General features: G+C 45.9%; 1 protein-coding gene across 1 annotated transcript; it reads left to right on the top strand.

The window, feature by feature from the left end:
* Window positions 1-23,800: 23,800 nt before the first annotated feature.
* VSTM5 (V-set and transmembrane domain containing 5) lies at window positions 23,801-53,469 on the top strand. The gene is made up of 4 exons (XM_042906659.1): window positions 23,801-23,891; window positions 52,458-52,784; window positions 52,898-53,038; window positions 53,172-53,469. The coding sequence occupies exons 1-4, from the start codon at window positions 23,801-23,803 to the stop codon at window positions 53,213-53,215; spliced, it is 603 nt and encodes a 200-aa protein (XP_042762593.1). The 3' UTR covers window positions 53,216-53,469.
* The last annotated feature ends 7,479 nt before the right edge of the window (window positions 53,470-60,948 follow it).

Here is a 60,948-nt window from a genome sequence, read left to right on the forward strand (position 1 = left end):
TAGACCAATAAAGTAGAGTCCAGAAAGAGAACTTTGTATTATATGAGCACTTGATGGAGGTGGGCAAAGGAAAGCTTTTTTTTTTTTTTTAATTTTTTTAATGTTTATTTATTTTTTTGAGACAGAGAGAGACAGAGCATGAGCGGGGGAGGGTCAGAGAGAGGGAGACACAGAATCTGAAACAGGCTCCAGGCTCTGAGCTGTCAGCACAGAGCCTGACGCGGGGCTCGAACTCATGGACCACGAGATCATGCCCTGAGCCGAAGTCGGCCAAAAGAAAGCTTTTTAAATAAATGCTGCTTGGGACAAGTAGCTATCCATATAAGTTAAACAGAAAGCAATTCCAGGTATATTCAAGTTTTTAATGTAAAAGGATATACATACACACACACACAAATACATACACATATATACAAATATATATTTGTATATGCATATGTAATAGACATACAAATATATGTATGTATATGTAATAGACATACAAATATATGTACATATATTTATATACACACACACACATACACACACACACATACTGAACCAGCATTTTGCCAAAAGAAAAAATACATATATAAATACTCACTGAACTTCATTACAGGAAAATACTAATTACAACAATGATATAACACTACACACCCACCAATTGGCAAAAATTTTTAAAGTTGATACTATTAAGTGTTGTTGAGGATATAGAACAACTAGAATTCTCATATAATGCTGTTGGGAATGTAAGCGATACGGCTGATTGGGAAAATTGCTTGGGGTTATTGGCTAAGTTTGAATATATGTATACTTTTATTCCTAGATACATATCTTAGAAAAACACATGTATAGGGGCACCTGGGTGGCTCAGTTAAGCATCTGACGTCAGCTCAGGTCATGATCTCGCAGTTTGTGAGTTCGAGCCCCGCGTCAGGCTCTGTGCTGACAGCTCGGAGTCTGGAGCCTTCTTTGGATTCTGTGCCTCCCTCTTTCTCTGCCTCTCCCCTGCTAGTTTTCTCTCTCTCTCTCTCTCTCTCTCTCTCAAAAATAAACATTAAAAAAATTTAAAAAAAGAAAAAAGAAAAACAAATGTATATGTGCATCAGAAAACATGTACAAAAATGTCCATAGCAGCATTTTCAGGAGCCAAAAACTTGCACACTGTTCAAATACCCATCCAGAATGTAATGGAAAAGTAAGTTACAGTATATTTATGTAAAGCCAGGTCAGAAAACTTTTCCCATGAAGGGCCAGAGAGTAAGTAATTTAGGCTTTGCAGGTCTCTATCTTGTAATCTTGGTTTTGTGGTATTCTTTCTTTTAAAACTTTATACACGTAAGAAGCATTCTTAGCTCATGGGCCATACAAAACTTGTCAGTCACCAGCAGCATGTGGCCTGTGGGCCATAGTTTGCCAATCCCTGAGACAGAGGAGAATGATACAGCATTGGAAATGAATGGATCACACTTTACAACACTGTGGATGAATCTTACAAACATAACATTGAGCTAAAGAAGCGAAACAAATACATGCACACATTACACATCACATCTATAAACATCACAGGTAAAATTCACAGAAATATAATTCTTTCTATATATACTATGGGGTTCAGGAATGCATAAATGGCCTTAAAACCACAAAGAAATGCAAGAAAATCATTACATACAAGTCGGGAGCATGGATACCTCTGGGTGAGGGAGGGGGTTGTGACCCGAAAGAGACCCCTGCGGGCTCTGGCGATATTCTATTTCTTGACTTGGACAGTGGTAACACAGGTGTTTGTCTTATCATTATTTGTTAAGTTGCACATCTGTGTTTATCATTTGACAAGTTGTGTGTGATGTTTTATGTCCTTTTTGTGGGTACTGGGTTTGGATAGATCATCAGCTGCAGTCGACAAAAACAATGGTACAGAAAAGGGTTGAAGAGGCAGGTAGGCAGGTGATGATGTCCTGCTCAGGTAGCAAGGGAGAGGATCTGAAGGGAAGGGGATGATGCCCCTAAGAACAGGGAGGCTGGTCATGCCCAGATGTGTGGACTTCAAAGGCAGAGGGGCTCCTGAACCAAAAAGAACCATCCTAGTTGGAAGCTGCCTTGGGCAGTGGAAAGAAGGCTACCAGAGGGCCTGGGTGGCTCAGTCGGTTAAGTGTCTGTTGATTTCAGCTCATGACCTCATGGCTCATGAGTTCGAGCCCCGCATCAGGCTTTGCACTGACAGTGTGGAGCCTGCTTGGGATTCTCTCTCTCTCCCTCTCTCTGTCCCTCCTCTGCTTGTGCGCGCGCTCTCTCTCTCTCTCAAAATAAATAAATAAACTTAAAAAAAAAAAAAGAAAGAAGGCTGCCACATTCTTTGGGTTCTGATGGGGGCTGGGCCTGAAGGGTCACTGCCATGGGTTTCACTGGAGCCCAGTGGACAGCCTGGGAGGGCCACGGGCAGGAGAAGAACAGGTCAGAATGAGGCAGGACAGACAGGCCTGATGGTGAGAGATGACAACCGGTTTGCACTCTCTCTGATGCTTCACCCCTCAGACACTCCCTTGTGGACACAGGGGAAGCAAGCAGGGAAGCTATGTACAAAGGCAAGAAAAAGAGATTTTTTTACATACATATTTTTTTTAAATCTCCATTTTACCGATCGATACATTGAAAATCGGGGAGGTCAAGGGATGTGTCCAAGGTCACAGATTAGTAAACAGTGCAGATGAGATTGGGACACAGGTGAGCCAATGTATTGGTCCAGATTCTCCAGAAAAACAGAACAAATAGGACATAGAGAGAAAGTGTCGTGTGATCGGCTCACATGATGTAGAGACCAGCAAGTACGATCTCTGCAGAGCAGGCTGTAGGCTGGAAACTCAAGCAGGGTTTCTAATCCGGAGGCAAAACTGCTTCTTTTTCAGAAAATCTCAGTCTTTGCTCTTAAGGTCCTCAGCTAATTAGATGAAGCCCTCCCACATATTGGAGAGTAATCAGCGTTACTTAAAGTCAACTGATTATAACTGCTAAGCACACTCACAAATACCTCCACAGCTGCATTTAGACTAGTGTCTGAGCAAACAAGAGGGCACCATACCCTAGTCAAGTTGACACATAAAATTAACCACAGTTAGCCATGAGCACCCAGTATTGACTGACTCTCGCCTCACATGCAGCGATTAAGTAAACGTAGGCAAGTGGCTCAGGTAGGAAGCATGGACCACACATTAGTGTTCTCATTGTGCAATGAGGAAACTGAGAAAAGGCTGTATTAAATGACCTTCCCTGGCACAGAAACAGACACTCAGATCAATGGAACAGAGTAGAGAACCCAACTAATCTTTGACAAAGCAGGAAAGAATATCCAATGGAATAAAGACAGTCTCTTCAGCAAGCAGGCCTGGGAAAACTGGACGGCGACATGCAGAAAAATGAACCTGGACCACTTTCTTACACCATAAACAAAAATAAACTCAAAATGGATGAAAGACCTCAATGTAAGACAGGAAGCCATCAAAATCCTTGAGGAGAAAGCAGGCAAAAAACTCTTTGATCGTGGCCACAGCAACTTCTTACTCAACACGTCTCCAGAGGTAAGGGAAACAAAACAAAAATGAACTATGCTGACCTCTACCTTCTGCACAGTGAAGGGAACAATCAGCAAAACTAAAAGGCAACCGGTGGAATGGGAGAAGATATTTGCAAATGACGTATCAGATAAAGGGTTAGTATCCAAAATCTATAAAGAACTTATTAAACTCCACACCCAAAAAACAAATAATCCAGTGAAGAAATGGGCAAAAGACACGAATAGACACTTCTCCAAAGAAGACATCCAGATAGCCAACCGACACATGAAAAAATGCTCAACACCACCCATCATCCAGGAAATACAAATCAAAACCACAATGAGATACCACCTCACATATGTCAGAATGGCCAACATTAACAACTCAGGCAACAACAGATGTTGGCAAGGATGCGGAGAAAGAGGATCTCTTTTGCACTGTTGGGGGGGATGCAAACTGGTGCAGCCACTCTGGAAAACAGTATGGAGGTTCCTCAAAAAATTAAAAATAGAACTACCCTACAACCCAGCAATTTCACTACTAGGTATTTATCCAAGGGATACAGGTATGCTGTTTCAAAGAGGCACATGCCCCCCAATGTTTATAGCAGCACTATCAACAATAGCCAAAGTATGGAAAGAATCCAAATGTCCATCGATGGATGAATGGATAAAGAAAATGTGAGATATATATCTATATCTATATCTATATCTATCTATCTATCTATCTACACACACACACACACACACACACACACAAACACACACACACACACAATGGAGTATTACTCGGCAATCAAAAAGAATGAAATCTTGCCATTTGCAACTACATGGATGGAACTAGAGGGTATTATGCTAAGCGAAATTAGTCAGAGAAAGACAAATATCATATGACTTCACTCATAAGAGGACTTTAAGACACAGAGCAGATGAACACAAGGGAAGGGAAGCAAAAATAATATAAAAACAGGGAGGGGGACAAAACATAGGAGACTCTTAAATATGGAGAACAAAGGGGTTATGGGAGGGGGGATGAGCTAAATGGGTAAGGGGCATTTAGGAATCTACTCCTGAAATCACTGTTGCACTATATGTTAACTAACTTGGATGTAAATTTAAAAAATAAAATAAAAAATAAAATAAAATAAAATAAAATAAAATAAAATAAAATAAAATAAAATAAAAAATGACCTTCCCAGGTATCAAGGCTAGGTCCAGATCCCATCTGCTTGCTCTTTCCTCCCTGCCACACCACTCTCTGTGGTTGCCCCCTTCACTTTCTGTCTTCCAGCCTCAGGGGCAGCCCAAAAGCTATGGGCAAGCCTTCCAGACTTGGGCCCTACAGTGTTGCCCCATTATACCTTTCTAAGAACTGTTCCTGGAAACTCATTTCTAGACTGTTCAACAGAACTATATTAGGGATGTGAAATGCTAAATAATGAAAATTCCTGTGTGAGTAGAGGCCTCTCCTCTCTTTGGGCACAAGAAGCCAGCAGCCACCTTGCCACTCAAAAGTCTACAGAGAGAAGCCTTCTTTCTCTCTCTCTTTTCACACAACCTGGTGGCCCAGGTTCTGAGAACAATCACATCAGATCAGAGACTCTCCCTGGACCGTTTGGTGGGGCAATAGTACTCATCAACCAAAGATCTCCAAGGAAAACAAGCTTCTTCTGAATTTCAAAACCAACCTCCTGTGAAAGTGAGTCCCTTGCTTTCAAAAGCTAAGCCACGCCTACTTGTGGTGCAGACCTAGCCAAGCATGTTTGGGCAACTGACTGCGAGCCAGGGGCCTGTTTTATATCAGGAACAAGTGCCATCTTGGGAAAGCATCCATCCTAATAGAAGAGTCCCTCGAATGTGGGGAGTCATGATGATGGAGGGGAGGCGTGATTCTGAATGCCAGGACACGTCCACCTCTCGGATTGTAGCTAGGAGCTGTAATGACAAGACCAGACCAGGAAGGCAACGAGTGCTTTGTCGGGTAGCTCTGTAGGACATCTGCTCTATCTATGGCTTAAGCAGGAAACCCAGTGCAGCACCAGCAGGACTGAAATGTACTTTACTCTCTTGGAGCAAAGGCTGCAGCTCTTAAGCACATGAAAGAAAAATGGTGCCTAGTAAAGCTTCCATAGAGAAGTGGCTAGAAAAGCTTCATGGATCAGAGGCCGGTTTAGATCAGTTCAATTCCCTTCCATGTGCCAGACCCAGGGATGCACAAATGAATTAGACATAGCCCTTGTCTTCCCAGAACAGACCAACTGGTGGGGAAAACAGACAGACAGCATCAACAAGATAAAGTGCTGTGATAGACATACCCAGGACGTCATGGGAACATTGGGTTCCAAATCCAAATAGGCATCACTGATTTCTGTCTGTCTGTCCACCTTCAAACTATCAGGCTCCAGAGCGATCTTTCTAACGTGTAAATCCGATGTTATTGTACGAATGAATGAATGAGAGAAGGAGGTATTCAGGGACAAATAGAAAGATTATTGAGCTGCACTGAGGATCCAGCTGAGATGCGAAATCACGAGTTTGCAAAGACGCCAACCTGCAACAGACCAAGTAGAGGAGGAGAAAAGAGTGTATGAGACAGATGCAGAGTCAGAATTTTGTCCTATCAGCCCAGAGAGTGAAGGTCGTTGGCGAGAGAGTGGCGAGAGAGTTCTGATGACTCACCACAGGGTTCAGGGTGTGTAGAAAGGGAGCATAGTATAGGGCCTGAAGCCAATTGGCAACTCAATACATTTTTGCTGAAAGAGGAGCTACTGATTCTACTCCCCAGCAGACCTTCCCCTTCTTCTGGATGGATACGCCCACTCTCCTGGTCACATGATGGAGGTTTGTCCAATCAGAGGACTCCATCCCCCTGAGAGACCCAATGATAGATCTAAAGGCAGTCATGTGACCCAAGGCAGGCCAATCAGTGTTCCTTGTAATGCTTCCCCTGGAACTAGCTTGGAAGCCACACTTTTGCTGGTGGAGGCCTCACACTGGAAGTATGAGAGTCTGAGGCCCCCGGAAGCATCCTCCCCACAGTAGAGAGGAGCCCTTCCGTGACAGTGGGGAAACGCTAGAAGCTGACCTGAGAGATGAAGAGTAAAAGACTGGCCAGAGTCAACTCAGCCTACATAGCATCTGTGTATGAATTAGGCCACCCAGCCTCCCCGAAAAAAGCTTTTTTTTTTTTTTTAAATAAAATTTTTTAATGTTTATTTGAGAGAGAGAGAGAGAGAGAGAGAAAGTGAGCATGAGCGGAAGAGGGGCAATGAGAGAGAGGGAGACAGAGGATTCAAAGTGGGCTCTGTGCTGATAGCAGAGAGCCTGATGCAGGGCTTGAACTCAGGAACCGTGAGATCGTAACTTGAGCTGAAGTCTGACGCTTAACTGACTGAGCCACCCAGGTGCCTCAAGTGTTCTTTCTTTTTTTAATTCTGTCAATATATCACTGTACAACCTAAGCAACCATAAGTCATAGGCCCTGGTATCTGTGCCCTCTGCCATGGTCAGTGACTCTAGACACGGGCCACTCTGGAAAAGCTTTCTACCCTAGTGGCTGTCCTCCCCTCTTAGGAATGCTGGAGCTGAGGGGCAGAAGAACAGGAATGTGTCTCTGAGAGCTACGGGGTAAGAGAAGCAGTCTCAGGGGAGGCAGGCAGTGGTCGGAACAGGGCGCAGTTGCACACATGTGTGTACATAGTCTCCTAAGCTTGTCCAGGGCTTCATGTGGGTTATTACGTGAGTGGCATGTATTTCACATATAATACCATGGAGGGGGCTGCCTCTTAGATGTGGTGCCCTTGTGCAGTGCACAACCTGAACAGTTGTGCGCAGGGATCCTAAGCCTGACATTTTCTGACCCTAGGTATTGCGTGCCTGTCCTCAAAACTTTTTTTTTTCTTTCAGCAAGTTTAATGTGGGGTCTTAGCATTTGCTTCTGGAAAAGCGCCAACTAATAACGTGCAATGACAAACAGAATGAAGGCTACCAGGGGTGCTTGGGTGGCTCAGTCGGTTAAGCGTCTGACTTTGGCTCCAGTCATGATCTCGCAGTTTGTGGGTTTGAGCCCCGCATCAGGCTCTGTGCTGACAGCTCGGAGCCTAGAGCCTGCTTTGGGCTCTGTGTCTCCCTCTCCCTCTCTCTCTGCCTCTCCCCCGCTTACACTCAGTCTCTCTCTGTCTCAAAAATAAACATTTTTTAAAAATTAAAAAAAAAAAAAAAAAAAAAACGGATACCAGACAGATCAGACCCTGGATTCCAGTCTCTGGAGGCTTCCATAAATTTTAAAATGGCAGTGTGAAGGAGGCTCCAAGAAAGCCACTTAAGATGTCAGAAGTAGGTTTGTTCTTGGTAACAGCAAAGTCATGGGGTGGGGCCGTGGGAGCCGCGCTGAATCAGATGGACTGAAAAGGAGAAGGTTGAACTGAGAAGCTCAGCTGTCTTCCAGGCACTTAAATGCCCCAAGCCAGTTGCAGGCATGAAGTAGAAATCTACCTCAGAGAATGACGGGCTAATTGTTTTCTTTCCCCTCAGAACCTCTCCCTACTCTGTCCCAGCAACTTTGACTGGTTGGTTGGTTCCTAAATCTGCCTGGAGGGCCAGCTACCCCAATGAATGAGAACTTTCCACTCTTTCTATCTCTGCAAAAGAAGCCAGATAAAATCCAGGGTGTTCACCCCACAGGGAAGAAATCTGGAAGTGTCCCTGAGGCCTGGAGGTGCGCAGTCTCCACCCTTCCACTCCCATCCTGCCCCAGAGCAACCGTGCTTGCTAGAAGAGTCTCTGGAACTTCGTGCTACCACTTTGTTCTTCGCTCTCGAAAACTACCTCAAGTAACCAGGGCGCCCTGGAAAAAGTGTAAGCTTTGAAGTGCAACAGATCTGATTTGAATCCCAGTTCTGACTTTGGACAAGTTACTCGATTTTTCTAAACGTGGATTTCCTTATCTCTAAAATAGGGATAGTAATTCCCGCCTCCTAAGGTCATTGTCATAGTTAAATGAAATAATTTCTATCCAGCTACGACATTCGTGCCAGCACATAGTTCCCGCATCCACCACCATCGGTCTTTCCCCCCAAAACCCCAGTTGCCTCAGAGGCCCCTCCATTAGCCAATACTGGGCATGAGGAGGGCCATGTGGACCAATGGAATGAGAACCGGATGAGCTTCAGGAGCCCTGCATTCTGGTTGCGGCTCTTGCAAGTGCTTCAATTGGGCACAACGCTCGGCCTGTTGGGCCATCAGTTTTTCATCTGTAAAGACAGATGCTGACTCGAGCCCTGCCCACCTCACAGAACGGAGGGAATGTGATTTATAAACATCAGCAAAAAAGGACAGAAGTTTGTATTAAAGTACCAGTGAGGAGCGCCTGGACGGCTCAGTCTGTTCAGCGTCTGACTCTTGGTTTTGGCTCCGATCGTGATTCCAGGGTCATGGGATCAAGCCCTGCGTCAAGCTCTGCACTGAGCCTGGAGCCTACTTAAGGTTCTCTCCCTGGGGCGCCTGGGTGGCTCAGTCGGTTAAGCGGACGACTTCGGCTCAGGTCACGATCTCGCGATCTCGCGGTCCGTGAGTTCGAGCCCCGCCTCGGGCTCTGTGCTGACAGCTCAGAGCCTGGAGCCTGTTTCAGATTCTGTGTCTCCCTCTCTCTGACCCTTCCCCGTTCATGCTCTGTCTCTCCCTGTCTCAAAAATAAATAAACGTTAAAAAAAAAATTTTTTTTTAAAAAAAAGAAAAAAAAGAAAAAAAAAAAAGATTCTCTCCCTGTCTCAGGGGGGCACCTGGGTGGCTCAGTCGGCTAAGTGTCCGACTTCAGCTCAGGTCATGATCTCACAGTTCGTGGGTTCGAGCCCCGTGTCAGCACAGAGCCTGCTTGGGTTTCTTTCTCTCCCTCTCTCTCTGCCCCTCCCCTGCTCTCTCTCTGTCTCAAAATAAGTAAATCAATAAACGTTTTTAAAAAGGATTCTCTCTCCCCTGCCCCTCTTCTCCACTCGCTCTCTCTCTCTCTCTCTCTCAAAAATAAATAAATAAACATTTTTTTAAATAAAAAAATAATAAAGTACCAGGGAGAACTGCAGCTCAGAGTGGTACTTTTCTGGAGAGTATTACATTCCTGATTGCAGTGAAATGTAATCAGCCATTCATTTAATGAAACTGAATTGATCCCTAGTCTACCAAGTGTTCAATCCCAGTGCAAAGAATTAGCTCAGGGGCGCCTGGGTGGCTCAGTCGGTTAAGTGTCTGACCCTTGGTCTCGGCTCAGATCATGGTCTCATGGTTCATGAGACTCTCTCTCTCTCTCTCTCTCTGTCTCTCTCTCTCTCTCACACACACACACTCTCTCAAATTAAATAAAATAAACTCTGAGAAACTTAGTTCAAAAATAACCTGTCCTCCTCTATGATACTAGATACATGGGTTGAACATCCCTTCAATCCCTCATTCATTTAATAAATGTTATTGAGTCCTGACATTGGAAAGGGGCTACAGTATTTATCTCTTATAGGACATATTTCAGTCTTATTAGTAATTTAGTTGACTTTCACCCCCTACTGACTAGACTGTGAGCTTTTTGAGGCCACGTGGGATCCAGGCAAGGTTCAGTGCCTGTTGACTGATCAAACGGACCCAAACAACTGACCATGTCTTCACTAACACAGCTGCCACGAGTGCTTCTCTGACCATTAGCTACACTCGCGGGGGCTTCTTGTCACCCCGGTCAGGCCCAGGAGAGGGAAGCGTGCTCATCATTTTTCCATCACCCCAAACAAACTACTCCTTGTCCTCCAGATGACTCAGCAGTCTCTAGCCCCTGGCCTGACATCAGACCCCAGGATGGCCCAGGGCGATGCCATTTCTATGAGCACAGCCTGGCATGCACCCAACCATTATGTTACACTCCAGTCTCTTCGCAGCCCACAGGCTCAGGACCATTAAGGCTGTCTGGGGCCTCTGATATCAATGAGGGATCCTCTCAGCACAGTTCAGCTTTGCTTCCTGAGTGTCAGCCCTCCAGAAGCAGACAGATCTCACTGGCAAGTGCATTTCCCTCCACTTCCAGACCGTTCCAAGGCTGCCTGCTGGATGGGTGGCACGGGAAGGATTTGGCTTCTCGCCCTCACATCGGTCCCTTCCCTTCCTCCGTCTCCCATCTCTACCCTCCCTTCCCTTCCTTGTCCCCCTCTCACTTTATTTTCATCCCCTCCCCCCTCACACCTCTTCTTACTCTGTCACTTTTCCTGCTTTCTCGTTGTCCTTCTCCCCCTTTATCCCATGCCTACCTCCCTTCCTTCTCTGTCGTTGTCTTTCTCGTCTTTGTTGATTTCCATCTCTCTGCCACTTTGCCTCTTTCTGTCCCTTTGTATATGTCTGTCTCTGTCTTCCCTTCTGAGTTGTCTTCTGCTCCTCCTGTTCTCCACTCCTAAATCCTTGCCTTAAAACTGCAACCATTCCGGGGGCAGGAAAGCATGGGATTCAGGGCACAGGAAAAGACCAGTTCTAAAGGAACACAAGACACATAGAGGGATCTGGGAAGGTATTTGAATTATCTACCAAACTTGAAACCAGGTTAAAAAGGAGTTTCCCCCACCCCTCAAAACTATAACACAACAAGATATCACTTTACACCCACAAGACTGGGTAAAAATTTGACTTGACCAAATTTGGCAAGAATGTAGAAGCAACTGGAAGTTGCATACATTGCTGGTGGGAGTGTAAAATGTTACGACCACTTTGGAAAACTGTCCTTTTCTTTCCTCATAAAATTCAACATACATCTGCTCCCTGACCCAAAAATTCCACTCTTTGGTAAAAACCCAAGAGAAGTGAAAATCTATGATCACATAAAAACAAAACATGAATACGCATAGCAGTTTTATTCATACTACCCCAAATCTAGAAAATACCCAAATGTCCATCAATAAGAAGATAGGTAAATAATTATGGTATATTCATACAATGGAATATCACTCAGCAATAAAAAGGAGCATGCAGTGTAATGATTAATCTCCAAAACGTTGAGTGGAGGAAGCCAAACACAAAAGAATATGATCCCATTCATATAAAATTAAAAAAAAAAAAATTGCCCCAGTTGACCTTGACGGCAGCTTTGTGAGACTCTAAAACGGAGGGCCATTTTTCCATGTCGTTAAAACCAATCTGTTGTGATAAAAGGCATGGTGTAGGACTGGCAAGAAGGCCAGGGAATGAATAACTTCATCAGATGATAGAAATGTTCTATCATTTTGGATGACAGTGACAGTTATATGTAGTTCACAAACTTCATCGACCTGGACACTTAAGATCTGGGCATTCTATTGTGTATAAATTATGTTTGTTTTTAAAAATTGTTTTTAAAAACAATCATAATTACATAATGCACAGAAAGGTAGTGTTATATTTCCACTTCTTCTATTCACATACAGATCTGTTTTCATAATTATGGTTAAATGTCCCACACAGTCCTTTTTCTCTTAAAAGCATTTTGTGCATTTTTTCCACGTCTTTAAAATTCTTTGAAAAGCGTGCCTTTTTGTAAATGAACGTAATAGGTCACCATAAAGATGCATCATAATCTACTTCACCACTTTCCTATTGTTGGACAGGTATGTTGTTTCCAATCTTTCATTATTGTAAATGGCAATGTCATGACAACACAAATGGAAATGTGTACATACTGAAGATTTTTTACATTGAATAAGTGGTTTAAGAGCAGGGACTCTGGAGCCCAGACCATCTCAGTTTGAATCTCAGTCTCACCACTTGCTTTTTGTGACGCAGGCAAAGTTATACGACCTGTCTCTGCTTCAATTTCCTCATTGGAAGTGACGATATTGATAGTAGCTCCCCTCACTACACTGTGAGGTTAAGTGGGGTCATAAATGTAAGACATTTAGAACACTGCCTGACATTTAGGAAGCCCTCAAAATGTGTTAGCAATTACTTACAGGATTGTTTGAGGAAAGACCTACAACTGGGCTTAGAACAATTGATGTTGCAAACAAATTAGAAATTATTGTTGTTGGAGGACTGGAGGAGATCAGAGAGGGTTGCTCAACTGCCCCAAAAGTCTATGTTTGGGTTGGCAGAGTCTAGACCAGGGATGGCATATTCTATATTTGACCTATATCTTGACCTTGCCAGATGGCACTATTCAATATCCACACTGACCCCGTAGAGCCCAGCTATAGCTTTGAAATCCCTTTAATCACCGTTTCATCTGAGTGGAGATAAAGGAAGGTTTGTTTACATCCTCGTTCTAGAGCAATGGTTCTCAATCCTGGTGGTGGTGGTATAGGCGGACTTCCAAGAGAGCCCCAGTGATTCCTGCCTCTGGTAGGCATGCCTTTGTGAATCCCCTTTCTCTGAGAGTGGGCTGGACCTAGTGACTTATTTCTAATGCATAGAACATGGCAAAAGTAACGGGATGTTGTTTCCATGAATGGGTTATAAAAGATGGTGACTTCTGTCTTGCTAGCAGATTCTCTCACACACAGACTTTAATGAAGCAAAGCTTCCATGTTGGAGAGGTCCAAGTGGCAAAGAACTGACAGTGGCCTGCCCCCAGCAGCCAAGAAGGAACTGAGACCCTCGGTCCAGTGGCCCATAGGGAGCTGAGTGAGCTCAGAAGCAGATCATGCTGCAGTTGGACCTTGACTGCTGTCTTCTGAGAGACCCTAGGCCAACACCTTGACTGCCACTTCATGAGAGACCCTGAAGCAGGGGATCTAGCTAAGCTGTGTCTGCATTCCAGAACACAGAAACTGTGAGGTAACAGATATGTGTTGGTTGAAGCCATTAAGTGCTGGGGCAATTTGTTACCCAGCGACAGATGAACTAAAACAAGTGGGAAAGAGGGGCTTTAAAGAAAATACTGATGTTAAATGATTATATCAGAATTTCTAAGGATAGAACCCAATCATTGGTGGTTTTCCAATCTCCCCAGGTGATTCCAAAATATAGCCAGAGTCTGCTTTCTGGACTTCTCAAACTTTACAACGCATTAGAATTACCTACGTTTTTGGTCAAAATGTAGATCTAGGGTGGGGCCCAAGGTGTTGCATGTCCATCAAGGTCCACTTTATGCTGGTGCTGATGATCCCTAGACCACCCAAAGTAGCAAGGGTCTAGGGACTCCAGGCAAAAGCCGAGGGGGGACTGGACTGCGTGTATGACTCTGGAAATGGTAAGAAGCACGAGGATTCAGGACATCAGGACATGTGAAGGAATACTCCTCAGGTCTTGGCTGTGGAGGGTGAGGCAAGGCTAACAGCTGCCTTGAGGTTTCAAGTCCAGAGAACTGGGAAGAAGCTGGTGTGTTTTGGTGAGATGAGGAAGCTAAAAAGGAGAAGCCTATTTGGGAGGAAAAATAGTAATTGGTGGAAGTAACCTGATAAGGATGGTCAGGACATAATTTGCAGGACCCAGTACAAAATGAAAATGTGGTACGCTTTGTTCAAAAATCATTAAGAATTTCAAGATGGTGACAGCAGAGTTTTAATCCAAGAGTGTGAGGGCCTCTGAGCGTGGGTCACACACCCATGAAGTCAGCCCAAGGACAGATCAGGCAAAGTTCAAGACTTAACTACTCCAAGAAACCACACTTGGTTACCCTGACACCCAAACTCTCATCCCCTCAGCACTGGAATGATGAGGTATTTTGGGATGACGGTGGGGTTCAGAGCTGATGGCCAAGAAAGAATTCTCTCAAAGATGTCTTTGGTGCAAAAAGGTGATTTTATTAAAGCCCGGGGACAGGAGCTGTGGGCAGAAAGAGCTGCAGTGGGGTTGTGAGGAGTGACTCATAATCTGCGGGGGAGATAGCTTGAAAGGAAGTTTCTTAAAGGGATTTTCACATGCTAAAGACTCACAGATTACTGGAGGCCTAGTTATTGTCAAGGTTAAGGTTGTTTTTCCCTCTAGCAGAGCATTAACGTTAAAACGGCAGGGAGTTCCTGGGCATCAGGCTGTTGATAAGGTTGTCCTTTCCTTGTCATTGTACTAAGATATTTAGAGACTCTATCAGTTTAAACATTTGTGTTCTGACCTTTCCTTTGTCCTTGGGCAGCCAGGAGTGCCTGAGGAATATCACACTATCCCACCTTGAGAGGTGCAGTGTGCTAGCTTGTGCTTTGCCCTCAGCCTGCCTTAGGCTCCCTCATTAAAAGTACGCCGTACTCTGTGCCTTAAAACTCCCTCACACATTGTCCTACAACGAGGCGCTGGTCTTGTTAGCTCCTCTGCCTCAATGAGACTGGAAAGTGCCAGAGGACAGGAGAGTGATTCCTTTGTTATTTCCCCCCAACCAGTTCTCACAGGGGCATGGCATGGATAAGTCCCCCAAGATCGGGAATGGGCCCCGTGCCTGAGTCACCGGTCCTGCACCTACGTCCGTTGGGCTAATGCTCCACCAAGGGAGAGCGATGCCGCTGTGGGCAACATCAGCCAGTTTCCCCCTCCCTCCAGCCCCTCCCTGGATCTGAAGGCCTCTCCCAGATTGGATCCTCGGATAACAGGCTGTGAACAGAGTTCACAGGTGGTAGCTCTAAGAATATTCCTCAATAGGAGATCCAGGGGAAGATGGCTGCGTAGAGGACACTGGCTCACCTCGTCCTGCTGATCACTTAGATTCCACCCACATCTGCCTAAAGAACCCAGAAAACCACCAGAAGTCTAGCAGAACGGACTCTCTGGGGCCAAGTGTAGACAAGAGGCCCACGGAAGAGGGTAGGAAGGGGGGAGAGGTGGTGTGTGCTACATGGACTTGTGGGAGGGAGCGGGGCAGTGGAAGGGCAGCTTGCTGGGCAAGGCAGAGCCCCTGAAGTCTGGTTTGCAAAAGCGGAGGGGCCGGACTGCGTGAGTTCCGACAGCCAGCGGGACTTAACATCTGGAATGTTAAAAGTGAACAGCTCTGCTCTTGGAGAGCAGGGAGGGTGAGAGGACACTGGGAAGGAGAGTTGTTGAGCCCCGGACAACAGAGCTCAGCTTGGCGGGGAACAAAGGCACTGGCCAGCGCCATCTCCCTCGCTCATCCCCCAGAAGAAATCCCAAAGGGAACCAGTTCCCGGCACCGAACTTGCTTTCACCGCGCAAAGACCCAACGCTGTGCTTCTGTGGATCCATCCCTCCGACGGGTCTGCCTACCTCCCTCCCAGTGCTGCAGGGCCCCTCCCGCAGGGGACCACCATCGGCAAAGTGAGCTAAGCCTGCCCCTCCCACCCCTGTGCACCTTGCGGATCCACCCCGGCTAATACGCCAGATCCCATCAGAGCAGCACCACAAGCCTGGCAGTGTGCAAGTAGCCCAGACAGAGGCCACACCACTCCACAGTGAGTCCTGCCCCTGGGAGAGGGGAAGGTAAGGTACACACCAGTCTGACTGTGGCCCCAGCAGTGGGCTGGGGACAGACATCAGGTCTGACTGAGGCCCGCCCACCAACACAAGTTACCCCAGACAGCACAGGGGAAGTGCCCTGCAGTTCCTCACCACTCCAGGGACTGTCCAAAATGACGAAACGGAAGAATTCTCCTCAAAAGAAACTCCAGGAGTAGCAACAGCTAACAAATTGATCAAAAACGATTTAAGCAATATAACAGAACATGAATTTAAAATAATAGTCATAAAATTAATTGCTGGGTTTGAAAAAAGTATAGAGGACAGCAGAGAATCTATTGCTACAGAGATCAAGGGACTAAGAAACAGTCATGAGGAGTTAAAAAATGCTATAAATGAGGTGCAAAATAAAATGGAGGTGACCACAGCTCGTATTGAAGAGGCAGAGGACAGAATAGGTGAATTAGAAGATAAAATTATGGAAAAAGAAGCAGCTAAGAAAAAGAGAGATAAAAAAATTCAGGAGTATGAGGGGAGAACTAGAGAACTAAGTGATGCAATCAAATGGAACAATATCCATATCATAGGAATTCCAGAAGAGGAAGAGAGAGAGGAAGGGGCTGAAGGTGTACTTGAACAAATCATAGCTGAGAACCTCCCTGATCTGGGGAAGGAAAAAGGCATTGAAATCCAAGAGGCACAGAGAACTCCCTTCAGACGTAACTTGAATCGATCTTCTGCACAACATATCATAGTGAAACTGGCAAAATACAAGGATAAAGAGAAAATTCTGAAAGCAGCCAGGGATAAACAGCCTCTAACTTATAAAGGGAGACCCATAAGACTAGTGGCAGACCTATCTACTGAAACTTGGCAGGCCAGAAAGGAATGGCAGGAAATCTTCAATGGGATGAACAGAAAAAATATGCAGCCGTGAATCCTTTATCCAGCAAGTCTGTCATTCAGAATAGAAGGAGAGATAAAGGCCTTCCCAAACAAACAAAAACTGAAGGAATTCATCACCACTAAACCAGTCCTACAAGAGATCCTAAGGGGGATTCTGTGAGTGAAATGTTGCAAGGACCACAAAGTACCAGAGACATCACTACAAGCATGAAACCTACAGGCATCACAATGACTTTAAACCCGTATCTTTCAATAATAACACTGAATGTAAATGGACCAAATGCTCCAACCAAAAGACATAGGGTATCAGAATGGAAAAAAACAAGACCCATCTATTTGCTGTCTACAAAAGACTCATGTTGGACCTGAGGACACCTTCAGATTGAAAGTGAGGGGATGGAGAACTATCTGTCATGCTACTGGAAGTCAAAAGAAAGCTGGACTAGCCATACTTATATCAGACAAACTAGACTTTAAATTAAAGGCTGTAACAGGAGATGAAGAAGGACATTATATAATAATCACAGGGTCTATCCATCAGGAAGAGCTAACAGAAATGTCTATGTGCCGAATACAGGAGCCCCCAAATATATAAAACAACGAATCACAAACATAAGAATATTCCTCAACAGTTATTGTTTGTAAAGTGCTTTATGGTCCAAATCAGAAAAGAACCATCCCATCCCTGAGGGTTGGCACCTCCCCCACACTGATCATTTGGCATTGATTGTGGTTGTTTACAAGTTGCTGACAGCGCTCACCTGCACCCCCTCTGGGGCAGACCCGGCTCTCAGGCCCAGCCCTCACCTTGCCTTAAAAGGGTCTCAGGAGTCTCCTAGACCACATGTACCAACGAGGGTTCACAATTTACTGGAAAAACATATTAACACTGATTTACTGGACAAACTTATCAACCTTCTCAATACTTCTAATCATATCGTAGACTAAGAAACTAAAATGTCAATGGGTTGACAATAATGCAGTACATCCGGTCTATAAAATTCCATTGAATTTTACATGCTGCAACATTGCACATCTTGTTCCGGAATTATAGGTAAATGCTAGGATGTTTGGCACCTTTCTGTGTGACTTCACACCTAAGGAAGAAGGAAACTACTATTTATTGTGAAGCTAGTATATGTCAGGTACTGTGCTGGGCACTTCACATATTGTGTCATTTAATAACAGAGAAGCAGAATAACAGAGTGACGGGGAGAGCAGTCTCATAAGCCTAACAGCCTGAGTGCAAGTGAAGCTCTGGTACTTATTGACTCTGTGCCTCAACTTTCTCGTCTGTGAAATGGGTAGAGTGATAGAGTACTTTCTGCATGGGAGTGATTAATTGATTAAATGATTAAGTGAGTTATTACAAGACAATGTGGACAGCACTGACCTTCCATTATTAGTAATCTACGTGTATCTTCACTACAACCTTGTGAGACAGTATGATTCCTACTCAGTTTACAGATGTAGTAACTGATATTCAGAGAAGTGAGGCCATTTGCTCAAGGTCACAAACCTAATGGTGCCAGACTTGGTATTTGAACTCAGGAACGCTCCGAGTACAGCCCAACATTGAAATTCCTGGAATTAATGAATTCACGACCTCCTATCATGTGTCCCCACTACCGATAAAGTAAAGGACAAGAGACTAAATCACTTTTTGTTTTAGCTCAGGAGAAGAGGGAGTCACAAAAACAACCAAAGAAAAGCACAAGATAATATCAGATAGCGATTATGCACCGAAGACAGTAAAACAGACTGATGTCTGGCAAAAACTGAAAATAGCCCAAATGTTCATCAACAGGTGAATGAATACACACGCTGTAGACAAGAAATGAAATGCTGATGTATTCAACAACAGGATGAATCTCAAAATGATCCTGGATGGAAAAAAACCCAACACTATGTACTGTATGATTCAGTTTATACAACATTGTAGAGAATGCAAATGAATCTGTCATAACAAAAACAATCCAATGGCTGCCTGGGGCTGAGGGCAGAGAGAAGGACTGACTGCACAGAGGAGCTTCGAGAGCGATGGAAATATTCTGTATCTGGATTGTGGTGGGTGTTTCATGGATGTATCCACATAATTAAACTCCTCAAACTGCACACTTTCAATGGATGCAGTTTCCCGCACATTAACAAAACCTCAGTAAAGGTGGTTTTAAAACATGGGGCAATGACTGTGCTTGTGCTGAGAACTAGGTGATGAGAAGGATGTTCAGGGTGTAAGGAATTAAAGAGGTATAGTCCAAGGGCACCTAAATGTTTTCAATCCATGGTGAACCAGGAACCAGCAACTGGCCCCTGATGCAAAATGAGGAGGTTCAGCGTCTAAAGAGAATGAAAAAAGAAGAATGAGACCCACCTAAAATTTTTGATGATCACCAGGCACTGGCAATTCAAAACAAAATGCTCTTTCCTGCTGGAGCAGACCGCCCCTACACCAGCCACTGTCTTCTGTAATGGTTCACGGGATCAGAAAATTCTGTGTGGCACACGGTTCTCAGTAATTGTTACTGAATATAGTGGCAAACGGCGATTTTTAAGATACGATTGATAAGCTTTGGTCTCACACATATTTTTCTTTGGCAGGACTCCCTCATGGTGCCCAGCCTTCATGATGTTTTCATTGACTTTTACTGAAATTAGACTTGAACAGCTCAGAGCCTGTCTTGTCCATGGGATGCCCAGCCCATCCAGGCACAAAATGGTAATATCAGACCCTGTGAGCCAACTACAAATGCCAGCAGTTCAGGAAAACCAGTTTGTTTATTTGGCTTTCTTTTTTTTTTTTTTTAATTTTTTAATGTTTATTTATTTTTTTGAGAGAGACACAGAGCACGAGTGGGGGAGGAGCAGAGCGAGAGGGAAACACAAAATCTGAAGCAGGCTCCAGGCTCTATGTCAGCACAGCCCAATATGGGGCTCGAACCCACGACCGGTGAGATCATGACCTGAGCCAAAGTCGGACACTTAACCGACTGAGCCACCCAGGCGCCCCTGTTTATTTGTCTTTCTAATTTTCATGTTTGTTTTGTTACGTTTGTCTGAAAATCTGCAGACCACATTCTGAGATCAAGCACATGCCACCTGCTCCAGACCGTGTACCCAATGCCTAATATCCCATTTTTACCGAGGAAGAAACTGAGACCCAGAGACATTAAATCATTTCCACAATGGAACAGCTAAGACCAGAATTCAAGTTAGACTTTTGCCAGCCGCCCCAGTGCCCCCAGTGCATATGTACTGAGCACCTTTTACATGCTCAGCGCTATATAGGAAGAGATAACCCATAGAAGATCTAGAATAAATGGTCTCCGTCCTTTAGAAGTATAATCTTTCAGCCCAAACTAAAAAGCACGAATACCACAGGGAAATTTATTCAGTTACTGAGCACCTATTATGCAAGGCACTAATAATCTTGACTCTGTGATAAAGAATCCAGAGTTTTCCGTGCAGTCACCCCCTTCACACCTGTGTCTTAGTGACCTTCACAGCAGCACCAGTAGGTAAGAATATTGAAATCCCACTTCACAGCCAAGGAGACTGCTGTAAAGAAATGTTAAATAGTCTGCCTAAGGTCACACAGCTAGGAGAAGAGCTGGGCTTTTCCTGGGTCTGTCTGACTCCCGAACTGGAGTTTGGAGTTCTTGTGCACTGTGTCTCCAGCCTCTCTATTATCAGGCAGTAGGGATTTTCAAAATCGGGATAAAAAAGAACAGACTCGTTGGTTGAGCCTGGGCGGCAGACTTGGTTTCCGCTCAAGCTGTAGTCTCACGGTTCGTGGTTTCCAGCCCCTCACTGGGCCCTGCGCTGACAGTGCGGAGCCCGCTTGGGGTGCCCTCTCTCCCTCAATCTCTGCCCTTTCTTCTCCCATGAGTACACACACTCTTTCTCTCTCTCAATAAATAAACTTAAGGAAAAAAAACTATTAAAAAAAAAAAAGAGAGAGAAACATAATAAGCATTGGCACTCACCCTTAAGGCTCACTGGGAATGTAGGTCATAGAGACTACACTCTAGGATACAGGCAGTTTGGACCAAACCAGTCCAGTGTTAAGAGCCTTAGTACACTACATAGCCCCATAAAAACCCAGCTCTAAGGAACCAACTTTAACGAAGCTTGTGTAGGTCTTCCATATTGTAACGTTCATTCCCCTCCCAGCCCCGCCACCCTCCTGGCACCTTACCAATGTCCATTGGTGATAAACAATAAGCATACTTTCAAGAGAGACAAAAGAAGCAAGAAGTTACAGATCATCTGAACGTAGTGTCAATTTTCCAGAAACACCAGGATATATCGCCTCACAAATTCTTATGTACGTACAGGAACAATGGAAGAGCATATGTGAAATCAGGACTGTCCTCAAAAACAAGAACTGTGTGCAGCTACAGGGCTGTCATAACCTTGGACACTGTAAACACATCATTTGTTTCTCTTGGAAGTGAAAAAGTGGCTCCGAAGGCTTTGAGAAAATAAGCACTGGTGGATGTTGATTCTTTTCCAGAGTGGTTGGTTGGTGAGAAGAGTTACCAAATACCTAATTGCTGTAATATATGCCAAAGATGGCAAAGAAGGAGCCAATATATCGGATTAGGTGTGACTCTCGAATTACATCCTTTTAGCAAAAACAAGCACCCTCACTCAGTATTCAGTATATCAGCCCTTCAAGTCCTAGTCCCAGTCTACTTTTCCGGTCTTCCTTCCCACTCCTCCTTCTCTGCCCCAACCAGACTGATGCCATGCCTGGGATCTTGTAGGCACTTAACCGATATTTGTTGAAAGACAGAGAGGAGGAAAGGAAGAAAGAGAGAGAAAAGGAAATGGTAAATATAACCATGGCTGAAATGGACTCATGCTATCTTCCTGCTCCCCTCTATGCAATCCTACTCTAAAGAAAGGATCTGAGGGGCGCCTGGGTGGCTCAGTTGGTTAGGCGTCCGATTTCGGTTCAGGTCATGATCTCGCGGTTCATGAGTTCAAGCCCCGTGTCGGGCTCTGTGCTGACAGCTCAGAGCCTGGAGCCTGTTTCAGATTCTGTGTCTCCCTCTCTCTCTCTGACCCTCCCCCGTTCATGCTCTGTCTCTCTCTGTCTCAAAAATAAATAAACGTTAAAAAAAAAATTTAAAGAAAGGATCTGATAAACTTAGTTCTAAGTGTCATCAAACATGACCACAAGAAGCTTCTAACTAATCCAGAGCAGTGGTTTTCAACCCTGGCTGCACATCAGAATCACTGAGAGAGCTTTTGAGAAACACTAATGCCCAGCCCCTGCCCCCCACCACCCTGAAAATCTGATTCATTGAACTGGAGGGACACCCAGTTCCATATTGTAACATTCAATCCCCTGGTGCTTTGTTTCTAATGTGCAGACAGGGTCGACCGTTTCTGGCACAGCCCAGTCCCCTCAGAGGTCCAGAAAGTTGATGTCACTTCTCCATGGCTGGAGAGCTGGGAGGTGACAGAGGCGGGATATAAACTTACAGCATCACTGGGTCATTCTAGCCTTTATCAGCTCTTGATCTCACGATATTCTTTCTTCTCTCGTAAACGTCTCAGACTTCAGTTTTTCTCGTCCATATATGCATTTAGCAAATAGTTATTAAGCACCTACCCTGTGCCAGGTCTGCAGCAGTGAGCAAAACAACCAGTTTCCTCTCACCTTGGCCTCAGCAAGAAGAGCCCTCATACCTGGATGCCTTTCTCAATTTGGATCATTTGGGCTCCACTAGTTTGTGAATTTCTTGGGACCAGGAGCCATGAGTTATTTATTTTTGGAGCTGCAGAGCCTAGCACATTGCCTGGTGTAAAGGCAGATTTGATAAAGTTTGATGAATAAACAAGTACGAGTGATTCCTAAATCCCCACACATGGATCAAGAAAACAGAAAAATGTCAAGAAGACCACTCGTATTAGTCAGGACTCTCTCAATTCTATGTCATTGAAATCTAACTTAAATTCTCTCCGTCCAGAGAGGGTATTTACTTGCTCGTAACTGGCAAAGGCAAATGTGCAGAATCCCAGAGGTCAAACCATGTTATTAGGGCTCAGTCTTTCTTGGCGGCTCCCAGCTGGCTCAATTTGTGTCCGTTGGCTTCATTCTTAATTCACAGGCTCTCCATGTGACAGGCAAGACGGTTCCCCAGTATTCTCAGGTTTGTATCCTCTGATTTCAGCAATCCCAGCAATGACGCCAGGGCAGCCTCCAAAGGCCCATGTGCCCATCCCTGAACCAAACACTATCTGGTTCAATGCTCTCTTAGTATCTCCCAGGGGCCAGGCCCTTTGCAAACAAATAGGCTGTCCAAGAACACTTGGATAGATGAAGGGATGGATTGGTGCATGGGTAGATGGGTATGTGGGTAGATGGATGGATGGACCGGTGTGTGGATGGTGGACAGATGGATGGATGGATGGTGGGTAGATGATGAATGGTGGGTGGATAGATGGGTGGGTGGGTGGATGGTGGAGAGATGGGTAGATGGATGGATGGTGGGTGGATATCATTAGTGTCCAATGGCTCCACCCAGAGCTGCCTGAGGCTCTCTTGTTGTCCCCTTCTTCCCACCCCTCTTACCCCAGGCTGTCACTTCACTTTCCTAAAAGCCTTCTGGTTGCCCATGGAGCCATTAGATGGTCTCTCTTGGTCCTCAGCCAACAGCTAGAACTTTCCCTCCCTCTTGTATCCAGCATCCAGCTGAGTCTGGAATCAATACCAGGACGCTGGGTGTGAACGGAAGGAGCCTGCTCTTTATTTGCCATTATTTACTTCTGAGCGTGTGCATTCCCACTGCTTTCCCATTCTCGCTGTCTCTCCTCTCTTTTCCTTCCCACTCCTTGGGAACTGGCTCAACCACAATAGGATCGGCTCATCTGCATTTGGCCCTAGAGGACCTGCCAGACTCCGAGGAGGAGGGCAGAGGCGGCGGGCGGGCGGGAGCCGCACGGCGCTGTGACAGCGCACAGTCGGGCCCGCGCTCGCCGCCTGGAAGCCCATGCCGGGCCGGAGCCGTGCCGGGATTGCTCATGAGGCCTCTGCCGAGCGGGAGTAGGAAGAACCGCGGCATATCCCTGGGGCTCCTCGCTCTCTGCCTGACCGCAGCCTGCTGTCTGCAAAGTAAGCGCGGGGCGGCGGAGGGGGGGGGGGGGTGCGGTGGGGCGAACGCAGCGGGGAGGCTCGGGGCGCGGCGGGGCGGCGGGGCCAGGGGGGCTGCGGAGGACCGCGGGGTGCGCGGGGCGCGGCGGGGGACCGCAGGGCGGCATTCGGGTCCCAGGTGTCGTGGCTGCCGGGCCACAGGCCCTAGCCCACCTTGGGGGCCCCGCCTGGCAGGGGACGCGCTGCTCCCCGGCGGGGCTGGGCGCGTCCCCTAGGGCGCCGATCGCGGCCGGAGGGGACGAGCAAACCGCAGGCTCTCCGGTCCTGGCACCTTGGGCCACTTGGGGGTGCCCGTCCCGGCCCCGCCCGGCGGGGCGTTATCAGAGCCGGAAGCCGGCGGGGAGATAACCGGCTCCGGGCCCGGGCGGCCGCCTCCTCTGCAGTATTTTCTATTTCTTTTTCCTGGAATGACCGGACTGCAGCTGAGGTGTTCCGACCCCAAGGGCACGCGGGCCCCGCCCCCTACTGTGGGGACCCCTCGTCCTCCTCCGGGCTTCCCCAGTCACCAGGACATTCTGTAGGCCTTCCCTAAACGCAGAAGAGCCCACAGCAGACTCTCTTGAAGTAAAGGGGTTCTGGGGGTTTGGGTTTGGGTGTTGGGGCTTGAGGTGGCCCTTGCCACTGTGCACTGAGTGGCGGGCTTTGGATGACCCTAGAATCTCCCTAGTATGGGGAGTCTGGATGTAAGGCACAGCTGCACAAACTCCCAATGGCACAAACTACAGACTGTAAGTTTTACTTTCTCGTCTAGTCATTAACGTTATTGTCATTCCCATTTTACAGATTAGCTAAGTGAGGTTCAGAGTGACCAGTGCAGGGCCATTGGAGGTGGGAAGGCCAATAGTAAGAGCCAGCTCTTACTAAGCATGGATGGATTCACGATCCCTCAGACTTTACAAGACTTCTGTCCTTGAATCCACAAGGCAACCCTCTTAAGTGCTACTCGATTTCTGTTTCACAAGTGAGGAAAGGAGACACAGAGGTTGCTACTTGTACAAAGTCACCAGCTGTTCCTGGGGAGGGTGGGGTGCCAGGGTTCAAACCCGAGCACTCTAGCACTGCACCCTTACACCTCTCTGACTAGAGCCCAGCTTTGGAGACTGCACATCTCAGAAACTCAGAAAGACTGGGACCGGGCATGCACTTCTGGCTGCCTGTTGAGGGAGAAGTAACAGGTTGTTATTTCTCAGGTAGGTGGGTGTGTTTGGCCTGGCAGTGACCTTTTCAATTGTTTTTCAAGGCTCCAAAACATGTTTCCAACCACCATTCTTACACAACAGATGTTCCCAAGACTCAGGCCCCAGCCAATTGCCACAGTGTGTAATTCATTCATTCACTCACTCCTTCAGGGCCCCCTCTGCCTGTAGGAAGCAGGCCTCGGTAGGGAAACCTAGTTCAGAGTCATGCCCTCGGACAAGCAAACGACAGTGCCAGCTTGCAGTGGTGACTCTGGAGAGGCAGGAAGTGCAAACCTTCTGGGAGCCCTGGACGTTCAGAACCCAGACTGGAGAACTGGCCCCACTGAGTCATTCGTGGCCCAGTCCCCAGGAGGACAGAGGAGCGGGCTGAGTCTGGTCTAGGGAGGGAGTGGATAGGCCAGAAGCCACCATGGCTAGAATGGAGCTGTGGGTTCTGGGCTTAGCTGGGGATGGGTGGGAAGGGGCGGGAGAGCCAGTGTAGGGAGAATCTCACCGAAACTCCCGGAAAGGCCCAGAAACCATTCCAGGACAGGGCCCGTTCATGCTCTGTCTCTCTCTGTCTCAAAAGTAAATAAACGTAAAAAAAAAAATAAATAAAATAAAAAAAATAAAAAAAAAATAAAAAAAAATAAAAAAATAAAAAAGAAAGTCTTCCAAATTCCTTCATTTCTGATCTCCATGGGAGATCTGACATACTCCATGCTCGTCTGGGAGGGGGCTGCAGACAGGAGACCCTCTTTTCTCTATTACCACCAGGACCTGAGGACACCTATATGTGACACCCTATTTGCTGTCAGACTTTTTTCTTTAACATGTATGTATGTATGTATGTATGTATAATGGATATACAAGGCATTCAATATTACTGTAGGTGTACAATATATTTTTTTTAGATTTTTTAAATTGTTTTTTAAGTTTATTGATTTCTTTTGAGAGAGAGCAAGAGAGCGAGCAGGGGAGGGGCAGAGAGAAGGAGAGAGAGAGAATCCCAAGCAGGCCCTGCACCATCAGCACAGAACCCGATGTAGGGCTCAAACTCGTGAACCATGAGAGCGTGACCGGAAATGAAACCATGAGTCAGGCGATTAACCGCCTGAGCTAAGGTGTTAGCTAAGGTGTACAACATATTGATTTGATAATTCTATGTATTGCTCAGTGCTCATCAAGATAAGCGTAGTCATCCTCTGTCACCAACAACATTATTAAAAGATGATTGACTGCGTTCCCTATGCTGTACTTTTCATCTCCGTGACATTTACTTTATAACTGAAAGTTTGTACCTCTTAATCCCGTGTCCCCACCCTCCCAGCCTCCTCCCCTCTGGCATCCACCAGTTCTCTGTATTTAAGGGTATGTTTCTGTTTTTTTGTTCGTTTGTTTTGTTTTTTAGATTCCACATATAAGTGAAATAATACGGTATTTGTCTTATCCATGTCTGACTTATTTCACGTTGCATAATACCCTCTAGGTCCATCCACGTTGTCACAAATGGCAAGATATTCTTTTTTATGGCTGAGTGATATTCCATTGTAGATATATACCACTCCTTCTTTATTCATTCATCTATTGATGACACGTCTGTTGCTTCCATATTTTGGCCGTTGTACAATAATGCTTCAATAAGCATAGGGTTACATATATCTTTTCAAATTAGTGTCTTGGTTTTCTTTGGGTTTTCCAGCAGCGGAAATCCTGGAACCCATGATAGTTTTAATTTTAATCTTTTGAGGAACTTCCATACTGTTTTCCACAGTGGCTGCACCAGTTTTCGTCCCCACCAACAATGCATGAGGGCTTCCTTTTGTCCACATCCTCACCAACATTGGTTTTTTCCTTGTCTTTCTGATACTAGCTATTCTGACCTGTGCAAAGTGATATCTCACTGTGGTTTTGATTTTCATTTCCCTGATGATTAGTGATGTTGAGCATCTTCTCACGTGTCTGTTGGACACCTGTATGTCTTCCTTGGAAAAACAGTTATTCAGATCTTCTGCCCATTTTTTAATCAGGTTGTTTGGGTTTTTTGGTGTTGAATCGTATAAGTTCTTTATATATTTTGGACACTAATCCCTTAGCAGATATACCACTGCAAGTATCTTCAATAGTTGCCCTTTTGTTTTGTTGATGGTTTCCTTTGTAGAGCAAAAGGTTTTTATTTTGGTGTAGTCCTGAGTCTTTATTTTTGCTTTTGTTTCCCTTGCCTGAGGAGACGTATCTTTTTCTAGATACGCAACATTTTTCTATGTTGCGAAGACTGATATTCAAGAGATTACTGCCTCTGTTTTCATTTAGAGGTTTTATGCTTTCAGGTCTCACGTTTATGTCTTTAATCCATTCGAGTTCATTTTTGTGTATGGTGTAGGCAGGTGGTCCAGTTTTATTCTTTTGCATGTAGCTGTCCAGTTTTCCCGAAACCATTTGTTGAAGAGACAAGTATTCTCTCATGTACTCTTGCTTCCTTTGTTGTGAGTTAATTGACCATATAATCTTGGATTTATTTCTGATCTTTGTATTCTGTTCTGTTGATCTCTGTGCCTGTTTCTGTGCTAATACCATACTGTTTTGATTATTATAGTTATAGTTACAGTATATCTTAAAGTTCAGGGTTATGATACACTCAGCTTTGTTTTTCTTTCTAAAGATTGTGTGGTTATTTGGGGTCTTTGTGGTTCCATACAAATTTTAGGATTCTTTGTTCCAGTTCTGTGAAAAATGCTGTTGGCATTTTGATAGGGATTGCATTAAATCTGTAGATTGCTTTGGGTAATATGGATTAATGGTAATAAGAATTAATGATATTAATTCTTCTCATCCATGAGTGTGGTATTTCTTTCCATTTGTTTGTGTTGTCCTCAATTTCTTTCATCAATGCAGTTTTTCATCAGTGTTCTTTCATCAGTATAGTTTTCAGAGTTTAGGTCTTTCCCCTCCTTGGTTAAATTTATTCGTAGGTATTTTATTCTTGTTGGTGCTAGTGTAAATGGAATCGTCTTCATAATTTCTTTATCTGCTACTATTAGTGTGTAGAAATGCAACAGATTTTTGCATATTAATTTTGTATTCTGCAACTCTACTGAATTCATTTATCAGTTTGAATAGTTTTTTGGTGGAGGCTTTAGGATTTTCTATATATAGTATCATGTCATCTGCAAATAGTGGCAATTTTACTTCTTTCTTACCAGTATGGAGCCTTTTAAAATCTTTGTCTTGTCCACTTGCTGCAGCTAGGATTTCCAGGACTATGTTGAATCAAAGTGGTGAGAGTGGACATCCTTGTCTTGTTCCTGATCTTAGAGGAAACACTTTCAGTTTTTCACCCTTGAATATGATGTAAGCTGTGGGTTTTTCATAGATTTCCTTTGCTATGTTGAGGTATGTTTCCTCTAGACCTACTTTATTGAGGGTTTTCATCATGAACAGGTGTTGTACTTTGTCTAATGCTTTTTCTGCATCTATTAAACTAATCATATGGTTTTTACCCTTCCTCTTATTAATGTGATGTATCATCTTGAATGATTTACAAATGTTGAACCACCTGGATCTTTATATTAATCTCACTTGATCATGGTGAATGACTTTATTGCTGTGTTGTTGAATTCTGTTTACTCATATTTTGCTGAGGATTTTTGCGTCTTTGTTCATCAGAGATATTGGCCTGTAGTTTTCTCCCTTTTTATAGTGTCTTTGGTTTGGGTATCAGGGTAATGCTGGCCTCATGGAATCCATTAAGAAGTTTTACTTCGTCTATTTTTGGAATAGTTTGAAAAGAATAGGTATTAAGTCTTCTTTAAATGAGTCAGAGAATTCACCTGTGTAGCCATCCGGTCCTGGACTTTTGTTTGTTGAGAGTTTTTTTTATTATTGATTCAATTTTAATCTAGTAATTGATTAGTCCAGATTTTCCTGAATCAGTTGTGGAAGGGTGTATACTTCCAGGGATCTACCTACGCCTTCTAGGTTGTCCAATTTGTTGGCATATAAATTTTCCCAATATTCTCTTATAATTCTTTATATTTCTGTGATGTTGGTTGTCATTTCTTCTGCTTCATTTCTGATTTGATTCATTAGAGTCTTCTCTCTTTATTTTCTTGATGAGTCTGGCTGTAAAGGTTGGTCAATTCTATCTTTTCAAAGAACCAGCGCTTGGTTTCATTGATTTTTTTTTTTCCTACTGTTTTTTCTGCCTCCTTCATTTATTTCCGCTGTAATCGTTATTATTTCCTTCTTTCCACTGGTTTTGGGCTTTGTTCTTCTTTTTCTGACTCCATTGTGGGTAAGGTTAGGTTGTTTATTTGAGATTTGTTTTGTTTCTTGAGGTAGACCTGTTGCCATAAACTTCCCTCTTAGAACTGCTTTGCTGTGTCCCAGTGATTTTGGATGGTTGTATTTTCATTTTCACTTGTCTCCATGTATTTTCGTCTTTTCTTTGATTTCTTTATTGAGTTGTTTAGAAGCATGTTGTTTAGCCTCCATGAGTTTGTGTGTTTTCCAGTTGTTCTCTTGTAATTGATTTTCAGTTTCATTGGTTGTGGTTGGAAAAGATGCTTGATAGGATTTCAATCTTGTTAAATTTATTAAGACGTGTTTTGTGACCTAACGTGATCTATCCTGGAAGATGTTCCATATGCACTTGGAAGAATATGTAGTCTGTTGTTTTGAGATGGAAAGTTCTGTACATATCTGTTAGTCTATCTGGTCTAATGTGTTTGTTGCTCAAAGCCATTATTTTCTAGTTGATTTTCTGTCTGGATGATCTACCCATTGACGTATGTGCTGTGTTAAAGTCCCCTACTATTATTGTATTGTGTCAGTTTCTTCCTTTATGCCTGAAAATCATTGCTGTATGTATTTAGGAACTCTGTGTTGGGTCCATAAATATTTACAATTGTTATGTCCTCTTGTTGGATTGATACATTTATCATTATGTAGTGCCCTTTTTTGTGTCTTGCTACAGTCTTCATGGTTTTTTTAATTTATTTTTTCTATTTTATTATTTAAAAAAATTTTTTTTAATGTTTTTATGTATTTTTGAGACCGAGAGAGACAGAGTATAAGCAGGGGAGGGGCAGAGAGAGAGGGAGACACAGAATCGGAAGCAGGCTCCAGGCTCTGAGCTGTCAGCACAGAGCCCAACCTGGGGCTCAAACTCACAGACTGTGAGATCGTGACCTGAGCTGAAGTCCGACACTTAACTGACTGAGCCACCCAGGCTCCCCTTCGTTTATTTTGTTAAGTTTATTTATTTATTTATTTAGAGAGAGAGAGAGAGAGAGAGGGAGAGAGAGATGGAGAGGGGCAGAAAGAGAGGGACAGGGAGAGAATCCCAAGCAGGCTCCACACTGTCAGCACAGAGCCAGATGCAAAGCTTGATCTCACAAACCATGAGATCATGACGAGAGCCAAAATCAAGAGTCAGATACTTAACTGATTGAGCCACCCATGCACCCCGTTACAGTCTTCATTTTAAAGCCTATTATGTCTGATGGAAGTTTTGCTACCTTGGCTTTTTTTTTCTCTTCTCATTTGCATAGTATATGTTTTCCCAGCCCTTCACTTCAATTGGTATGTGTCTTTAGGTCTCAAGTGAGTCTCTGGTTGGCAGCATATAGATGGGTATTTTTTTTAATCCATTCAGTCACCCTATGTTTTTGATTGGAGCGTTTAGTTCATTTACATTTGAAGCAATTATTGATAGGTAGGTACTTAATGCCATTTTGTTCATTGTTTTCTGGTTGTTTTTGTGGTTCTCTGCTCCTTTCTTCTCTTGTTTTCTGGCCTTGTGGTCTGATAGTTTTCTTCAGTGTTGTGCTTGGATTTCTTTCTCTTTGGTTTTTGCACACCTATTATAGATTTTTGATTTGTGGTTACCATTGGGTTCAAATATAACATCTTATATGTATAGCGGTCTGTATTAAGTTAATGATCGCTTAAGTTGGAACACATTCTAAAAGCACTAATGTGTCCTGTATATGATATCATATTTTGCATGTTTTTATGTTGCCTATCCTGTGACTAATTTTTGTAGATATAATTGATTTTCCTACTTTTGCACGTTAGTCTCCATTCTGACTTTGTAACTGGTTAATCTACTACTTTACTATATGTTTGCTTTTACTTGTGAAATTCTTTCTCTTTCATAATTTTCTTACTTCTAGTTACGGCCTTTTCTTTCCCTTTAGCATTCCCTTAGCATTTAGCAAATGTTAAAGAATTCCCTTTAACATTTCTGGTAAGCCTGGGTGAGTGGTGATGAACTCCTTTAACTTTTGTTTCCTGGGAAACTCTCCTTCTATTCTGAAGGATTACCTTGCCTGGTAGGGCATTTTTGGTTGTAGTTTTTCCCTTTTAGCACTTTGAATATGAATATATCATGCCACTTCTGGCCTATAAAATTTCTGCTGAGAAATCAGTCAATAGCCTTATGGAGTTTTTCCTGTATGTAACTGTTGGCTTTTCTCTTGCTGTTTTTTTTTTTTTTTTAAGTTTATTTATTTTGTGAGAGACAGACCCCACTAGTCGGGGAGGGGCAGAAAGAGAGGGAGACAGAGAATCCCAAGCAGGCTCTGCACTGTCAGCACGAGCCCAATGTGGGGCTCAAACCCACGAAACCTGGAGATCATAACCTGATCTGAAATCAAGAGTTGGATGCTTAACTGTCTGACTCACTGAGGTGCCCTGGTCTCCTGCTGCTTTTCAAATTAAAGGTTCAATTCTCTTCCGTCATCATCATCGTTTTAATGATTGTGTGCCTTGGTGTGAACCTCCTAGGGTTAATCTTGTTAGGGGCTCTCTGTGCTTTCTGAATCAGCAAGTCTGTTTCCTTCCCCAGATTAGGGTTTTTCAGCTGTTATTTCTTCAATTTTTTAAATTTTTTATTTAAAAAAAATTTTTTAATGTTTATTCATTTTTTGATAGAGACAGAGCGTGAGTAGGGGAGGGGCAGAGAGAGAGGGAGACACAGAATCTGAAGCAAGCTCCAGGCTCTGAACTGACAGCACAGAGCCCGATGCGGGGCTCGAACTCACGGACCGTGAGATCATGACCTGAGCCGAAGTTGGACACCTAACCAACTGAGCCACCCAGACACCCCTCTTCATTTTTTTTAAATTTTTTTATTTTTGAGAGAGAGAGAGAGAGAGAGAGAGAGAGAGAGATTGAGAATGAGCAGGGGAGGGGCAGAGAGAGAGGGAGACACAGAATCCAAAGCAGGCTCCAGGCTCCGAGCTGTCAGCACAGAGCTGGACATGAGGCTTAAACCCACAGACCGTGAGATCATGAGTTGAGCCGAAGTCTTGACACTTAACAAACTGAGCCATCCAGGCACCCCTGAGAGGAGTCTTCTGCCCTCTTCTCTCCCTCTTCTCCTTCTGGGATCCTTACAATGCACATGTTATTACACCTGATGATTTCACAGAGTTCCCTTAACCTATTCTCATTTTTTACTATTCTTTTTCCTTTTTTCTGCTCAGCTTGGTTGCTTTTCATTACTCTGTCTGCTGTTAGACTCTTAAAAAATATATTTTAATATATCTCAAGTCAGGACACATCAATATCAAATTGATTGCTTTGCTCTAACTCCGTTGGCCTGGACGGAAGTTGAGCCCTTCCTGAGAGGATGTGTGTTGCTTCTGTCAGTCACCAGGAGACTTCTTATCTGGGGAGTAGGAAAGACTTCATGGAGAAGGTGAGGCTGAGTCTTGAAATATGAGTCGTGTATACCACAGGACGAGATGGAGTAGACAATTCTAGCGATACAGCAGGCACTCAAAAAATAGGTGCCCGGTTCCTTCTCGGGCCTGGCCCAGAAGGGTCCAGACATGCTAAACAAGGGAAGGGGAAGTGTGCTGCTGCCTTACCCTGCATCTACCAGGATCTTAGCGGAAACCCCACTCCGAGACCCTGCTGACACTGAGCCTCCTTGGTCCAGTGCATTCGTGAGCCTGGTCTGCCCGCACCTGCGTTTTCCCTGGACAGGAAAGTATTTACTTATCCAGCAGTAAATGGGGGTAGGAGAGAGGCCAGGTTGGCAAGTTCAGAGTTAGAAAATGATTTTCTCCCGTAACTGGGAAGGCCCCAGTCAGCCTTGTGGGCAAAGAAGAAATAGCACATTGGACCGTAAAGGGAGCACTGGACGTTCCTTGTACGAGTGTGCTTCAGGAAGCACATTGCCCTTTCCTCCTGCTGAGTTGCACCCTGGGGACAGCTATGGCCTGTGCCGTGCAGACCCCAGAGGAGCCTGGCTGCTCTGGGACTTCCTGAGGAATCCTTAGCTGGCAGAAAAGGAAGAGCCCGGAGAGCTGGTCCCAGTCCCAGCGCTGGCTGTAAACCCTGTACCCATGCAAGTCCCCATCCTCTCTGAGTGCACAGGGCAGTGAGCTTGGTGGTTCTCAGCCAAGGCTGCACATTAGAACCCCGTGGGGGGCTTGTAAGACCTACAGATGCCCACACCCTACTCTAGAGAGTCAAACTGGTATCTCCAAGGGCGGGAGCCAGTACCGCTGTGTTCTGATTTTAAGTTCCTTAGGTGATCCTAATGTGTGACCAGGCAGTGCTCCTGGACTAGGCCATTTCTATGTCCCCTCCATGAGTCTCATCCCACGGAAACAGTCAGGAAGCGTACATGTCTCTCCTACCTTCTGGTCTCAGAACACCCACCATTGTGTAGCGGAGCCTCACTTATGTCTTATTTGTGGTTTTTATCCTGACCAACCTATAGATACTTTCCCACCAGGCTTAGGTCAGGAAGACAAGGCTGCCTAGCTTGGAAGTCGGGTTTGCTCAATGGTTCCTGAGTACCCACGGTGTGAGAGGCCAGGATACTCAGCAGGGGGGAAGGCATGGCCTTGGGCAGGGCAGGGGCGGGGAGGGCGGGGTGAGTCACATCCTAGCCTGATGATTGGATGTTAGGTGCCCTGGGGCCACAGAGAAAGGGATTTACCTGGCTTGTTTGGATTTGGGAAGAGGCTTCTAGAAGCGGAAACCAGGGAAGACCAAGTAGGAGGTAGCTAGGTGAGCAAGGAGGGAGGCAGTTCTGAGTAACAGGAATTAAGAAGCACAGACCCAGCATTGCCCTCTTTCTTCCCTTTGCACCAATAGCAGGTGACCATTCTTTGGTTAAACCAGGTCTTCCAACACTTGGCCAATTTCTTCCTATGCAATCTTGTAAGTTCTGTAAAAGTTAAAGAAACAGAGTTTGGGAAGGCTCTGGCTCTGGATCATAGGTTGAGCGTGCTGGAATAGTTCCTCTGATAGACCCTTACACTAGTGCCAGAGAATTGGGAGGGAGATGTGGGTCCCTTGGCCCCAGGCAGTGACCAGGGGACCTCACGTGAGACTTCTCGATTTGCCCTTTTCTACCAATGTACCATTCACTGCCCCGGGCTCACTAGGGGAATAGATCACATTCCTTTTGGAAGCCAATGCCCAGAAGCAGAAGCGCAGGCTTCGTCTTTCCTGTCGCCATCAACCAAGCCTTCTATATACGTTGGGATGGGATTTCAGGGGTTCTTGAACCACAGCTTATTCCTTCATGTCAAGGAGACCATGGATTCAACGTGACAGCCCCAGCCTGAATGAGCCATCCATCGTGTTACAGGTCACTGGGCGCTGGCCATTCAGACCTCAGCACATGCTGGGCGCTCACCTGCTCCTTCCGGCAGGGAGGTGGGCAGTCAGTCCCCTGACATGAACGCAAGGCAGGCTGGGAACTATGTTACAGGAGCCCGGGGGGGGGCCCTGGCGGAGGAGGCACCTTGAGTGAGCACGTACCTGAGATAGGGGAGGGGGGAGTCTGAGCTGAGAACGAGGGGAGAAACGCCCAAAGGGGAGAGGTCTGTAGTCTGGTGAACTAGAATTGGGTGGCGAGGAGTCTTGAGGGATGGGGATGGAAAAGAAAGTTGAGAGCAGATTACTGAGGACTTTCAACACCAGGGGAGACACAAGCAGGTGTGTGGTCTAGAAGATCACTCCAGCCGACCGAAGAGAAGAAAAGGCAGTCTCTCCTGAGTTTTTATACTTGCTAATAACAGTGACAAGACAATGATATGTGTGGCTGTTTATTGAGCACCTGCTTTGTGCCAGGTACTGCAAACAGCAGGCTTCCACTCACCTTCACATAATCCTGCAAATAGGTGCTGTTGGCTATTGGCCCCCATTATACAGATGAAGAAACTGAGGCTCAGAGAGGTTGAGGAGCTTGCCTAAAGGTACTCATTCCACTAGGTGCTTATGGAAAGCCCACAGTACCAGGTATTGTGATGCGCCCTGGGGACTCAACAGTGAAGAAAATGGATCTGCCCGCCCCACCACCATGTTCATAGTTGACAGCTGATCGAGGAGGATGAGCCATTAATCACGAGGAAATACCACACTGGGATAAGTGTGTTGATAGGAACAGGGAGCTATGGGAACACAGAGCTGGGCCCCCTAACCTAGAGTGGAGCGATCAGGGAAGGCTTCCTGGAAGAAGTGATGTGTAAAATCTACAGGGTGAAGAGAAATCGGCCCCTCAGTGCCTCTGAAGGGGGAACTTTGTACCCTAACTGTGGTACCCAGTCATGAGTGTGCCTAAATCCTTTGATTGCTCTATACCTTGCTTCCAAGGGCCTTCAGGCATCCTATAAATACCTCTCAAAGAACCATTGGGAAGTCACCCCACTTCATTTCTTCCTTAGTCCTCCTGTTCCACACATATTAACTGTGGAGTTACCTGAGAACCCCACTTTCCAGTTCCCCGGGCTGCACACTGGCCCAGGCCCGACCATAAGTCCTGTAGCCCCACTGTGCCGACAGCGAACCCTGCGGCACCCTGCCCCCCTCCCCCACAAGGCTGTGCAGGGCCAGGCAGCCCGCCTCCACCATGCCCGGCTGGCTTCCTTGACATCCGGGTAGAAATGCAGCCCATGGCTATTCAGAAGAGTTCAGCATTGCAGCAAGGGTGGCTCTTGCTTGTGGTAGAGAGATCCCAAAAGGAATTCTGTGAGGAAATCATAAGATTTACAAGTGCTCATTCCAGTCTATACCTGCTATGGGATTTGGGCTGGAAGAACCAGCTCTGGTCCCTGGTACAACTCCAGCTTCTGTTTGCACACACCCAGGGATGGGGAGCTCACTACTTCAGTAAGCAGCTCAGTGGATCGTCAGAGAATTTTCATTAATAATAGCTAATATTTATTGAGTGATCACCAGGCGTTGGAAACTGATATGCTCCTTATAGGTATTGTCTCACTGAAACTTCTTTCTGCTGCAGGAGGTTGGGTCACAGCACTATTGTAGTGTATCTATTTCATAAGTACGTAACTGACTCTGGAAGACTAAGGAGTTTATCCCAGATCACACAGCCATTACTGGCAGACCTAAATTCTGACTCCAGAGTCCATGAATGCATCTATTACACCCACACGGCCTCAGTTCTGTTTACCAGAACCTTCCTTATTTCAATCTTTACCCACCGATCCTCATTCTGGCAATGACTGGGCGTCCCAAAGCTTCCTTTCTCCAAGATGAGAGGTTCTGCAGCAGAGGCGGTACCCCCCCCCCCCCCACGTGGCATAAGAGGTGTTAGCAGTGTCGGAGAAGGAGAGGAGGGGCCGGCCTGCAGGGATCCTGGGAGCATCCTCAGTGCCCCTCAGGGCTTGCAGAATCACAGCTACCAAAGTTCTGAGCATGTGGTCCCAAGACCAGCAGCAGCATTACCTAGAAACCTGTTAAAAATGCAAACTCTGAGGCCTTCCCCCAAGACTACTGAATGAGAAATGGAATGCGGCCTGGCAATTGTATTTTATTTTTTAAATGTTCATTTATTTATTTTTGAGAGAGGGAGAGTGCGAGCGGGGGAGGGTCAGAGAGAGAGGAAAACAGACTCCCAAGCAGTCTCCGCACTGTCAGCCCCACGCGGGGCTCGAACTCACCAACCAACCGTGACCTGAGCCAAAGTCGGACGCTTAAGTGACTGTAATTGCATTTTAACAAGACCTCCGGTGATTCTGATCCAGCTAAATGTTGAGAACCACTGCATTATAGCCTTGGAGAAAGGGGAGGGGCAAATGGAATTATTTAACTTTCCTCCCTAACCCCCAAAGCATCCCTAGGAGTAATAAAATTTGCAGGATGCCAGAAAAAATTCATTTCTCCCAGAAAGAGCTGGCACAGGTGCCCCACACATCCCTCTTGCACCTGGCAGGCCTCCATTGCTTTGGCTTTAGGCTTTGTTAAGTGCTTCTTTGAAGGGTTATGAGCCTTCAGCGGCTAGCCCCTTAGTGCGGATTCACTCAGTAGTTACCAATCTTGGCTGCACACTGGAATAACATGTGAACTTTTATTTTAGATATTAAGTTTATTTATTTTGAGAGAGAGAGAGCACGGGGAAGGGGCAGAGAGAGAGGAAAAGAGAGAGAATCCCAAGCAGGCTCTGCACTGTCATTGCATAGCCCAATGTGGGGCTCAAACTCATGAACCGAACCATGAGATGGGGACCTGAGCTGAAATCAAGAGTCAGATGCTTAACCCACTGAGCCACCTATGTGCCCCCCACATGGGGACTTTTAAAGATCGCAGAGGCTTCCGTCCCTCTTTCCTTTCCCCCCAAAGATTCTGAATACCTCTACCCAAAGGGGTAGGATTCTTAAAAGCTTCCCCAGATGATCTAATGTTCAATCAAGGATGTCAGGATTCAATCAGGCTTCTCGGCTATGGTGAATGAGTAGATTAGGTCAAGTGGCCCACTTGGGTCCAGTTAGCTGTGGCCGGGGAGGCCGGCTGAAAGGCCCTCTGCATGGGAATTCTGAGAACGATGGCAGTGGAGCTGGTCAGGCACCCCATTAACTAATAATGGCCTTCCACGCGGAGCGAGCGACCCGAATTGGTGCTCTGTGAATGTTAGTCCCCTTGGCTTCCCTTCCTAAGTGCTTGTTGAATGGAAGGAGACTCGATTGGATTCTCATGGCCTGGAATCAGAGCTCCATCTGGGTGAGAAATCAGGGAAGGGAGCTCCCCCTGTGCCCCTGCTATCAGCTTCTCACAGCCTTAAGGGTTTTTGGGTTTTTTTTTTATTGGATCATTGACAGCCAAGCCTTCATGGTCCCTAATTACAAATGAGGAAATGGAGGGGCAGAGAGATAAAAGGCTTTGCAGAGTCACCCAGCCAGGGTGTGGTGTCACCCAAACGGCACCTGTGGCTTTTGGTTACACACAGTGTGAGTAGAGTGGCCTTCCCAGGCCCACATCCTGCCCTTCTCTGCCACCCTCTGCTCCGGCAGGCAGGTGTGCCTTCTCAGCGTCTGAGGAAGCCTGCGGAGTGTCCTCTGTGTGGTCAGAGAAGAAGCCAGAAGGGACGCCAGGATACCCGGGGAGTGTGGCAGTCCAGAAGGCACAAGTGTGTTTCAGGTAGGAGAGGTGGCCAGCGGTGCCCAGGAGGAGAAAGTCGTTTGCTGAGAAGGAAGAGGAATTTGGAGGTCTAAAGAGATAGGAGGGAGCTGGTCATAGTAATCGTGGAAAAGGGAGTAAATTCACAAGAAAAAGCGTTGTGAGGTTGGCAGTATGGAGGGTCCTCTTGAATTTGGTGATCATGAATGTGTGCTGGCAACCGTGTGCTTTGTTCTGGAGGGTGTCTGTTGAGGGACATTCTCCCGCAGTGTTGACGGCTCGGGTTTGAGCAGAGAGGAAGTAGAGAGCTGCGGACCGAGACTCGGCAGATGTGATGAAAACACAGAGACCAGTGGAGTAGGAAGAACTGACAAGAGTGCTTGGAACATGGCAGGCCATGGTACCCAGGCTGGCTAGGGAGGGAAGTGAGGATTATGGATGGGGAAAAGTGGAAGGAGCCGGAAGGGAAGGACGCATGAGGCCAGTGGGAGCAGTTGAAGAGTAAACAGGAACGAGAAAAGGCTGTGGTCAGGGCGGGCTGCTTTACTGGAGGCCAAGAGTGAATGTTCTGGTAGGCAAGGGTGCTGGATGGGTTGTCCAGGGGGATGCTGGAGGTGCTTACAGCGATGCCAAGCCCCACAGGAGAGTTGCCAGTGTGTTCGGAGAATGAAGAAGAGGGGTGCCTGGGTGGCTCAGTTGGTTAAACGTCTGACTCTTCACTTCAGCTCAGATCATGATCTCACCGTCGTGAGATCAAGCTCTGAGTCTGGTTCTGTGCTGAGTGTGGATCCTGCTTAGGATCCATTCTCTCTCTCTCATTCTGTCTGTCTCAAAAAAAAAAAAAAAAAGAAAGAAGGGGCGCCTGGGTGGCTTAGTTGGTTGAGCATCCGACTTCGCCTCAGGTCATGCTCCGGTCATGATCTCGCGGCTCATGAGTTCAAGCCCCACGTTGGACTCTGTGGTGACCGCTCAGAGCCTGGAGCCCGCTTCAGATTCTCTGTCTCCCCCTCTCTCTGCCCCTCCCCTGCTCACACTCTGTCTCTCTGTCTCTCAAAAATAACTAAACATTAAAAAAAAAATTTACAAAAAGGAGAAGGAGAAGAAGAAAGACTGGGGGATTTCTCCTGCTGTTGAGGGGAGAGGGTGGAATGACTAACTGCAAGAGAACAGATTTTATTTTGCAAGGCAGCGGAAAGTGATCGTCTAAACCAGTGCTGTCTAAAAGAAATATATTGCAAGCCATATAGGTAATTTTGAATTTTCTAGTGGCCACATTAAAAAAGTAAAAAGAAACAGGTGTGATTTAATCATATATTTTTAACCCAATATATTCAGGGTATTATTTCAACATCTAATCAATGTAAAAAAATTACTAATGAGGTATTTTGCCTTCTGTTTAACATACTAAATGCTGTCTTCAAAATCCGGGGTGTATTTACACTTAGGGCACATCTCCGTTCGGACTGGCCAGTTCCAAGTGCCCAACAGCTACATGGGTGGCTAGTAGCTCCCGTACTGGCAAGCCCAGCTCGGGACTGTTGCCTCTGGTGACACGGGCTTCGCAAGTCTCTACCAGCACTGAGCCATGTGCGATGTGGGGAAATATAAAAGAGGTGTAAACATCCACCTCTGTCCTCAGTGTTTTATTTTTATTACAGGCATCTGTGGAGCATTGAAAGTGCCTTGAGGGGTGCTCCTGGGTGGCTCAGTCGGTTGAGGGTCCAACTTCAGCTCAGGTTATGATCTCGGGTTTCATGAGTTCGAGCCCCACATCGGGCTCACTGCTGTCAGCCTGTCAGCACAGAGCCGGCTTCGGCTTCGGATCCTCTGTCCCCCTCTCTCTGCCCCTCCCCCGCTTGCACTCTCCCCCAGAATAAATAAATGTTAAAAGAAAGGAAAAGAAAAGAAAGTGCCTTGAGTTCCAGCCTCAGCTCTGATTTTCTAGTTGGTGAGAGCTTGGGCTCTGTGTTACGCCTCTGGGCCTCCGTGTCCTTGTCCGGAAAGTAATGTAAAGTAAATAAGCAAGTGAAGCATAGTTCTTTTTTTTTTTTTTTTTTTTTTTTTTTGATAGTTTATGTATTTATTTTGAGGAGCACATGTGTGGGGGAGGGGCAGAGAGAGAGGGAGAAAATCCCAAGCAGGTTCCACGCTGTCAGCACAGAGCCCAACGCGGTGGGGGTGGGGTGGGGTGGGGTGGGGTGGGGGTAGTCTTAATCTCACGAACCTTAAGGTCATGACTTGAGCTGAAATCAAGAGCGGACGCTCAGCCGTCTGAGCCACCCAGGCAGCCCGTGAAGCATATTAACCCAGGTCTCCTGCCTGCCTGCCTCCCAGGTGGAGATAGTACCTGTGAATTACTGACATTTTCCAATGTGAAAAGTCCGTGGCTGAGATTGGCATGCAATTTATTTATTTTGAGGATCACGCCATTTTTTATTTTTTAAGTAATTCACAAACTTGCTAAAATAGCCCAACTGTCCAAAAAGGCATAAAGTGAAATGTAAGGCTTTCTTCAACCCCGGACACCCAGTCCGTCCCCAAAGACGAGCACATCACTGGTTTTTAGAGTATCCTTCCAGAGATTTTCTATGTCGTTATGTGGATAACTCTATGTGTGTGTGTATATACATATTGTTACTTAAATGGAAATATTCTCTATATACTGTTATGCCTTGTGCTTTTTCATTATTTTTTAGATAATCGAATATCAGTGCATATAGATGTATCTCAGTCTTTAAATGTCTCTGTAGTACTAGAATATGAATATTGATAATTTTGTTTAACCAGTTGTGACATAGTAAGAAATACATATTTGGTCACCTCTCCCTGGTTCCTAACACAGAGCCCCTCATATCCTAGTCATTTACTAGGTAATAGGAGCATCTCCTGTTACAATATTTGGTCTTACTCCTTGGTTCCTGACACAAAAGCTAACTGAGGCCCTTGGAATCTCCAAAGTGATAAGTCTGTCTTTTTGTTTGCCAATGAGGCGACTTTTGGAAGATGAAGGCTGGTTGGTAGAGCAGCTAACCATGGGATTAGAAAGTTAGAACTTTCAGCCCTAACCTCCTTCCACCACAACCTCTGGAGATAAGAGAGAGGCTGGGGATTGAGTCAATCACCAATGGCCAATGACTTTATCAACTCTTCCCAAGTAAGGGAACTTCCCCCCAGATGCTAACTGAAGAAGCTTGGAGAGCTTCTGGATTGGTGAGCCCATCAAGGTGCTGGGAGAGTGGCACACCTGGAGAGGGCATGGAACCTTTGCACATACCTGCCTACACCTCTCTTCCGTGTCGCTCTTCCTGAGTTGTATCCTTTATGAAAATAACAGATAATAGTAGAGTGCTTTCCTGAATTCTGTGAGCCATTCTAGCAAACTATTGAACCTGACGAGGGGGTGGCGGAAACCTCTGTTTTATAGCCAGTTGGTCAGAAGTACAGGAGGCCCAGGGGCGCCCTGGGGGGCTCAGTCAATTAAACATCCAACTCTTGATTTCGGCTCAGGTCATGATCTCGAGGTTCGTGAGGTCTAGGCCCACATCGGGCTCTGCACCTACAGTGCGGAACTTGCTCGGGATTCCCTATCTCCCTCTCTCTGTGCCCCTTCACACCCCCCCCCCCAAATAAATAAATAAACATTTAAAAAAAGGAAGTACGGAGGCCTGGACTTATAGTTGGTGTCTAAAGTGGGGGCAGTCTCATAAGACTGAGCCCTTTAGGGGTGGGGTGTGCTCTCCCTGCGGGTAGTTGGTGTTGGCAGAGTTACGAGTAGTGTAAGAGCCCGTTTTCCCTTACTGGTCTCTTACCGGTGAGCATACAGGATGCCTCTGGTCTTTTGCTACTTCAAAAGACTACACTGTGCTTCAGTAACAAGACCTACATTTGTGTTCCCTTATTACTTGTAGGATCCGTTCATAACCGTGGAACTTCTGGGTCAAGAGGTGTGTGCTAATACTATTTTCATAGATTTTACCATATTGCCCTCCAAGAAGGTGACACCCATTTACAAATCCCCACAGTAATGTTGGAGTATAACTTCGCCCTGCTTCTGACAACGTAACGTTATCAGACCGCTTCGTCTTTCCCGGCGGATAGCGGCCGAGCCATTCAGCTTTCCCAGCCGGGGTTTTGCTGGGCTGTGATAATTGCATAAGACAGGTGGTCACTGGTGGTGACCCACAGAAATGCTATTTTGGAGTGATTTTTTTTTTTTTTTTTTTTTTTTTGGTTGGGGTACAACTACAGGAACCTGATGCAGGGGAACCCCCTGCAAGCCTTCGCCTAAACCTGCATCTATCTGTCCATACTGTTTGGATTTGGCTGACGCCTGGGTGACTCCTCAAGGCCATTCATTATACAGTAAGATGATCAGGGGCGAGCTGAGCTTTGGTCCCTGAGTAATCAGGCACTGAGAGGGAGAATTACTACCTGAGCTAATAGGAGGGATAGATACCCTGTAAACTGGGCACACATGTCCATCCTCAACACCATTCATGGCGTCTAAACCCAAATGCCAATGTTTAGGGTTGCCATGCTAGCCTCCAACGTAGAACGGTCTCCAAAATTCCAGGCTACTTGTTTCAAGAATGACAGAGGTTAGGGGCGCCTTGGTGGCTCAGTTGGTTAAGTGTCCAACTTCGGCTCGGGTCACGATCTCACGGTCCGCGAGTTCGAGCCTTGAGTCGGGCCCTGTGCTGACGGCTCAGAGCCTGAAGCCTGCTTCGGATTCTGGGTCTCCCTCGCTCTCTGTCCCTCCCCCACTCGTGCTCTCTCTGTCTCTCAAAATAAATAAACATTAAAAAGAAGAATGACAAAAGTTAGGCAGCGACGTAAATATTTTAGTTGCAACTTAAAACTGCTATTTCTCCTTTGAGCTCTTTGACCCTCAGCAGACTTGGAGGGGAAGGGGGCCTCACCAGCATCCCCCTCAGCTCGGCACAGATCCTCCTGTTCCTGATCCCTCCAGGGGGGCAGCAGTTTGACAGGCAGGGCACGCGTGTCTTTATTGGTCCATTCCAGTATACTCTGAGTGCGCACAAAGTGCCAGGCACGGTGCTGGGCTCTGGGGCTTCTGAAATGACTGGAAACGAGTTCCAGGCAGACCTACTGTGCACACGCTCATATCCTGCTGCCCTGCTGCCCTCGTTCCCCGCCAAGTACAGGCCAAAGCCAGTGCCTGGGGTTGTTCTCAACTGTTGGGGCTCAGTCGTGGGTTGTCCTGAAGGTGTGTAGGACAGGCGCATGTGGTGGGCTCAGGGCAGTGTGAGCCATGTGTGTGTAAATGTTCGATCTGCTGCCAGATCGCCCTCCAGGAAGCCCCGTTCAGATCCTGCTGTGCCTCTATTTAAATGCCATCTGAGGGCCTCCCTGCCCAAGGGCTAACTCCCTCAGATAATCTCCAGCTTGCTACAGATTCCTCAGGCTACCTACCACCTGCACTTTTTACTCAGCAGGGCCAGAGCAGAAGATCCTTCCTGCCTCCCTGGGTGGGCTCACTGTTCTCCCAGCCAGGATGGCGCTTCCTCCCTTTCCCACAATTTTAAAATTTTATCCTTCAAGGCTCTGCTTCTTTCTCTTTCTTTAAGCTTATTTATTTATTTTGAGAGACAGAAAGAGCATGAGCGTGGGAGGGGCAGAGAGAGAGAAAGAGAGAGGGAACCTCAAGCAGGCTCCGTGCTGTCGGTGTGGAGCTCGATGCGGGGCTCGAACCCATGAACCTGAGCTGAAATCAAAAGTTGGACGCTTAACCAAGTGAGCCGCGTAGGTGCCCAGCGGCTTTGTTTCATTGAGTGTCTGTCTGCTCCCTTCCCCAGCTCCTTGCAAACTTCCTGCCTCCTACCAGGGCGGTGAAATGCACACTGGATGTCACTTTCAGTTCAGCCACTTAATGTGACATTGCACAAATTCTGTGTCTGTCTGCTCCCTTCTCCAGCTCCTTGCAAACTCCCTGGCTCGTACCAGGGCAGTGAAATGCACACTGGATGTCACTTTCAGTTCAGCCACTTAATGTGACATTGCACAAATTCTGTGTCTGTCTGCTCCCTTCTCCAGCTCCTTGCAAACTCCCTGGCTCGTACCAGGGCAGTGAAATGCACCCTGGATGTCAGTCTCAGTTCAGCCACTTAATGTGACATTGCACAAATTCTGGAACCTCAGTGAACTTAACATGTGCTACTCTGTCAAATGGGGATAATAATAATACTGTTCACCAGGCCACACCCGCGAGCCAGCACCCTGTTGCGGAGAATGCGATGGCATTCTGTGACTGTGGGGCTGCAGTGGGATTGCTGACCTTGGAGATGCATTAGGAAGGCAGAGCGTTAAGGGAAGAGTGGCTTTGGCCCTCCCTCACCTCTGCCTCTGCCCCCCACCCTCGGGTGCCTCAGAGATCAGCTCTTGTGTGCCTTGGAGTTTTCTCGTTGCTCCTCAACATTTCTGTGAGTCTCCGCGTAACCGACAGTCCTGGTTTGCTTCTAGCACCGACACTCCCCGATCCTGGGAAAACCCCTGGGCACCCTGGGAGGGCTGGTCATCCCAAGGCTAGTGACATAGACCTGAGCCGAGGAGAGCAAGCGCGGGGGCCCGAGTGCTGTGCCCTGCGGGGCCTCACACGTGTCCTGTCACCCCCGCCTCACAGCCTTCGTCTGGAGGCTTTTCGGTCCTCTTTCCACAGCAGAGGAAGCTGAGGCTCTCGAAGGTGAAGGGATTTCTCCACGGGGAGGACACCCCCCGGGTTGAGTCCACGTGGATCTGCTCACATCATGAGCCTCCACCGCACCTCCCTGCCTCTTGGAATAACACTTTTGTCCTGTGCTTCCTCGCTCCGCCGCCCTGCTCCAGCAGTGTTCCTGATGTAGGCTTTCTGACTTCCAGTTTACTGCTCACAGGCTCACTCAGGGTGACAGCAACACTTGCTGGTTCTCGGCTGTGTCAGATGGTCACGCTGGCTGCACAGGTGGCTTTCCAGATAAGATGAGTTGTCCCGATAAAGGTGGCCTCCATGACTCCTGACACCCAGAGTCTGCACCAGCCATCCGTCCGTCTATTAGTTGATACCCTTGTTCATCGAAATTGTGGTCTGAATAGGCTTGACCTTTGCTGTGATTTCAGGAAATAGATCCATCTTCAATCATCAATTTCTTTAAAGCAGCAAAATACAACCTCTGTAATTTATTTGTCAGAAAAGGAGTAAGGAACCATTCTGAGTAGTATATTCCAGCCCATTCCTGGTAGCTGATTTCTGCTGGCACTTTCCCTCTGATTAGTTTCTTTTTCTTAATGTTTATTTATTTGGAGAGAGAGAGAGAGCGAGCACGCGCGGTGGAGGGGCAGAGAGAGAGGGAGGGGGAGAGAGAATCCCAAGCAGGTTCTGTGCTGTCAGCCCAGAGCCTGACACAGGGCTCAATCTCACCAAGTGTGAGATCATGACCTGAGACGAAATCAAGAGTCAGAGGTGCCCCTCCCTCTGATTAGTTCTAAGTGGGTTTCCCCAGTACCAGGAAGTCAGGCTTTCAGGGAGCACCTTGGTTCAGGTTCCAGTGACTTCTGCCTTATTAAAAATCTTTAATTCTGTGACGCCTTCTTTAAAGGAGGGATGTGCATCTGGGAAATGGGTAGAATTTAGTTCTTCTCTGCTTTTCACATAGAAAGCAAGTGAAGATAGGGGTGCCTGGGTGGCTCAGTCAGTTAAGCATCCGACTTCAGCTCAGGTCACGATCTCGCGGTCCGTGAGTTCGAGCCCCACGTCGGGCTCTGGGCTGATGGCTCAGAGCCTGGAGCCTGCTCCCGATTCTGTGTCTCCCTCTCTCTCTGCCCCTCCCCCGTTCATGCTCTGTCTCTCTCTGTCTCAAAAATAAATAAAAAACGTTAAAAAAATTTTTTTTTAAAAAAAGAAAGCAAGTGAAGATATAAACCAAGGTCAGCTTTTAACCTTTCTTTAAACTTTGTCCACCAGATTGCTTGGTCTAATCAGGAGAACCTTAAAAAGGTTTTTTAAAATACATGTTATTTTTTTATTCAGTAAACAACTGAAATTCAAAGCTTATATAAATGTATAATTTGGAAAATAAAATTCCATTGCCATCCAGTCTCTAAGGGGCAATCCCTGTGGACAGTGAACATATATTACTACAACATTTTCTGTATGTAATAGGTACCTATTTATACAAACATAAATAAGATCATATTATGCTGCTTTATAAATCTATTTTTTAACCTAGTAACATGTTGTAGACACTCTCCCTTGTCCATGCAAAACTTATCCTTGTTAATGGCTGCCTGGCTTCCATTTTCCAAGTGAAATCTGATTTATTAAACCAACCTCCTTGAATAGAACATTTTGAGCCAGGTCTAAGGATTGGTCTAGATACTAACTTTCTCTGGACTTGTTCTGAGTGATCTTAGCATGAGGTACAGAGGCGGGTTACTCATTAATTCAACTTTTTAAACTAAGGTGACAAGCAGTTTGCCTTTAAATTTTTAGAACTGTTAATTTTCCCTCCTAATTATAGATAGATAGCAAAAGGAACTCTTTGTTCTAAAAACCTAGTTAAATGCCTGGTTGGTTTGATTAGAAGGAGGTTTTAATATTAAAATCTTTATTATTTTTTTAAGTTTCTTTCTTTATTTTTTTAGTTAATCTCTACACCCAAGGTGGGGCTCGAACTCACAACCCCAAGATCAAGAGTCACATGCTTCCCTGACCTCGCCAGCCAGACACCCCAGGAGCAGGTTTTTATGGTCAAAGGAAAATACAGACTAGTCGACCAGTTTCCAGCTGTATCAGCATCTCAGAAACTTGGGCTTGTTATTTTTGTTTGTTTGCTTTTCAGTTTTGCTATTTCTTGGGCCAGAGTACCTATAAGACTCAAAATGAAGGTCCCTAAGGGTATTGAAAGGGCTGGCAGTATCCCAGGAAACTAATCTGTCAGTAACCTTGACCAATATGTTTAACGTGAGTGTGCGTGAAATACACATGTTGCGATGCAGGTTTATCACTAGCTCTAAATATGGTTCTCCAAATCTTATGGTAATCATATTCCAACTGTTCGTATTTGGGGTCAGAGAAATCTGAAAACATAGATAAATGATCGTCACAAGGTGAAGTGGGAAAAAGTTTTTTGTATGTTTGCTTTTTTAATGGAAGTATAGTGGACGTACGATGTTACACAGTGAGATTCCACAGGTCTTTATGTTATGCTGTGCTCACCACAAATGCAGTTACCCTCTGTCACCATACAACACTATTGCATTGACTACGTTCCCTGTGCTGTACCCTTCATCCCCATGACTTGTCCCATAACTACAGCCTGTACCTCCCTCTCCCCTTCACCCATTTTACCCATCTCCTCACCCCCACCCCTCTGGAAACCATCAATTTCTTCTCTGCATTTATGGGCTTGTTTCTGCTTTTTGTTTGTTGGTTTGTTTTGTGTTTTAAATTTTACATGTAGGTTAAATCATACGGTATTTGAATTTCTCTGTCTGACTTATTTCATTTAGCATCATACTCTCAAGGTCCATCTGTGTTGTCCCAAATGGCAAGATCTCATCCTTTTTTATGACTAATACTCCATTTTGTGTGTGTGTGTGTGTGTGTGTGTGTGTGTGTGTGTGTGTGTGTGTATTCCAAACATTTTCAATCGGTGTGTTTTCATTCTTGTCTCTATGGATATTTTTATTTCTTTTTGATTCCTCATTGAGGTCTGTCACCTCCCTGATTAGGTTCACCCCAGGTATTTTAGTCTTTATAGAGCAATTGCAAATGGAATGTTTTCTTAATTTCTATTTGTGCTACTTTATCATAGTGTATAGAAATGCAACAGATTTCTATATATTCTATATTCAGCAACGACGGGATTCATTTAATATTGCTAAATTTCTGGTGGTGTCTTTAGGAAAAAGTTTTGAATAAGACAAAACTGCACTTAAGTCCCATCCTTTCCATTTCCTAGCTACATGGGCATGTTGCTGACTCATGTAAAAAATTAGAAGGATTGGTAAGCACGTAAGTATGTATTATCATAACTGGCACATGAAGTCTTGCCTAAATTATAGTTCTCTTTCCTACTTGTGTGTTACCTTTTATTTTTATTTATTTATTTATTTATTTATTTATTTATTTATTTATTTATTTATTTTAACGTTTATTTATTTTTGAGACAGAGAGAGACGGAGCACGAACAGGGGAGGGTCAGAGAGAGGGAGACACAGAATCTGAAACAGGCTCCAGGCTCTGAGCTGTCAGCACAGAGCTCGACGCGGGCTCGAACTCACGGACCGCGAGACCATGACCTGAGCTGAAGTCGGCCAGCCGCTTAACGGACTGAGCCACCCAGGCGCCCCGCGTGTTACCTTTTAGATATGCAAATTTGTCAAACCATTTCGGCAGCAGCATTTCTCAGGAAATCTTACCCTTCTTGTTGCTATAAATATTTGTCATTCACTTATTCAACTCAACAAAGATTTAATGACCAATCCCTCTGTGTCCGGAATTCTGCTGGGGGACACAAAGATGAAGAAAATACATTAACTCCTGCCCTCTGAGGGCTGACCTGGAATTTGACCTCTGTTTTCTTCCTGAGAGAGGGGGCAAATGTGGCAAAATGTTAATAATTAGTGAATTAAGGAGAAGGTACATATTAATTGTACTTGCCTTTCAACTTTGCTGTGAATTTAACATGTTTTAAAGCCCAGAGTTGGCGAGAAAATCGATCTCTGTTACTCGGCAGTTGTAACCCGTGAGAACCATTATTACCTCCCAGTGTCTCACCTTGATGTTTATCAGATTATGTCTAGTCACCTAGCCGAGGCCTTTCAGAGAGAAACACTAGTGGAAAATGCTGGGGATGGGAGAAGGCAGGGAGAAATGTCTGGAAAAGTTAACAGGTGTGGTTACCCAGAGCCACACAGCAGGGGCCTTGGAGCACCTGGACACCCAAAGATTGAGGGGCCAAACAGGAAGTGGAGGGCGGAAACCAAGGGATGGGCTCTGAGCTTAAGTCCTGCCCTGTTCGTTACCCAATGTCCAGCCGTCTCTGGCCGGTCCTCTCAGGGAGGGTGCGGGGGCATTTGTCACATTCCATACTCTCCACTGCCAACCAGTGATGACTGATTTGAGCATAGAGATTAAATATGTGGGCTTTGGAGCCAGCTTGTGTGACTCTCAACCTTGCAGAATGAACTTGGACAAGCTAGTTAGTCCTGTTGACAATGAGGTTTTGCTCCATTCTCGATAGAATTGCAGTAGGTTGTATGCGAGACATTAATGAGGCAATTTGTGCAGGTGGTTGCACGGGGCTTGTGCATGGCACCCGCTTACTACACGTATGACGGCATATATGTATGACCTCAGTCAACGGTGCTAGTACATGCGTGTGCAGAAACTTCTGCTTGATGCCTCTTTGACTCACCCACCGCCCACATCTAGTTTGCCAGCATGTTTCTTCTCCCCGTTCATGCCCTGTGAGGCTACGCCTCGATCTCTTCTTTTTATTTTATTTTATTTTTTAATGTTTATTTATTTTTGAGAGAGAGACAGAGACAGAGCATGAGCAGGGTTGGGGCAGAGAGAGAGAGGGAGACACACGATCCAAAGCAGGCTCCAGGCTCCGAGCTGTCAGCACACAGCCCAACATGGGACTTGAACTCACAGACCGTGAGATCATGACCTGAGCTGAAGTTGGACGCTTAACCGACTGAGCCACCCAGGTGCCCCTAGACCTCCATCTCTTATCTGTCCCCTGCAGCAGCCACCTGCCTGCTCTTCCTGCATCTGGGCTTATCCCCTCTCCCCCAGAATGACATTCTCAAGCTTAACGGAGAATGTCCCCTCCTGCCTGAGCCCTCCTGTGGTTCCCATCAGCCATGAGTGAACCCCACTCCTGACCCTCACATTGTGGCCCGTGTCCTGCCAGCTCTCCAGCCCCACCTCTGTCTCTCCCCACTGCATTCTGACATGCTGGCCTTCCTTCTGTCCCTCAGACACACCAGCACTCACCATCCCCTCAGTTTTTTCACATGCTCCCTCTGCCTGACCTGCTCTTCCCTCAAGTCTCCACACGTTGCATGCCTGTCATTCAGGTCTCCATTCAAAGGTCATCTCCTCAAACCCCTTTGCACTGCTGGTGGGAATGCAAAGTGGTGCAGCCGCTCTGGAAAACAGTATGGAGGTTCCTCAAAAAAATGAAGAATAGGACTACCCTACGACCCAGCAATTGCACTACTAGGTATTTATCCAAAGGATAACAGGAGTGCTGATTCTATTGGGCCCATGCACCCCACTGTTTATAGTAGCCAAAGTATGGAAAGAGTCCAAATGTCCATCGACTGGTGAATGGATAAAGAAGTGGAATATATATATATATATATATATATATATATATATATATATATATATACACATACATACACACACAAACACACACACACACACACACACACACACACACACACACACTGGAATATTACTCAGCTATCAAAAAGAATGAAATCTTGCCATTTGCAACAACATAGATGCAAGTAGAGTGTATTCTGCGAAGCGAAATTAGAGAAAAACAAATATCCTATGACTTCACTCATGTATGGAATTTAAGACACGAAACAGATGAACATAAGGGAAGGGATGCAAAAAGAATATAAACACATAAGAGACTCTTAAATACAGAGAACCAACTGAGGGTTGCTAGAGGGGTTGTGGGTGGGAGGATGGGCTAAATGGGCGATGGGCATTATTAAGGAAGACGCTTGTTGGGATGAGCACTGGGTGTTGTTATACGTAGGGGATGAATCGCTGGATTCTACTCCTGAAATCAAATCGTTATTGCACTACATGCTAACTGACTTGGATGTAAATTTAAGAAAAAAAATAATTAAAAAAAAAAAGGTCATCTCCTCTGCGAGATCTTCCCTGACCATTCTCTCTAGAGCCACCTTTACCCCACTGGTCACTAGAGCCCTGTTTTATTGTCTTTAAAGCACTTGTCATTATCCAGAATGCTTTCATTTGTTTATTTCATCCTTGTGTGCCTCCCGTTTAGAATGGAGTCACCAGGGAGGTTTACTGTTCATCCAGTAAACAGTCACCTTGGATCTTGTTCGCAGGGTGTGTGTGTGTGTGTGTGTGTGTGTGTGTGTACACACACACACACACAAAATAGCACAGACTGAGGGGCTTAAGCAACAGAAATTTATTTTCTCACAGTTCCTGAGGATGGACAGTCCTAGATCCCGGGTCTAAGCACAGGTCAGTTCAGTTTCTAGTGAAATCTCTCTTCCTGCTTCTTGCTGCAACCTCACATAGCATTTTCTCTCATTTCCCCCTTACATTCCTGTGGAGAGGTAATGAGAGAGAGAGAGAGAGAGAGAGAGAGAGAGAGAGAGAGCGCTCTGGCTCTTCTTATGAAGACAGTAATCTTATTGGATTAGGGCCCTACCGTTATGACCTCATTTAACCTGGATTACCTCCTCTTTTTTTTTTTTTTTTTTAATTTTTTTAAATGTTTATCTTTGAGAGAGAGACAGAGACAGAGACAGAGTGTGAGTGGGGAAGGGGCCGAGAGAGACACAGAACCTGAAGCAGGTTCCAGGTTCCGAGCTGTCAGCACAGAGCCCGATGCGGGGCTCAAACTCACAAACTGTGAGATCGTGACCTGAGCCGAAGTCGGACGCTTAACCCACTGAGCCACTCAGGTGCCCCTAACCTTGATTACCTCCTTAGCGGCTGCATCTTCAAATACAGTCACACTGGAGGTTGGGATTCCGACATGGGAGTTTCGTGATGTGGGGTACAATTACTCGGTCTATAATGTTCACCACTGTAGTGCCAGCACCAGAACCTAGAAGATAGCCTGGCATGTGCTAGGCACTCAATAAATAGTTGCTGAATAAATCAACGAGTCGTGAAAGTCCGCTTTCCTCTAAGTTCATACAGACGCTGCCCCACATCTGGCATTCCATCCTGCAGGTCAGGGTGTGTCCCTGTACATCCCCCAGTCGGCCATCAATGCCACGGTGGAGGAAGACATCTTGCTCTCGGTTGAGTACTCCTGCCATGGCGTCCCCACCATTGAATGGAAGTACACCTCCAACTGGGGCGCACAGAAGATCGTGGAGTGGAAGCCGGGCACTCAGGCCAACATCTCCCAGAGCCACAAGGACAGGCTCTGCACTTTCGACAACGGCTCCATCCAGCTCTTCGGCGTGGGCGTGAGGGACTCGGGCTACTACATCATCACGGTGACGGAGCGCTTGGGGAGCAGCCAGTTTGGCACCATCGTGCTGCACGTGTCGGGTAAGGCAGCCCCTCCCGGGGCCTGGCACCTCTCTGAACTGCCCACGTGTGGGGCAGCGACTTCATGATATTAAAAGAGCCATTATCTTCCCCTTGCCCTGCCCGCCCCGTAGAGATCCTCTACGAAGACCTCCATTTTGTGGCTGTCTTCCTTGCTTTGCTCGCTGCCGTGGCCGCGCTGTTAATCAGCCTCATGTGGGTTTGTAATAAGTGTGCGTATAAATTCCAGAGGAAGAGAAGACACAAACTCAAAGGTAATTCTCTGGGCCCTGTGGTGATCCATTCACGCTTTTATGGCTGGAGGTGGTTCTTGTTATCCTGGTCTCACCGAGAACCCTCCCCCCCGTGGCTGGCGGGCAACTGAGCGGCTTGTCTTTTGCTTTGCAGAGAGCACCACTGAGGAGATTGAGCTGCAAGATGTGGAGTGTTAGCCAAGGCTGCGCCCAGTTACATTCCTACCTCAAGGGGAGAAGAGTATTTTCCACAAAGGGCGCGAACGCGGCCAATCCGCCCTCCCAGCCTCCTGCCTCCCAGCCGTAGCCACACGGTCCCGAGGGGACTGCGGATGTTAGCGAAATTGACTCCGTGGACTCGAGGACTCTGGATTGGACAAAGTCCGTTCTAGTGCTTGCGAGAAGCTCAAGGAGAAGCGCGCTTGAGGCTTCGGGCCAGAGCCTCGCTCGGCTGCCGCTTTGCGGACCCACGCCAGTGGCCTCGTGCTGGTCGGGCCGCTTGCTGGCTACACTCGTCGCGGCCCTGGGGGTGGCCGCTGGAGGCTGCTGGAGGCGTCCCCGTGTCCGAGGCCGGAGTGGCCCCGGACCGAGCGTGCAGCCAGCATTGGACAGGCTCTCCGTGGTCCTTTCTGCTCTGCTGGTCCCTCCAGCCTCTGCTGCGGGAGCTACTGTGAGAAAACCCGAGGCTTTTAGATGATCTGCCTGCCATGCAGGGGGAGAGACTGGGCCCTAATGAGGTGCTTGGAGCAGACCCCGGGGCCTGGTTAGGGAGAGGGGCTCCGCTTGTTCCTGAGGGACCAGTGTCAGAAGCAAGGAATAGGGAGAAAATGACCTCTCTCTTCCTCTCGTAGCCCAACATTAATTGGATTTTCCCTCCTCTGGCCCCTACTTAGGCCAGTGTGAACAACACAGATGTTCATCTCCACTGTGGGCAGCAGCTGGCCTCCAAATGGCTTCCCGACAAGCCAGGTTCTGGTACCTATGAAAGCGAGCCTGCGTGGTGGGTGGTACGACTGTGCCCCTCGTCACCAACACTTTGTCTCAAGTCAGGCCCTTGCTCCCTCCCAAGTGGGCTTAGGAACACTTGGCGCTCACCTACCTCACAGTCGGGGTATCAGGTGAAGCCCACAGTATGCACAGAGCTCACTGAGCAATTTCAGGAAAGCAGGAGGATTCTTCAAGGGTCTGGAAAGCCAAGCAGGCTACCGAGTGCTGTAAACTGATACATGCTCTGGTGTACCGGGGCTCCACGGGGACCTGGGGACTGGAGCACAAGTGGCCTGGGCTCTTAGGCTCTCGGCTTGTCAGTCACCGTGTTTACTTGAAAGTTTCTCCACCCCGACTTCCATTTGGCAAGCTCTAAATAGGCATGAACTTGTTTTCCATTATCCTTTCTCTCTCCAACACTCTTAGCTACAGACCAAATGCACCAGCCCAATTAGTGGAGCATTCCCTTCTCTTGTCCTCTTTGTTTTTTGAAATGTTTGTTTTTGCGAGAGAGGGGTGGGGGGGCCAGGGAGGGGCAGAGAGCGAGGGGGACAGAAGATTCAAAATGGGCTCTGTGCTGTCAGCAGAGAGCCCGACTTGGGGTATGAACTCATGAACTGTGAGATCATGACCTGAGCCAAAGTCCCATGCTTCACCAACTGAGCCACTCAGGTGCCCCTCTCTTTGCTTGAAGTCCCCAGTGTCAATATCTTTTCTACTTCCCATGTGGCAAAAAAAGTTGCCTGGAGAAGTTAGGCCTTTCTCTAAATAATCCGGGGTAACAAGAAGGGATTTTTGGAGTAGTCACACAGGAGCTCTGTGCTCTTAGAGAAAGATTCTAAAGGCATTACTTGATTCAAAAGGCAAGAGAGCAGTTGGTCTACACAACTGATTTGTAGCTTGAGCACCTGCACAGAGAAGGTTCTCACCCCCCAGGCCACCTCCTGTGCACCCACTTGTAAACACGCACACCTGTGCCCTTTCCCCAGGCAGCAGTCAGAGGAATCAGTCCCCCACCGGGATGGGTTCCTCATACAAGTCCCCACTATCATGAAGAAGCAGGGTGGGAGTACGGGAATAAAAAGGGGGCCAAGGATAATCTGATTAGTTCGTTCTTCTCTTTCCCACAGAAAGCGCATCAGCAGGAAACCCGTTTGGATCTGGGCACCTGCTGGCATCTGTGTGTGCTCTTTTATACCACCTGCTTTCCAGAACTGTGCTTCTAGCTTGTCAGAAGTCAGGGGTGGTAATCTCCAGAATAAAAGGAGAAATGGAAAAGCGGAACCAGTGAGAGGCCTTCATGGCAAACCCAAATGTAAATTAAACTGCCCCCCACCCCAAAGCTCATGAAAAGTTATGCCCCTGGCTTTCCATGTCTTTATTTTGCACTTTTAAAGCTCCCTCCATCCTGAACAGTCTTGTGGAAAGTATTTGATTCCAGAGCCTGAAGTGTTTTTGTCTATTTTTCAAAAAAGAAAATCTGAAATTCCAGAGGTTGGCCACTGGAAATGCTAAGCTATAAGTTATGTTTTAAACTGTGGAAAAAAAAAAATTGTAAAGAACAAAATAAAGCCTGAAAATAAAGCCCCAGCCCTTTGTGTGTGAGCCCAGTCCTGCCAAGTGCTCAGAGGCCCTGGGTGAGGTTTTCATCACCTGTGGGCATTAGAAAAACCCCAGCCACAGCCATGGGTCTGGCACCTTTTTTATTTTTATTTTTATTTTTTTCAATATATGAAGTTTATTGTCAAATTGGTTTCTATACAACACCCAGTGCTCATCCCAAAAGGTGCCCTCAATACCCATCACCCACCCTCCCCTCCCTCCCACTCCCCATCAACCCTCAGTTTGTTCTCAGTTTTTAAGAGTCTCTTATGCTTTGGCTCTCTCCCACTCTAACCTCTTTTTTTTTTTTTTCTTCCTTCCCCTCCCGCATGGGTTTCTGTTAGTTTCTCAGGATCCACATAAGAGTGAAACCATATGGTATCTGTCTTTCTCTGTATGGCTTATTTCACTTAGCATCACACTCTCCAGTTCCATCCATGTTGCTACAAAGGGCCATATTTCATTCTTCCTCATTGCCACATAGTATTCCATTGTGTATATAAACCACAATTTCTTTATCCATTCATCAGTTGATGGACATTTAGGCTCTTTCCATAATTTGGCTATTGTTGAGAGTACTGCTATAAACATTGGGGTACAAGTGCCCCTATGCATCAGTACTCCTGTATCCCTTGGGTAAATTCCTAGCACTGCTATTGCTGGGTCATAAGGTAGGTCTATTTTTAATTTTCTGAGGAACCACCACACTGTTTTCCAGAGTGGCTGCACCAATTTGCATTCCCACCAACAGTGCAAGAGGGTTCCTGTTTCTCCACATCCTCGTCTGGCACCTTTTTTAAATGACGAACTGTAAACATTTTTTAGTGATTCTGAAAAACACCTGCCCGTCATTCTGCCCTGCATCCTCCCAGAAGCCTAATTGGAAGTTTTTGCTTCCAGAGTATTAATCATAATTCAACAGAGTCCTTTCTGCTTCCGCAAAGGGCTGAAATAAAGATGTGACCATTGTACCACCGCGTTCAACAGTGCGTGAGATGCCGCACGGAACATAACATGCCCTGTCAACAGAACGTCCTCTCAGATTGCGATCTAAGAAAATTAAAAAGGTATACACCGTACTTTCTCATTTCATCGTGTTCCGAGTTTGGAAGGACTGTGGAGGCCCCCGTGGGAGGAACGCACAGCACGCCAGGCCCCTTGAGATAGAAGTCACAGGAAGGTGAGGAGCTGCGCAGTGCGAGGCAGCCAGTTCTGAGACCTGCCCTGAGCAGGAGCCTGCTGTCAAACCCTGGGGCAAGGGGAACCCTCCCTCTGCCATCCGTTTCATATCCCAGCCTGGGTTTCTTTGGCCGCTGCAGGGAAGCATCGAGCACCGCTGGTTTAGGGACGCAGAGCCAGGCCTGTGGCCACTGTGGGCGCGTCTGTCCACAACGCAACTTCTCAAGGGGTGGCGGCCTTTCCAGTCCGCGCGTGGTGAGGCTCAGGACACCACTTCCACTGCCTTTTAGAAATCGGGTGGGCGTTGGGGCTTGGTTTCATTGCAAAGGTGAGAAATCCTTCTTTAAAATTGAAATGATACTCAAGTCTGTATATAAAGTAAAAAGTAAAATTCTCCCTCAAGTCCTACTCCCCAGAGGGAAGAGTAGTTACATTGGGCATGTATCCTTCTAGCCGTAGGCATCTGTGAACACCTCTCTCTCTCTCTCTCTCTCTCTCTCTCTCTCTCTCTCTCTCTTTCTCTCCATGCACACATCCCAATAGTCCATCTGTTTTCTTTTTAGGCAAATGGGCTTCTGTGATATGTGTTATCCTACAATTGGCTTGTTTTCCCTTAATGTTTCTTAGGCATTATTTCGTGTCTCTACTTATTCCTAAACTTCATTCTTATTGCCTGCACAGTGCAATCCCTAGCATGGATACATTACAATTGTTCACTCAGAAGGTACTTTTTATTTCAAATGATATATACGAAAATAAATATCTTGAGCCATCTTTCTTTCAATGGCAGACTTGTTCCTTCAACCAAGGTGGCTTCTTCTTGTTAACTAACACAGTCAGCTCTGTTCCCTAGGAATCCTTTACTCTTTCAGGACTTCAGAGTGATTGTTTCATAATATTGGTGGGTTTTATTGTAAAGCTTATTAGGGACTATTTGGAGGAGGGAGAAAGAGTATTGTTCATGTAAAAGAAATCCAAAGTTTCAGCTTTAAGATTTTTTGTGTGTGTTTATTTTTGACAGAGAGAGGGAGAGACAGAGCATGAGTGGGGGAGGGGCAGAGAGAGAGGGAGACACAGAATCTGAAACAGGCTCCAGGCTCCGAGCTATCAGCACAGAGCCCGACGCAGGGCTTGAACTCAGACCACGAGATCATGACCTGAGCTGAAGTCAGACACTCAACTGATTGAGCCACCCAGGCGCCCCTAAAGTTTCAGCTTTAGATGTCACCTTATAAAGTGGAAACAGGTAGGTTACATTCCTTTGATGCAACAGACCAGGGTTTGTTTTGGGCAGTTCTGGCCCTAAAAATGCTAAAAGTATTTTTCCTTCAGGTACCTCATGGTTTGAACGATTTCTTTTCTTGCCAAACAAAATGAATTTATTAAACAATTATTTATTTTCCTGTTTTTATTAATCACAAATACTAAAGTGTCAATTAGAATTCCTGGTCAGAACGAAATCATTGGTATCACTTTGATTTGATGGTGTTCTGGCAAAGAAATCTGATGGTGAAGTTTTGTTGGGTAAATGTGTGATCGCCTTTAGGCTTTTTCAAATACTAAACACAGATCACAGTTCTCTATTACTGCCTTTTGGGTCCCAAGGGGCTTGGACTGGGAGTATTTGTAAAGTGCGTCAAAAGAAAAGCTGTGAATAGATTTAGGTAAGAGACACATCACTGGCTTCATCTAAATTATTGGGAAGTTTTGCAGATTGTATGTTACTTTTTGGGGGGGTGGGTTAATCTTAAATTACATGAATAAATACAGCCAAGACTCTACTAAGAGAAATGTACATTTTTAACCTCAGAAAGCTTTGGTTTCTGTGTTTGTTTTTTTTTAACGTTTATTTATTTTTGAGACAGAGAGAGACAGAGGATGAGCAGGGGAGGGGCAGAGAGAGAGGGAGACAGAATCTGAAATGGGCTCCAGGCTCTGAGCTGTCAGCACAGAGCCCAACGCGGGGCTCAAACTCACGGACCATGAGATCATGACCTGAGCCGAAGTCGGACGCTTAACCGACTGAGCCACCCAGGCGCCCCACTTTGGTTTCTGTTTTAATTGAAGTATGATCCACACGCAATGTTATGGTAGTTTCAGGTCTCATCATGTTAGATACCATCTGTCACCGTGTAACGTTATTACAATATTGACTGTATTTCTTGTGCTGTACTTGTAATCTCTGTGACTTATTTCATAATTTGAAGTTTGTACCTCTTAATCCCCTTTATCAATTTCACCCATTCCCCCACCCACCTCCCTCTGGCAACCACCAGTTTGTTCTCTGTATTCGAGTCTGTTTCCGTTTCTTCTTTTGTGTTTCGATTCCACGTATGAGTGAAATCCTATGGTATTTCTCTGACTTGTTTCACTTAGCATAATAGGTGTATATACATATGTAGAAGTACACACACGCACACACACACACACACACCACTCTTCTTTATCCATTCATCTATTGATGAAAACTTGGGTTGCCTCTATACCTTGGCTATTGTAAATCATGCTGCAATAAACACAGGAGGTCCATATCTTTTCATTTTCTTTGGGTAAATATCCAGCAGTGGAAATACTGGGTCACAGGTATTTCTGTTTTTAATTTTTTGGGGAACTTCCACACCGTCTTCCAGTGTGGTTGCGCGAGTTTGCATTCCCACCAACAGTGCATGAGGGGTCCGTTTCCCCTACATCCTCACCAACATGGTTATTTCTTGTCTTTTTGATACTAGGCATTCTGCCAGGTGTGAGGTGGCATCTCATTGTGGTTTTGATTTGCATTTTCCTGATGCTGAGTGATGCTGAGTGTCTTTTCATAAGTCTGTTATCCATCTGTATATCTTCTTTGAGAAAATGGCTATTAAGTTCCTCTGCCCATTTTTTAATCAGGTTGTTGCTTTTTTTTTTTTTTTTTTTTTTTGGTGTGGAGCTTATCAGCTCTTTATATATTTTGGATTTTAACCCCTTTTGGCTATATCATTTGCAAATATCTTTTAACAGGTTGCATTTTGGTTTTGTTGATAGTTTCCTTTGCTGTGCAGAAGCTTTTTATTTTGACGAAGTCTCAGTAGTTTATTTTTGCTTTTGTTTCCCTTGAGACATATCCTTAAATATTTGCTAAGGCCGACATCCAAGAGATTGCTATCTATGTTTTCTTTTAGGAGTTTTATGGTTTCAGGTCTCATATTTACATCTTTAACCCATTTGAGTTAATTTTGTGTATGGTGAAAGAAAGCGGTCCGATTTCATTCTTCTGCATGTAGCTGTCCAGTTTTCCCAACACGATTTGTTGAAGAGACTTTTTCCCATTGCATATTCCTGCCACCTTTGTCCTAGATTAACTGCCCATGTAGCTACGGGTTTATTTCCAGGCTCTCTATCCTGTTGCACATGTGCTACTTTTATATCTCAACCTTCTCCCTCATCTACCACTTCAAGCCAAATATAGTCTGTTCTACAACAATTGTTTCACAATCAGTAAATAGGAAGAGAAATAAAGTATAATACGGTGGTTTTCCTGGTTCCTAATCAAGGGGAGCCAGAATATTGGGAGCAGAAAAACACGTTGGCCATGTGGTGAGCTCAACTTTTAAAGAAGTAAAAATGAGCACCAGTTATTTCGGGCTCCTTTACCGTAATTTAGGCCATTTCCTTTTTTGGGTATTTATTTATTTATTTTTTTAACGTTTATTTATTTTTGAGACAGAGAGAGACAGAGCATGAGCAGGGGAGGGTCAGAGAGAGAGGGAGACACAGAATCTGAAACAGGCTCCAGGCTCTGGACTGTCAGCACAGAGCCCGACGCGGAGCTCGAACTCACGGACCGTGAGATCATGACCTGAGCTGAAGTCGGCCGCTTAACCGACTGAGCCACCCAGGCGCCCCCTTTTTTGGGTATTTAGATCGGTCTCAATTTTTCAGTTTGCAGACGGTGATCTCTGTGACTCTGTCCTTTGCGAAGTATGCCTAGAGGATGAATTTCTAGAGGTGGACTTGTAAATAGGAAACAGCAAACTTGAGAACGAAGACGAAGCTCCAGTCACAAAGTTCGCGTAGCACTTGGCACTTGCTATTTCAGACACAGGGTTTCTCAGCTGTGAACTGCCTGTCAACGTCAGTTCCCACCTTGAAGTGAGATTCAGAGATGTTAGTCCCAAGGCAACGAA

The sequence above is a fragment of the Panthera leo genome, chromosome D1 (genome assembly GCF_018350215.1).
Source record: "Panthera leo isolate Ple1 chromosome D1, P.leo_Ple1_pat1.1, whole genome shotgun sequence".
Lineage (NCBI taxonomy): Eukaryota > Metazoa > Chordata > Mammalia > Carnivora > Felidae > Panthera > Panthera leo.

Bases quoted from the DNA above. Each gene is read 5' to 3' on its own strand.
- VSTM5 (XM_042906659.1), top strand. From the start codon at position 23,801: ATGAGGCCTCTGCCGAGCGGGAGTAGGAAGAACCGCGGCATATCCCTG. The intron at 23,892-52,457 runs GTAAGCGCGGGG...TCCATCCTGCAG, and splicing joins CGCAGCCTGCTGTCTGCAAA to GTCAGGGTGTGTCCCTGTAC. The intron at 53,039-53,171 runs GTAATTCTCTGG...TTTGCTTTGCAG, and splicing joins GAGAAGACACAAACTCAAAG to AGAGCACCACTGAGGAGATT.